This window comes from Cydia fagiglandana, chromosome 21, assembly GCF_963556715.1.
Source record: "Cydia fagiglandana chromosome 21, ilCydFagi1.1, whole genome shotgun sequence".
NCBI classification, from domain to species: domain Eukaryota; kingdom Metazoa; phylum Arthropoda; class Insecta; order Lepidoptera; family Tortricidae; genus Cydia; species Cydia fagiglandana.
In genome coordinates, this window is record NC_085952.1 from 13,180,722 (window position 1) to 13,252,810 (window position 72,089).

The following is a 72,089-nucleotide window of genomic DNA, read 5'->3' on the forward strand; positions in this document are numbered from 1 at the left end:
GAAAGGATTGAAAGATTTATTGAAAGCACATGTAAAGTGATAGTGTAACAAATTTAATCCAGTATGTCTTTATTAAAGTGAGTGAGATTAATGATATTCTACAATTATTTTCCTTACAGCCGTAATGCTATAAAAACGAACTATAGGCCGACGGAGAATAATGTTTTTACTGCATTCTTAACGCAAATGAACTATAAACAACACAATATAAGCCGTATTCGAACAATGAGATACGTCAATAGATATTGAAAAGATATGGAATAGATGTCAGTGTCAAACAAGTGTCAAAATTGACATTTCTTCAAACAGAAACGTCACTTTTGACACTTGTTTGACACTGACATATCTAATCCATATCGTTTCAATATCTAGTATTTGACGTATCTCATTGTTCGAATACGGCTGTTATTGTGTTTTTTACAGTTCATTCGCGTTAAGAATGCAGTAAAAACATTATTGTCCGCCGGCCTATAGTTGGTTTTTTTAGCATTAGAAAGAAGGTAAGCGATCTTGACATGCCTTTTAATTTAAAAAACGCTTTTTAAAAATCAGTAACTATTACTAATGAAAGAATATAAATGATCGTATTACATTCACAGTTATTAATTATTTGCAGTGACTTATTTATGGAACGTGTTTTTCAATTAAAAGACACATCGAGATTATTTACCTATTTATTTATTTATTTATTTGCTAAACTACAGTGATACTCGTATTCCATCAAATCGTTCCTAATTCCTAATAGGAGGTATTACTGCAATGTTCTGCCGCCAGAGTGCAGCACTAGCGCCTCTAGTAAACCATAGAGTAACTATGTATACCTATCTAGAGATAATAAAAAGCAGCACGTACAATATCCTCTTAACGAAACAATAACTTGAACTCACAATAATTAAACAAAACACAATCTACTCTCAAAAACAGAAGAAATCGTCAAATAACATTACAGAATTCTGTAATTCTGAATTGTACTCTTATTAATTGCTTGTTATTTCTGACTCGAAATCACATTAAGCAAGTCAAACGAGCGTTTATATCGAACCATTAAAATCTATAATTACTTTAATTTAATTTCCAACTATATTATTATATACACAAATTCGTTTTCATACAAACTTATATATACACGAAGTAACATTCTAATTAGTATGGACATAAGGTTGATAGTTGCTTGTTGAAGTTGTAAAGGTGAGGGTGTTAAATTAAGCATTCATCACACGGATTGGAGTAACATGGATGAAACCACAGACAAAACATCCTCCAGACTGATCATAGTCGCGCTACCCCCTCTGCCACGCATACGGCAATTTTACTCCATGTTCGAGTCGAAAGTGTCTTTGTGTGATCTCCGTGTCTTTGAACGGACCAATCACGGCACGGGATTTCGCTCACCTCGTCCCGCGCACCCCCGCATTTTTGGCATCATCGGTTGCATGAAATAATTGCTCCAAACTCGGTCTAGAGGATTCCTAGTCTATGGATGAAAGCAATACCTGGTGTAAGGGTGCGCGCACACGGGCGTTTGTGTGTAAGTACTCAAGTGTATAATCTGTACAGTCAATGTCAAAGATATGTTTACACTTTTGCACCTTACTCCTTTGTAATAAGGGGAAAAATGTAAACATTACTTTGACGTCGACTGCACAGGTTTGCCTTGTAGGGTGTGATGATAATGTTCATAATAACGCCGCTGCTTAATCGTGGAGTTTAACAAATACGCAGAAATCGAGTTTAAGCTATCGTAATTTAAATCAATTTAACTTGAATGATATTTACTATAATGTCTATAACTATTAGGTATACGGTGTGGAAAAATAAGTCAGGCCCTGGCGGGAAACTCCCTTAAATCCTAAAGTTGGCTCATTTTACTAGCCATTCCTATATTTTTAAAAAGAAACAAATGAGGAGCGTAATTTTAATTTAAAAAACAATTTAAATTGCATTAATAGATTTTTAATTAAGAATTCCTTTTAATTCTGACACTATGTTTTTAGCAAAAAATAATCCTTATGATGAAGCCTTTCGATCGGTATGATAAAGCTACAGGGTAATTTTTTTTCTCGTGTAGCGGGTTCGAATCCCGATTCAACCATGTAATTATTTAAAAATCTATGAATGCAGTTTAAATTTTAATTTTTTTTTATTAAAATAAGTTATTTCAGTACAATGTTCCATTTACAATATTCAAGGTAAGTACTTTCTCTCCATGTGGTATAACTGCGGAACGCCCTGTAGCATAGTCTAATAAAACATGGTCTTCTCTTCCCAGAGTGACACAAGCCTGCGTCACAATAACATTGACACTTTATATAGCGCTATCCCATATCATATAGCGCTGTCGCACGATGACGTAGCCTTGTGTCAGTCACGTGACCACGAAAATACGGGAAGAGAGTACCAGGCGGAGTATATTTATTTATTTATTTATTTATTTATTTTTATTACATACATATTTTTCATTTATTTATTTTTCTTCTTAGGCTAGGTCATTTATAACATGAATATAAAAGTAAAATACAAAAACACATAAAAAACAACAAAAAATAAGTATAAACACATTATAAAAAACCTAACCTAGGGTGCCGCCAGCAGCGGGGCAGGGCCCAAGCTGCCGGTGGTCAGGGCCGCAGAGAGAGGAACCGGCGGACTATCCGCGCCGTGTCCAAGATCACCGCCTTCTGCATCTGACCCTTGATCCAACCACCTAGCGAGAGTCTCTCAAGATGTCGGTCGAGACTCTTCGCTATTAGACCGTTCACTGAAACGACTATCGGGACAATGATCGTCGAATCAACATCCCACATAGCGGTTATCTCGTGAGCCAAGTCTAGGTACTTACTGGACTTGTCCTTCTCGGCTTTCACGAGATTCTCATCATGGGGGATGGTGATGTCAACGAGCACGGCCCGACGTTGCGATCGATCTATTATCACGATGTCAGGCTTATTGGCTACACTAGTCCTGTCAGTGATGATAGATCGATCCCAATAGAGCGTGGCACGACCATTCTCGAGAACAGGCGCAGGCAAGTACTTGTAGTACGGTACTTCGCGGTCCACAAGGCCGTATAGAAGAGCAAGTTGCTGGTGAATAATCCTGGCTACGAGATTATGTCTGTGCAAGTACTCACCGTTAGCAAGATGAGAACAACCGGAAATGATATGCCTGAGTGATTCTCCGGGACGGCGGCATGCCCGACAAATGTCGACCGTACCGTCCTTCAGGATATATTTCCGATAGTTGTTCGTCATCATCACTTCGTCCGCAATTGCACAGGCAAAACCCTCGGTTTCTCCGAAGAGGTCCCCGAATCGTAACCAGTTCACCGACGCGAGCAGGTCCACATCGGGTCCCGTGAAAACGCTCTAAAGTTACCAAAAAGCCCAACATCAAGTGTCATTCTATGGAACTTGCTAACTTTATAAACAAATCGCATGATGGATTTACTAATAGTGACATTTATTTATATAGTTAGCGAGTTCCATAGAATGACACTATAGTTATTTTTGCCCAATGCCCAGTACTAACCTTTCATGGCTCCTCTACACGATGGGCCAACGCCGGCCACTCCAAGGGACGCAGCCATGCGGTAGAATGAGATAGCAATATCACTTGCTCCCTCTAACGCATAAATGCGTCCCTTGGAGTGGCCGGCGTTGGCCCATCGTGTAGAGGAGCCATCAGGGTAAAGGACCCTAGTTCCAACTACAATTCAGACAGTAATTGAATAAGGTACGTACAAGATTTATTCCCTACATCGCCGCAAATGGAAAGGTATGTGGTGAGACCCTTTCCAGGCTTACATTGATATATTGAGGACGTTATTTATTATTTAACTTCTATAAAAATATATTGAAACGGATACTATTATTGTTTTATAAATGCTCTCTTAGGTATCTATCATTTATTATTCTTTTATAAATTGAGTAATGTAATAGTATTATTATTTTTCTATCAAATAAGATCAACTGAGTATTATATATGAAAAGTTAAGAGCTAGACGAACCTACCGATAAAAAGCGCTTTCGAGCGCTCGATTTCGTCACTCCAAAACGGTAGAAAACGGCGAATTGATAATTTTGAAATACCGTAAAACGGGGTGAAAAGACACGATTTTTAACTTCAAGGACGATTTTCACCAATAATCCAAATGATAAAAGTAAAAATTTAGATATAATTTTATGAGTCTTGGTTAGTTCTTCAATTTTGCATTTGTGAAATCAATTTTGACCCACCCAATTCAGAGAAAATCAAAGAAAACTGCCTGTTTTCTCCATATCCTTAAAACGGGGTCGATAGACACACGAAAGGGGTGAATAGAAATATGAAGTTTTAGTTGTCATAGGCGACCTAATGACGACCGGTCTGGCCTAGTGGGTAGTGACCCTGCCTGCGAAGCCGATGGTCCTCGAAGTAGGTCCTCTGGTTCGAATCCCAGTAAGGGCATTTATTTGTATGATGATACAGATATTTGTTCCTGAGTCATGGGTGTTTTCTATGTATTTAAGTATTTGTATATTATATATATCGTTGTCTGAGTACCCACAACACAAGCCTTCTTGAGCTTACTGTGGGACTTAGTCAATCTGTGTAAGAATGTCCTATAATATTTATTATTTTATTTATTTATTATTTTATTATAGGCATCGAATTTGGTCATTATTATGTTGATACTCTTTTGGCAAATAGTATATACAGGGCGTCCCACGGCGATGCCACATGGAGGGAAAGTACCTTAAATATCATAGATAGCATATTTTGCTGAAAGAAGACTTCATTTTATTTTTAAAACTTAGTTAAATTGTATTCATACTTTTTTAATTTTTTTGAAAAAAAATGTATGGAAAAAAATTATCGCGTCATTGGAGGAAAAGTACCTTAATTATTGTAAATGAACATCTTACTGAAAGAAGACATTATTTCGATTTAAAAAAACAAGTTGAATTGCATTTTAAATAATTTCATGGTTAAACCGGGAATCGAACCCGCTACACGAGAAAAAAAAGTACCTTGTAGCTTTGTCATACCGATCGAAAGGCTTCAATGTGAGAATTATTTTTTTGGTACAAGGTATTTTTTTTTCTCGTGTAGCGGGTTCGATTCCCGGTTTAACCATGAAATTATTTAAAATTCAATTCAACTTGTTTTTTTAAATCGAAATAATGTCTACTTTCAGTAAGATGTTAATTTACAATAATTAAGGTACTTTTCCTCCAATGACGCGATAATTTTTTTCCATACATTGTTTTTCAAAAAAAATTTAAAAAGTATGAATGCAACTTTACTAAGTTTTAAAAATAAAATGAAGTCTTCTTTTAGCAAAATATGCTATCTATGATATTTAAGGTACTTTCCCTCCATGTGGCATCGCCGTGGGACGCCCTGTAAGTTTCAAAATTATCAATTAAATCTGTTAAACAGTTATTTGATACAAAAATATTTTTTCGTGTCTTTTAACCCCCAAGGCGTGTTTTTCCACCCCTTTGTGGTATCTAATCACCCCCTATGACGTAACTATTCACCCCAAATGCGTGTCCACTGACCACTTTTTTACGTAAAATTGCATGTTGATAGTTTTTTGCATAAAAATGCTTCATTATAGAGAAAATTGGTGATATTATTTATTATTTAGGTACTACAGATACTATATTACCAGATTAGCCAACTTTAACTACGTTAATGTCACTACATTTACCGCTAGAACAAAGTTCAGACAGGCTTTATTTCTTACCTCGGTGAGGCCTTCCTTTAGAGTCAAAAAATCTAACTTTTAGGCAGTTTGATTATTTTCTTTTGGTATCAATGTAGAGAATAAATAGTCTACTATATACGTATTCCAAAAAATCAGATTTTAGAGATGTACGTTTTTAAATATAACAACTTGAAAGAAAAAGTTCAAAATTTCTCTATTCACCCCGCGATTTCTGTTGACCCCGTTTTACTTGAATCTGAATTGAGTTGAATTTAGTGGAATTGGCCACTCGTATCAATTCTATAAGTAGAACTTAACTGCCTATAGTCTGTATATTCAGGTATAAAGTAAAGAAAATCTACCCTCAAATAGCTCCTTAAGCCAGTTGAGGGTAGATGAAAACATTACACGATCAAATAATATAGGTTATAACTTGCATTATTAGTCAGGTCGTTCAGTGACAGACCCAGGCGGTTTTGTATTTGGTTGGTTAACCAATAAATGATATAACTACCCGAAAATTACTTGATTACTATTATTACCTATTATTTATTTTTACCTAAAATACAGAGCAGTGGAGATTATATTCAAGAGGAAATCACAAAATAGAACACTCGAAATTAAAAAATCGTCCCCTATATCTTTTTAGATTTGACGCAACATTGTCGTGCCACAATACCTCAGCTATTAATTCTAAATCCGAACTGCACCTTTACCCGATACTGTAAATGTAGCCGACTGTACCCGCCACTAACTGTAAGCTACTGGACACGGATTTGCTTTCACGCGGGCAATTCGATACAGCTGCGTATTTACTTTTGTCAACTGTACAATGGCGGAATTTCAATGTAAACTTTTGTACCTACATTATTATCAAACTGCACAACGGGACTTAATCGCGTATTTAAGTTTTAAGATTTACCTCCGACGTTTCGAGGATGGCGTTGTCCCCGTGGTCTCGGAGAAGACTGGCTCAAGTTGACATCAGCAACAACAACAAGTGCGGGTAGTTCGAAAAACTCGGGCGGCTAGATGTTGATGTCAACTTGAGCCAGTCTTCTTCGAGACCACGGGGACAACGCCGTCCTCGAAACGTCGGAGGTAAATCTTAAAACTTAAATACGCGATTAAGACCCGTTGTGCAGTTTGATAATGTTTAATAATCGTGAAAGTTTAAATCAGTGTTTTACCTACATATTTTTGAAGTGAAAACTTCTTTAGCGGCGCTGTGCACTTTTTGTGATGGGGAAAAATGTTAAACTCGCGACAGGTTACGTCACCGTAAGATTCGTAAGACGGACACGTGACCTGATCGAAAAACTGTTACAATGTCATCGAGTTTTCACTTCTGCCGGCACTCCCGGAGTGCAATCCGTGGTTTTTTTTTTAATTTAATTTGTATACCTACAGGAACAAAATGGTCTTTAAATTGTAGGATCAATACTGCACATCTAAGTGGACGTGCAGTATTGAGTATCGACTCATTTGACTCCATTATATAATTACGCTAGATTATCTATGAATAATTTATCACTGCGAATAACTCACCTTGAAAATTATTGTAATCACGTACGTAAAATGAAATTGCCAATTAATAAAATCAAATGCACGCACAAGCACGCTATTAAACGCACAGAAATTAATAACTATAATTAATATTAGAATTTTCCTATAACAAAAAATAATTCTAGTATTTTACTTAACACTTTACGTAATTGAACATAATCACAGTTAAAACAGCACACAGTATAATGATGTCGGCGAAGCTGATTGACACCACAGGTAGTAGGCCAGTAATCTTAAGCCTAAAAAGGGGTCAACCTCGGAATGAGAGATAATAAGCTGGAAACTCGTATACACCTTCGTTATTACGTATTAAAGGTTAAAAGTCATCGCATAATAATATATCGTGTGCGCGTCGGAAGTTATAGTTCATTTTTTTTAAGTAGCATTATAAAGAACTTTCAAAAAGGTAAGCGATCTTGACATGTCTTTTAATTGAAAAACGCTTTTTTTAAATCAAAAACTATTAATAATGAAAGCAGAAGAATATAAATGATCGTATTAGAGTCATCATTGGTACATATTTGCCGTAACTTATTTTTAAAATGTGTTTTTCAATTAAAAGACACATCAAGATTGTTTACGTTATTTCTAATGCTAAAAAAATGAACTATATTCAAGGTCAAAGTTCATGAACATTGTTTTTTTACGAATATCAAAATTTACATAGCTCCAACGCTGTTTACATATAGGGAAGAGTTGTACAGCATAGAATATGTGACACGTTCGTACGTTTCCGTGAAAATAAGATGGAAAAATTTTTTTTTGCACTACATGCCTAAATTTCAACTTTTACTAAAGATATAGATCATTAATTTATTAAACTACGCATGCTGCAGTAGGTATCGTAAAATTAAAGTTAACATTTTCCAGGTCCGCTATAGCATTCTTACAGGTATCTTTTTAAATATGCATTCCTTTGTCCTCTCCTATAAAAGTGCGTACAATTTTCGCTTATTCCCCGCTGTATACGAAACCCTTTTTCGTATCAGTTATGTAAATAATGTTCCGAATACATGGACATGTGCTTGTAGTTCCGTAAATTTAGCTAACTTTATAAGAAAATTAAGGTTTTTTAGATTGATTGTGAGTAACACGATGCAAATAGGGTGATCTAATCGGGGTGGATAGTCTACTCTACAAATATAATTATAAAGACATGAGATTTATAACATTTATAATTCAGGTACCTGTAGGTACCAAAGAAGTTTTGGTTCCTAAGCTTTACTACTTTAACAATTTAATACTTGTATCTGTATAACTGAGTTCAAATTTTGCTTCCAAGTTCGCTAGTACCATAAATAAAACTGCAACTTCATCTTAAAACATAAAAAAATACGATGGGCCTTCTTTTGTGCAGATACCTTATTAGCACTTATTTCGTTTCAATTTTTAGAAATAGTTCAACTACCCCAGCCGTTCAAGAGTCGCGGACTCCCTAACCTAAATAGTTTCTGTTTCAGTCATAATGAAGCAAAAGGGGATTTAATAACAAGGACCCTAAATCAGCTACCTACTCTAATACGACGTTTACTATAGAGTTAGTAAGACAGAGGTATCCTGTGATACCAAAATATAACCCTTGTGATGACTCTCCGCTAATTTATATGATTTGTTGAATAGATAAAATCATTGAAAACGCAATAAAGGTGCTACCTAGACAAAGACATTGAAATACTATATTCGTATAATTTAGATAATGTCTGCTGTAAAACAATTAATCACAATTAAAACACGTAATATGTAATTACACTCCGCAGACAAACATTACGATAAGACCTTATCATCACACCGAAACCTAGTTTTTGTGTCACTTGACAAAAAACTGCTCGTGTCCGTGACCTCGCGGTAAGTAATATATACGGTCGCACAGATTTATTTTACTGAGTTGTTTACCATGAGCCGATTGATAGCGCTTGTGTGCGCGTTAGTATGTTCGAGCGACGCGGCCAGGATCTTAGCCGTGTTTCCAACACCTTCTATAAGCCATCAAGTAGTGTTTCGACCATTGACACACGAACTAGCAAGGAGAGGACATGATGTCACCGTCATCACAACAGACCCTGCCTTCCCAAAAGGACAAGCTCCAGCAAATTTAACAGAAATTGACGTACACGACATATCGTACGAAGTTTGGAGAAAAGTAATAGCGAACTACAAAAACGGTGACAAAAATGATATGAGAAGCCAAGTTAATGGTTTCAATGACGCGTGTTTTGAAGTATTCAAGAAACAAACTGCAGCTGCCGAAGTACAAGACATTATTCAGAATAAGAATAACAGTTATGATTTGTTGCTAGTAGAAGCTTGGACACGGTTTGCTCTTGGATTTTCACATGTTATCAAAGCGCCAGTTATAGCATTAAGTTCTTTTGGTGCTGTTAATGACAATTATGACGTCATGGGAGCCCCAATTCATCCTCTGCTTTACCCTCAATCAATAGCTACACGTGTTTACAATCTATCACTTTGGGAGAAAGTTACAGAATACTACAATTATATTACAATAATGAACGATTTCCGAAATTCAGAAGAACATGAAAATGCAGTTCTAAGAAGGATTTTTGGTCAAGACACGCCTCCTTTGAGTGAATTGAATAATAATATTGGTATGATGTTCTTAAATATTCACCGTACATGGGAAGGCAATATACCAGTTCCTTCTAGCGTGATTCATATTGGAGGAATGCACCAGAACCCAGAAAAGGAGTTACCACAGGTATGTAAGTTTATTGGCTTATTACTTGTCGAGAAAATTATATTAAATTACATATTATTAAAACTGCAGTGCAGTAGGTAGGTACCTATTTATTAGGCATATCATAATAGAACTTGCTTGTGTATTAATATCTTAGCGGCAACTAAACATCAGAGCGGGATTAGAGGCAAACATTGACCTTCATTCTTTAAAAAAATTACAGGCAGATCAAGGTTTGATAACATGAAAATAAAAATAAACAACTACTTGAGATTATGAAATAAAAACTTAGGTATCTAATACCTTTAAACTAGTTCTTGTTTATTTGTATATTTCGGGGATCTCGGAAACGGCTCTTACGATTTCGATGAAATTTGCTACATGGGGGTTTTTGGGGGCGATAAACCGATCTAGCTAGGTCTTATCTCTGGGAAAACGCGGATTTTTGAGGTTTTATATGTTCCTGGTCTGCCACATATTTAGTATATATTTCGTAATTTTGAATGAATAGACTTATGTTTATTTGCTGTAAAAATATTTTTAACGAACTCTTATTTAACCAGCACAAGGACAAGGCGCTGAAAGCATATTAATCCTTTTTTATTGACTTAATGCGGTACTTGTGTTTTCAAGGATCTAAAGCAGTATCTCGATTCTTCCAAGCATGGCGTGATCTACATCAGTTTTGGCACAAACGTCGACACCTCTATCCTACCCAGAGAAAAGATCCAGTCCATCATAAACGCGTTATCACAGCTACCTTACGACGTTTTATGGAAGTGGAACCAAGACGAGCTCCCAAACCGAACGAAGAATATTAAGATTTCGAAATGGTTTCCGCAGTCTGACCTTTTAAGTGAGTCAATATTGGTTTATCTTAAAACTGAAATAATATTGTCTTCAGAGTGTGGTTATTAGTGCACTTAAATCTAGACTATTTACAATGTTTATTGTATGTAAATTTTACAGCAGGGATATTATGGTCGTGTATGACAACGTGATGAAAGCACTGTCTGTCTTTTTCATTCACATGGTGTTAAAAAGTGATACTTATTTTATCACGTGAATAAAGTCATCCATGATTCGCTTGCAGGACATCCAAAAGTCAAACTGTTCATCACGCAAGGAGGATTACAATCAACGGACGAGACGATCACTGGAGGGGTGCCAGTAATTGGCATTCCTATGAATGGCGACCAATTTTATAATGTGGAAAAGTATGAAATTCACAAGATTGGAAAAAGAATATACCTTGAGGATCTCAACGAAGACACGCTGAGGAGTGCAGTTAAAGATGTTATTGAGGATATAAGGTAAGAAATTCATTTTAATTAAGGAAGAAATATAATGGTAAGAAATTTATTTTAATGAAGGATGAATTATAATGTCTGCGACGGTTAAAATATATTTACTGGAGATAAGGAGTTGTAACTAAGTGAGCAGGAGACTATCATTATAATAGCTTATGATTGTCTCGTGTTTTATTTGGGTCGCTAAACCAATGATAATGATTAATGATATAAAATATTATAGCTGTATATATATTTCGTCTAGGTATGATTATTATTTATTACATACCTCAAGACATTAAAGTAACAGTGAAAGTGAGACGTCTTAGGCCCACTTGCGCACCATTCCACTAACCCGGGGTTAACCGGTTAAATTTTAATACAATAACGTCGTAATTTTTAGTTTGTTTGTGGATTTGTTTATTGTGACATAAAATACAATAAAATCTTAAGTAACAATAACAAATCAAATTAATTGTTGTAAACTAACTAAATTGATTAATAAAAAAAAAAAACAAGAAGTATAAAAATACATATACCACGTGTCCCAAAATTCAACGATAAGCTGGCACCAGAAGATGGACCTGCTCATGACTACTCGAGGAAAAATAATAAAAAAAATATATAAGATAGATAAGACCGCCTGTTGTTACCTCTATTGTCTTTGTTTATGTTATTGTCCATTTATTGTAAACTACGTGTATGTGAGGTGTCCAATAAAGAGTATTGTATTTCATTGTATTGTATATCTCAATTTATTATAGAATTACAAGAAATAATAAAAATCGACAGCCCTACAATTCCTTCCAATTTCTTATGTCTACAATTTTAATTTTGTCTTTTCTTTTTTTTTATTATGTTTTTTCTTTTTTTTTTATTATGTTTCCTCGAGTAGTCATGAGCAAGTCCATCTTCTGGTGCCAGCTTATCGTTGAATTTTGGGACAAGTTGTATAAAACTATAAATAATTTCATTTAGAATACCACATGATTCGATACATCTTTCTTACTTAAATTATCTATAAGTAACTATAAAAAATATTTTTTAACTAATTACTTTTCTTCTGATGTTTCATAAAAATTATCTGATTTTTGATACGTTAATAAAATAGATGATTATTTTATATCTTATAAAGGCTGCTTAAACACTAGAATTATGCTATTTTTTGTAAATTAAGTTGATCTGAATTCTGCTGTGTTCTTGATAAAATAAATTATAAATATTATTCTTTTGCAGCTACCGAGAAAACATAATTCGCCTAAGAACCCTAATGAATGACCAACCAACATCATCCCTAGACCGCGCCATCTGGTGGACGGAGCACGTACTTCGCCACGGCGCTAAGCATCTCCGCGCGCCCGCCGCTAATATGCACTGGGTTGAATACTACGATGTGCAACTGCTAGTCATAGTACTGTGTGCTGTGTTAACTGTGCTATTATTGTTTTGTCTAGTTTTACGTAAGATAGTTAAGGTGATTACAACGAGTAGTGTTAAAGATAAGGTTTTGTAGATTTATGATAATTTATGAGTAAAGGTGATATTAGGATATCAACTGTGGGGACATGGACATTTCGTTGTCAAACTAATTTAGGTATATATATATATATATATATATACATATATGTATAAATAGATTCAGCTATAAAAGCTTGTGTCAAAAATGAAACTTATTTTTTTGTAAAAAATAATCTAAGGCAACGGGCAGAACTGTACCCCAATGTCTTCAGGTCCAGGGCGGGCATATTAAATATTTATAAACTGTCTGTTCTTTTATGTAAGCGAAAGAAAATCATTTACGAGTTAAATTCGTATTTGTTAGACAATAGAAACTGCACATGCATGATACTGATAAGTGATAGCCTTTGTAAGTAGGAAAACATATACCTAGTTTGTACAAGTTATACGTAATAGATAAAACAACTCTTGTCTGCGACCTTGCGTTGCATACTAGTAATATATACAGCTGCACAGATTAATTCTGCCGAGTTGTTAACCATGAGCCGATTGTTAGCGCTCGTGTTTGCGTTAGTAATTGTTAGTTTGTGCGATGCTGCCAGAATCTTAGCCGTGTTTCCAACACCTTCTATAAGCCATCAAGTAGTGTTTAGACCATTGACACATGAACTAGCAAGGAGAGGACATGATGTCACCGTCATTACAACAGACCCAGCCTTTCTAAAAGGACAAGCGCCAAAAAAATTGACAGAAATTGACGTGCACGACATATCATATGAACTTTGGGGAAAACAAGTAGCGAGCAACAGGAACGGTCATAAAAGTTATGTTAGAGAACAAGTCAAAGTTTTAAACGACGCGTGTTTTGCAGTATTCGAGAAACAAACTGCAGTTGCTGAAGTACAAGATATTATTCAGAACAAGAATAACACTTTTGATTTGTTGCTAGTAGAAGCTTGGACACGGTTTGCTCTTGGATTTTCTCATGTTATCAAAGCGCCAGTTATAGCAGTAAGTTCTTTTGGTGCTGTTGTAGATAATTATGACGTTATGGGAGCACCGATTCATCCTCTGCTATACCCTCATGCAATCGCTACACGTGCTTACAATCTATCGCTTTGGGAGAAAGTTACAGAATACTACAATTATATTACTATAATGAACGACTTCCGGAATTCAGAACAATATCAAAATAAAGTTCTAAAGGGGATATTTGGGGAAGACATTCCTCCTTTGAGTGAATTGAAGAATAACGTTGGTATGATGTTCATAAATATGCACCCTCAATGGGAAGGCAATATACCAGTTCCTCCTAGCGTGATCCATATTGGAGGTATTCACCAGAAACGGGAAAAGGATTTGCCGCAGGTTTGTCAGTGTTTTGGCTTAATATTATTATCAGGATCCTAATTTAAAATTAATTTTCTATCAATATATTTTAAGAGAACTCTTATTAAAATGCCGCTACAAGAGTAAGGTGCTAAAAAGATACTTTTTTGTTTTTTAAATTACTGTGTGTATTATGTTGTTTTAAGGATCTAAAGCAGTACCTCGATTCTTCCAAGCATGGCGTTATCTACATAAGTTTTGGCACAAACGTCGACACCTCTACCCTACCCAGAGAAAAGATCCAGTCCATCATAAACGCGTTATCACGACTACCTTACGACGTTCTCTGGAAGTGGAACCAGGACGAGCTCCCAGGCCGAACGAAGAACATCAGGATATCAAAATGGTTCCCACAGTCAGACCTTTTAAGTAAGTCAATATTTTTATACCCACCAAAAACATTTCATGTAAAATTTGTTTCCAAGACTTAGCTTATATACTTACTGTAAAAAAAAGTTATCAAATCTCTACAAGACTACATCTTGGTTTAAAAACTATGGCTTGGCCGTTTCATAGATCTTCTAGTGCATTTTCAAAATATTGAAGACATAAACTTAATTTCTTATCATACATTATTTGCCAGACTGTCCGATCGACTTGCTTACGGTAGGGAATTATGTCACAGAACTTCAGGTCTAGCAAGTTCTTAGCAATGAAAGTGTTAAGAGGATAGAGTTGAGAAGAAAAAACAAAGTTTTATACTAAATACATTTTCAGTACCAGCAATGCTTAAAATATTGTCCAGAAATTAGGTTTTTAATCATAAAAAAAAAGAAATTAAATAGTAAAAATAGCTTTACTTTAAATAAATGTTTGTCTTATAAGCTCTTTGGTTAGTATGACTCAGACCCAAAATTAAAAAAAAATCCATTGCTCCCTAGGAAAGAAAATGGACTATTACTCGCGCTAAATTTGCGTGAAATACTACACTTATAATGACAACGTACTCAACATATTCAAGTAGGTCTAGGTAGGGCACTTGTGCGCATTGTCGATAACAAACAAATGGTGTCATCAATTTTTACTATTTTCCTGTTGATTTTTTAGTTTCGCTGTATTTTTTTTCTTATTTATTTCTTACTCATTTACGTTCATGTGCTGCCTCATCCATATTCATAGAAATATTAGTTCGAGTTAATTTAATTCGCATTGCATTTACGAGTACAAGTATTGTTAAAACCTAATGTTTAATGCAATAATTATACATTATCTGTTTCTTTATCTTTGGAATGTGGGTGGATGGAAGATTTTCCGTATTTGCTGAGGTATTTACTGTACTGTGTTTGTTAGACTGTACACTAGATTCTCACTAATACTGATATCAGTTGCTTTAAAAATAAAACTGTCTTAATTTTACAGGGCATCCCAAGGTCAGACTTTTCATTACACAAGGAGGTTTACAATCAACGGACGAGACGATAACTGGAGGGGTGCCAGTTATAGGCATTCCTATGCTTGCCGACCAGTTTTATACTGTGGAAAAGTATGAAATTCACAAGATCGGAAAAAAAATACACCTTGAGGATCTCAACGAAGATACGCTCAGGAGTGCCGTAGAAGATGTTGTTGAGGATAAAAGGTAAGAATAGTTATTTGTTTTACCAGAGGGCAAAGTTGTTGTTTAACCGCTCGTGATAATATTGATACCCGAGCAAGTGAAAGATTCCAAAATTGAACCACGAGCGTAGCGAGTGGTTCGAAATAGGGAATCTTGAGCGTTGCGAGAGTTTCAAAGCACGAGGGTTAAACAAAATTTGCCCCCGAGTAAAACAAAAAATTTTTCACCACACCAACCCGAAGCAAATATTAAATGTCAGACAAAATCAAACCAAATTAATGTTATTAAATATTTATCATCCAAAATCATCATTTAAAAGTCAATTCTACCAGGAAACATAAGAAAACAACTCAAAAGCATATGATTACTTTGCCTCACATGTGAATAAAATGCAACTTTGCTATTAGTTTTTGAAGTGCAAAGTAAGTCTTTCCGAGCTGGTGTGGTGGAAAAGCGTTTATGAGTCTTCATTAAGTTTAACAATAGTAACACAACATGGTGTGAAACCTACCAGTTTGTATACTAAGGGCGGGTTGCATCAACCACACTTGACAGACTGATCAACATCACTCGGCAGAGAACTATGAAAATTCTCATACAATAAAATGTAGCGAACACTTTAACGGTGATAGACAGTTTGGTGCAACCGACCCTAAACTGATAAAAATCTTTTCAGATACCGAGACAACGTAATCCGCTTAAGAGCCCTAATGAACGACCAACCAACGTCATCCCTAGAGCGCGCCATCTGGTGGACGGAGCACGTACTTCGCCACGGCACTAAGCATCTCCGCGCGCCCGCCGCCAACATGCACTGGTTTGAATACTACGATGTGCAACTACTATTCGTTGTACTGTGCGCTGTTTCAACTGTGATATTGTTAAGTTTGATAGTGTTGCGTAATATAGTTAAGGTATTTTTAGGTAATGTTAATAAAGTTAAGGTTTCGTAATTATTGTGATATGTGATACTTGGAATATAAATAAATAAATATTATACTTAGAACATTTTTTACACAAATTGTCTAAGCCCCACGGTAAGCTCATGAATGCTTGTGTTGTGGGTACTCAGACAACGATATATTATACATAATTATATAAATACTTAAACACATAGAAAACAACCATGACTCAGGAACAAGTATCTGTATCATCATACAAATAAACGCCCTTACCGGGATTCGAACCCGGGACCATCGGCTTCATAGACAGGGTCACTACCGACTAGGCTGGCCTAGTCGGTAGTGACCCTGGCGCTTTGCATCTGCTACAACATATTCCAGACGACCGGTCTGGACCGGTCGTCTGGAATATGTTGTAGCAGATGCTAGTGCAGTGTTGGGGCAGCAGGAAATGGGAGTATCAATATCAACAAGGAAAATTGTCTTATCCGAATGTAACCTATAATGTTGTTGTCAACATAATTATTTTTGACGGTGTAACGAAGAATTATCAATTAAGCAGTTAGTAGTGTGATAATAGGGACTTCTTATTTAAGAATCGTTTTATTGATAGTAGGTATAAAAGTATGTTAGAAAAAAGTAAAACGGCCAGTTTTGTCTGCATTAATAACACAACTAACACAAATATGTATTCAATTAATTAATATTAATTGAATACATTTGTGTCAGTTTTGTATGTGTTTAGGAGTTACATTTTGCATTTTTATTTACTTCAACTCACTGTCATCTGTATTACAACCTGTTTTTCGCAAATAAAATATTACTTACATATAGTTAATAGTGTGGGCGATAGTATCTACCTAAGTAAAATTAACGTGGCCACGCGTAATTAAGGCCGGTGGTGCTCCCGCCAAGTTCGTTAGTTTGTTCGCGGTCGCGGTAACGGGATACCTTCCAACTTTGCAACAACCACAGATTACTTTGCTAATATATGAAGATGATAATGCATGTTTTATTTTCCCTGGTTCCTGATTCAAAACCTGGTTATGGTTAGGGCTATTTTTGTGATAAGCAATGAGCACAGATATTTTCTGAGTTATGGTAACATTCCATTTCTAACCGCAGCTGCACTACCGGTAGGTACTGAACGCGTCGCTGTCATTGTCAATTTCCATAGTAAAATTGACAGTAGTGCAGCTGTCGTCGGAAATGGAATGTTACCCTTATGGTTGTTTTCTTTGTATTTAAGTATGTAGGTATACAACACAAGCCTTCTTGAGCTTACCGTGGTTTAGTCAATTTGTGTTATAAATGTCCTATTAATATTTATTTATTTTGACGAAACCTAAGGTGGACGAGTTTTCTGTAAGGTGACAAAGCCTACGCGCCTGGGTGGTATGGGTAATGCATTTACCTTCTATAAAAAAAGGTTTTTTTTATGGCAACCCTCAAAAGATGCGTTTCTGAGAAAAACCAAATTTCGACTAAAGAAAATGCGGGCAAACAATACATTACTTAAAACTTTATGGGAAACAATAGAGACACCCTGTATATTACAAGTAAAGTTTATTACAGACTGGCAAAAAAGAGTAGGAATTAAAAAGTGGCAACACTGTAGCTTCCCTTTCGAATCAATTTATATAAGAGAACGGGACGACACTACAGTGTTGCCACTTTTTAATTTCTACTCTTTTTTGCCAGGCTTTAGCTAAGCCATTCCCATATTGTTCTATTATTTCCTACTTTATACCTCTTACTCCACTATATATATTAGTCCTCCTCATCGATTTCGATGACGGCGACCTCAAAAAAATTTACGGATTACGCCTGTTATGGGCCCGAATGTGGCTGGCCAGGCCGAACTTGGTCTTAAAGACTCTTCTGCAGGTGTTACAATAGAGTTGGCCAGACGCGTTGTATGTATATGTGTAAGAGGGCTTCGGTCTCTCTTTACGTTGTTGGCGTTTTGCATCTAAGATGTTGAGGCGGTTTTCCTCAAACAGGTACACCACTACAAAGATCCAGGAAAAGTAATGCACCTAAGTAAACTAAAAGCAAGACTAAGCACATCCAATCCACTTGTATAAGTTTTGCCATATATTCACAGAAACCGCGGTCTTATAAAAGCAGTAGAACGTAGCGCCGTTATCTCTGAAAAGCACTGTTTTTGAAATGTCGCTTACGCCATATTGTTTCACGATTTTATCGCATTTTTACTAAAATGCTAATGTTCGTCTTTTTATCATTTGTCATGCCTGTCTCGTTCTGATAAGTATGAAAGTGCGAAATTGACGCATGACATGACAGGTGATAAAGCGACCATGATATCCGTGCGGGACAATCATTTTCTCTAGTATATTATTGTTGTACAATGAAAATGACGTAAGCGCCATCGACAGCAAGGTTCATTTTCATAAGGAACGTACCAAATTGTCTAAGTTTATATGACCTTATGCTTCGGAGGTCTCAAACGCAACGAATGTGTCTAGACTGGATTTTCATGGCTGATATTCCTATTTTACTGAGTTTATAGTCTAAAAGTAGCCAATGTACAAGTGACCTAGGTTCTAGATCTAGGTCTAGGTATACATAATAGACACAGAAAACCGGGAAAGTGCGAGTCGGACTCGCGCACGAAGGGTTCCGTACCATAAAGCAAAAATAAAAACATAAAAAAAAGCAAAAAAAAAAACGGTCACCGATCCAAGTACTGACCACTCCCGACGTTGCTTAACTTTGGTCAAAAATCACGTTTGTTGTATGGGAGCCCCATTTAAATCTTTATTTTATTCTGTTTTTAGTATTTGTTGTTATAGCGGCAACAGAAATACATCATATTATGTGAAAATTTCAACTGTCTAGCTATCACGGTTCGTGAGATACAGCCTGGTGACAGACGGACGGACGGACGGACGGACAGCGAAGTCTTAGTAATAGGGTCCCGTTTTACCCTTCGGGTACGGAACCCTAAAAATAAAGAAAGTCATGTTCCTGAAAGTTAAGCATAAAGAATCTAACAAAATAGTTATAATTATATGATAAGTTGATATCCATCATGCAGGATATGTAGATTCTCGGTAAAAAATTAATACTTAGAGTTCTTCGGGGTCATCCATTAATTACGTCACAGGTTTAGGGGGAGGGAGGGGGTAAAGAAAATGTGACATATTGTGACATGGGGGAGGGGGGAGACACAAAATTTGTGACGTCACTTTAACTTCATCAGTAACCGAAAATTTATTTAAATTATTAAGTTCGCTGTACATTTAAATAACAAGTTTTTAAAACGAAAATAGTTTTTAATCGTTTAATTTTCTTTCCTAAGCAGTTTTGGGTTATAACATTACTAATATTTATATCGTCAAAAATATTTTGATTAAATATTAATAATACTTAGGTACTTACTTAATTCGATTTGGCGAATTCGTAGAAAAAATGTGACGTCACACTAGGGGGGGAGGGGTTTGCCAAATGTGACCAAGTGTGACAAGGGGGGGGGGGAGGGGTAAAAAAACCTAGAAATTGGTGTGACGTAATTAATGGATGACCCCTTCTTAGGGATTGTAAAAAGAGAAATAAAGCGCATAAGAAAAGAATAAAATAAAATATTAGTACAACGTTCCAAATAGGTTTGTAAATTGACATTCAAAGCATTTTTCCCTTTTTATAACATCATTATTTATCTAGGTATAAATGAACATCAACATTATAATTATTTAGTTTAATTTACCACTAGTAATTTCTACTCTACTTTAAAATTGTAAAAAGTGAAGTAAATGCCACTTATACTGGTTTTCTTGGCATCGGTTGGGAATAATAACAGACAGACTACCACTTTGTGCGCTCGTTGCAAGGAAGTATTATGTGCTGCAGTTTCTTAAGAGCCCGGAAAGAAAAACTCTCCATACAATGTTGTTTTACATTTCAAAACGTTTTACATCAAGTTTGTTTCACTTTTTACAGAAGTTTTATTTAGGTACTTACTACTTAGAATTTAATAGAAAGAGAAAGAAGTGTTTGTGTTTTTAAGTGAATACATCAAAATAGGTAAGAAGAAGGGAGACCTAGAATTACTTCATCATCATCATCATCTCAGCCATAAGACGTCCACTGCTGAACATAGGCCTCCCCCTTGGACCTCCATACGTGCCGGTTGGAAGCGACCCGCATCCAGCGTCTTCCGGCGACCTTAACAAGATCGTCTGTCCATCTTGTGGGTGGACGTCCTACGCTGCGCTTGCTAGTCCGTGGTCTCCACTCGAGCACTTTTCGACCCCATCGGCCATCTTCTCTGCGTGCAATGTGGCCTGCCCATTGCCACTTCAGCTTGCTAATCCGGTGGGCTATGTCGGTGACTTTAGTTCGTCTACGGATCTCCTCATTTCTGATTCGATCACGTAGAGAAACTCCGAGCATAGCCCTCTCCATAGCTCGTTGAGCGACTTTGAGTTTTGAGATGAGGCCGATAGTGAAAGACCACGTTTCGGAGCCGTAAGTCATCACTGGTAACACACATTGATTAAAGACTTTCGTCTTGAGGCACTGAGGTATGTCGGACGAAAAGACATTACGTAGTTTCCCGAACGCTGCCCAACCGAGTTGGATTCGGCGGTTGACCTCTTTCTCGAAGTTAGACCTACCTAATTGGAATACTTGTCCTAGGTAGATGTACGAGTCAACAACTTCGAGTACCGAGTTCCCAACAGAGACTAGGATGGGCACAACATTGGCATTTGACATAATTTTCGTCTTGTCCATGTTCATTTTCAAGCCCACCCGTTGTGAAACTCGGTTGAGGTCATCGAGCATCATGCTGAGTAGAATTACTTATCTCCGCCAAATGAAAAATAATGCATCATATGAGGAAATTAAAAGATTGGCACAGGAAAGAAATGATCGACGATTACTCCATCGATCGATCGAAGAGAAAAGCTCTTATGATGATGATGATAACATCAAAACTTCATTCATATTAGAGCGAAAGTCCAAGAAGAAATCCACATAGTAGGCCAAACGAAGGAAAAACGGGGAAAATAATATGTGTAGCCGCGTATTTTGGCATAGTTGTAGGGAATGGTGTAATAAACAACATAAGGTTTACTCGGGTAATTCCGAATGTCGAAAACTGTCGGATAATTCCGAAAAGAGACTTTTATTATGATGGAATTAAGGGTGATTTTCATCTGAATTTCGGAATTATCCGACATTCGGTATTACCCGAATACACCTTACTAAAAGTACCGGTTGGTGGACGTAATGGGTAGGGCGAGTATTAAAGGTCGCGTTTCTATTTTGTTGTAGGGATAACTATGCCAAAATACACGACTATACGAATTATTCCACGCCACTTGAAGGGTTAAGGTACCGTCCGGATTTAAGCTACGCCAGTATATTACTGATACTGTATTGCAAAGCGATATTACTGTCGACTGAATTTCTGGTGCAAATGTCTAAAATCTTGGCCGAAATATCAATTTTGGCAGTAATGTCGAACATTACTTTAGCAGTAGGTGCAGTCTGTATCTGAAAAAAATCGAAGTCATGTGAGTATGGTATGCGAGTAGGTAGTATGACATACAGATGTAGTGTATAATTGTTTTCCTTCGTATTTTCTCGGAAACGTTAGTAGTTGAACGTTAGTACTTTTTGTACCGAAACTGACTGAAATAGCAAGACACGTTCGGACGTCTCCGTGAAAATACGAAGGAAAATATTTATGCACTACATCTTTGTTTCTTTATTTTGCTTAAGATCTTAGAATCAAAGTCGAACGAGCTCGGTCACTACTTGAAAGTTTTCATTGCTGCGTCAAACATTACTCAAGTTTGACTTTCTTGGAGTTTGCTTCAGAACTTCGTGAGTTCGTTAAGTTGGACGATAGCAAAGAGAATAGAGTGTATAGAGAGTTACTGACGTGGTCAATTATGCAGCCACAGTACATGTACTGCCATCTTTGGACAGACAGAAGATTAAAACATTAAGACGCCATTTGACTTTGATTATTTCACTGATCAGATATGTGTGAAAATTAAATTTCAAAAAGTAGCGCCATCTACTCGACAGTAGGCCAAAGGTATGATGCCACTCGAAAAGATTGCACCATACCGTGCCCTGTGTTGAATAGATGGTGTTATTGTCTGGGACGCCACATGCGTCGATACACTGGCACCGTCCCATCTACCAAGAACTTCGACCAGGGCTGGGGCGGCTGCCGAGGCAGCTTAAAACAAAAAAGTTTTCAAAGTATCAAGGTCTCGGCCCCCAATACCATTTCGTGGCATTCGGTGTTGAGACACTGGGGCCGTGGGGTCCAAGCGCACATGCTCTTTTTAAAGAACTGTCGAAAAAGCTGGCCGATAATACTGGTGACCAGAGAGCTGGCAGCTTTCTCTCGCAACGCATTAGTATTGCCATTCAGCGAGGGAATGCTGCCAGCATCTTTGGCACAATGTCGCGGGGATCTTTTTTAGATTTATTTTAATTTAGATTAGTTTAGTTTTTAATTTTAGTCTTTATGTTTAGTTTTTAATCTTTTTGATGTTACTTATTATATTGTATTATTTTTGCTGAATAAACATATTTCGATGGTGTTATTATTTGATATTTAAGGTGGTTCGCCTAGGTTACTCAAAACTTAACTCTCGCTAGATGCACCACTTTTGCAAAATTTCAGATTTTATTTTTTTGTGAAATGGTCTTGGTATTTGTATACTTAAAAGTATGTTTCGCGCACTCTTTAAGTAAATATTGAACTATTAAAATAAACATTGACTACTTCATTGTGCAAAAACCACCTTTTTAATTCGACGGAGTGTTGCTGTCACGCTTTTTCCTACTATTACTCACACATGCAAACAGTGTTTCCGTGATCCTTGTAGTAGACAATTTCACACAACGTAAGTATGTTGCAATAGCGTAACGGTATGTTCGTGGAAATACGTGCAAGAGGATTGGGGTTCAAGACTGGTGCGAGTAGGTAATTTCTTTTTGTTTCTCCTTTGTGTTATCTTACCTTTAAACGAGCAATTATTAGATATATAATTATTTATTTATATATTTGGATGGTATCAGAAACGGCTCTAACGATTTCGATGAAATTTGCTATAAGGCGTTTGATCTCTTAGCTAGGTCTATGAGAAAACGCGCATTTTTGAGTTTTTATGATTTGTAAGCTTTGGTCGGTCTCCCAGATATTCAATCTCCGCTTGGCAACTAATCCCAGAATTGGCATGCGCACTAGTTTTTACGAAAGCGACTGCCCTGACCTTCCAACCCAGAGAGTAAACTTATTTGGATTAGTCCGGTTTCCTCACATTGTTTTCTTTCACCGAAAAATAGGTATCGGTGTATAAATAGGTAGGTATCAAATGCTATTTCGTACAAAAGTTCGAAAAATCATTGGTACGAGCCGGGGTTAGAACCCGCGACCTCCGAATTGCTTTCCGCTAGGCCAGCAGCGCTTCCCCCACATACTCAGTGTTACCTATCAGGTTTTTTAAAAATCAAAAACGATTACTTATGAAAGCAGAAGAATATAAATGATCGTATTAGATTTATAATTGTTACATATTTGCCGTAACTTATTTTTAAAATGTGTTTTTCAATTAAAAGACACGTCAAGATTGTTTACCTTATTTCTAATGCTAAAAAAAACAAACTATAGTAATAATTGTATTTTTCATTCATAGACAAAATCCATTATTTTTAACCACAGGAAATTTTATACACTTCTTTTTAGGGTTCCGTACCCAAAGGGTAAAACGGGACCCTATTACTAAGACTTCGCTGTCCGTCCGTCCGTCCGCCCGTCTGTCACCAGGGGGCCGATTTTTGAATTTCGATCACTCGATTTCGTCACTCGAAAATCGGTGGAAAACGGCGAAATGCTAATTTTTGAAATACGAGCGATCGAATTTTGGAATCTAGTGGTATTGACCACTCGATTTCAATTCTATTAGTAGAATTTAAACGCCTAGTAGTGGAGATATCATTTAACAAAATACACGAAATCGAGTGGTCGAATTTCAAAAATCGGCCCCCAGGCTGTATCTCACGAACCGTATAAGCTAGACAGTTGAAATTTTCACAGATGATGTATTTCTGTTGCCGCTATAACAACAAATACTAAAAACAGAATAAAATAAAGATTTGAATGGGGCTCCCATACAACAAACGTGATTTTTGACCAAAGTTAAGCAACGTCGGGAGTGGTCAGTACTTGGATGGGTGACCGTTTTTTTTGCTTTTTTTGTTTTTTTTTTTTTACATTATGGCACGGAACCCTTCGTGCGCGAGTCCGACTCGCACTTGCCCGGTTTTTATTGCAGTGAGGATGTCCTGATTGTAAAAATCAGAGAGATTAGGAAGAGTATAATTTCTAATTATCTTTGTAAAAATAAAAGAATACGTGTAGCCCATACTTAATATTCGATTTATGATAATAAGAAAAATTAAATAAAAATAAAAAAACAATACGAAATTTAGGTGTAACAAAAATACAAAAAGTTATGTTCCAGCATACAATGACTGGGGATCGAACCGGGAATCTTCCGTTTGCAAGCAAAAAAGCGACTGTTTGCATAACACGCCATGATAGTTCTTAGCTAAGCTGACGAACTTCTCGCTTAGGTCAATTAACTACCTGTCAAATATCAGTGTCAACAAAATTGCACTAAACATGACGGCACTCCAAATTCGAGCCGTGGTCAGCCCGGCAACGTCGGAAATGGTATGGCAACGTCGCAAATGTATCTGTACACGACATTTGTGACACACACATACGTAAAATTGATGAAAAATTAACTATGATTTTTGCATGATTTCTGTATGAAACATTGTTTTCCTGTTAATTTCGCGCAAACGAATATTCGAAAGAAGATAAATGCGGAAATATTTGTGTACTAATAGTGTGTAGTTACTTAATGAGCTTTGATTGAATTTTGTATGAAAAGCGAACCACCTTAACAAATAAACACATGTCAGTGAAATAATTAGGACCAATGTCAAATGACGTTCTAACACTCTTCTGCCGAAAGATGGCAGTAAATTTGCTGTGGCTACACACTTTGACAATCCGCCTCTATTTCAAATTCTCTTTGGCTATACTAAAGTTAACGACGAATCAAAGAGAATTTTAATGCGCGTTAATTAGCGGTTAGTTTGCTAAATTTTAAATTTAAAAACTTTGAAATTTAAAAATTATACTGCACAATCTGGTAAGAGAGAAGTAAGTATAGCACGTGATCGTCCATAGAAAAAGAGAAAACGTTTTTCCACTTCTAAATATTTTCCATTCTCTATGATTTTTTAGTATATTATTAACACAAGGAAAAACTAGCTTTATAATATTTCCTTTTTTCAATATTTGAAATACAAAAAAAAACAAAGATTTAAGATTTAGTAAGCGGAAAACGTTTTCTCCTAAAATGGAAATTGTATCAAAAAATTTAAATTCGCAGTGATTTTTGATCTATAATATCTATGCAACAAAAAGTAATTACAGGCATAGGATATACTTTATACTATTGTGAGTGCAAAGATTCAGAGCAATTTTTACTATATCTATAATATACAGGTTGGCAAAAAATTTACGCATTTCCGTTGCCAGGGAGGTTGTGTGATTATACTGAGCAACTTTTAAAATGATACCAACCCCGAAAGCGAGAAAAACAATATTTGGCCGATTCATACATTTCGCCTGATCCATTTTCTATGGAAGGGTAATTTTTTTTTGCGATTTTAAGGTAGGTCCCATATTAAAAGTTGCTCAGTATAATTCCAAATCCTCCCTGGCAACCGGAATGCAGTTATTTTTTTAGCCATCCTGTATATTATACTATTTACCGTTCGCAAGCCCGCATTTCCTTAACCTACTTTCTTTGCCCTTAATTCGCGGACTTGATCAAATCTAAAAATAACATTAATTAAATCCATGAATTACAGAGTCACAAACAAGACCAAGACCAAAGGCGGAAAACATCCAAAAAAAACCTTTTAGAGTAAGAATTAATTCAAAAAAGGTGTTTTTATGTCCAAATTCCGGAGCACTTAATAAAAATCTGCGAACAATATTTGTTTTACTGTATACACTTGAGGAGGCAGTTCGTTACTGACGACATAGAGTAAAATGAACAAAAAGTTCATTTCCATATGATGAAAGCAGGGATCGGATACCGGTATTTTTTTTATGGGAACGAAAATACAGTTTTCGTTCCCATACAAACCCCCGGTCCGGTTGGACGTCCTATAGTTCGTTTTTTTTAGCATTAGAAATAAGGTAAACAATCTTGATGTGTCTTTTAATTGAAAAACCCATTTTAAAAATAAGTTACAGCAAATATGTAACAATTATGAATCTAATACGATCATTTACATTCTTCTGTTTTCAAAAGTGATAGTTCCTGATTTTTAAAAAGCGTTTTTCAATTTAAAAAAATGTCAGGATCGCTTACCTTCTCTCAAGTTCTTTCTAATGCTAAAAAAACGAACTATAGGTATCGCTGGTGCGATGAGGTCGTGAAAGATCTGAACGAGCTCGGTGCCGTCGATTGGACAGAAACGGCCCTAGACAGAGAAGCATGGCGTTCCTTAGTGTCAGAGAACAAGATCCACTTCGGGTCGCTACGCCACGGCAGTAAGTAAGTAAGTTCCCATACAAAAAATACCGGTATCCGATCCCTGCTTTGCTAATTACTTAATTTCTAATTGGATAATCTAATAATAAGATGTCGTTACCTAAAAACACATCTGTCCTACATTTAAATTGTAAAATTATTTGAAAAATATGGTTATTTCTAAGTTTTTGCGGAAAACCGGTTCCGATACCTGGTTGAAAGGTGAGATAATTTATATTAATTTATATTAATTATAATTATAATATAAGATTGGAAATGATAAAATATTAAAATACGTTTCAACGTATATTCGAAACGTAAACTCCTATTTTATATTTTGGGTTTGTGTGCAGGAACAAGCCAAATTAAAAATAAACCGTATTATAATACGGAACCGGTTTATCAGATAAAAACGCTTCATTATGAATAACCTGGCTATGTTCTCTTGTATATTTTCAAACTTGATTCTTTAAAATTCTCTTCTAGCATGAAAAAACATTATTTTTCTAGCAAAAATAATCTTGTCAAGTTTAGGGTTTAAAAAAGAAACCCTCTTCGATATTTACTCTGCGGCACGGGCAATCAGCGTGGAGCAAACACGAACCGGTGTGAACTTTTCCGACCTTCAGCTTCAAGATCCAGATGTTCTTGCAAGTGTTACTTAACTGGATTATCTTACCTTATCTTTTATATTATTGTTTTCGGGGGCCCTTGCGGATATACTTCGACCCATAGGGATCTTTTGTGCAACTACCCTCTGGAAAACATCCGTCAACTACTAGATTTTCCCACCATATATCCATGTGTCGGATGATGGAGCTCATGGGTAGCCTTTTAAAGTACTTTGGTTCCAGTGCTCCAAAGTTAATTGATTAGAACCAAAGTTAATGTGACATTCGGATGTCATGACTGCAGCTGCATAACTGCTGCGGCGTCTTGGTTGCCGCCTCTGTACGCCAATTTTTAAAGTGTCATTCTATGGAACTTGCTAACTATGTAAACAAAAGTCACTACTTAATTCATCATTCAGAGAAAAATTTTATATAGCGGTTTACATAGCAAATTCCATAAAATGACACTTTATGTCAATTTCCTTGAAAAAATGAGGGACATACTTTGCCTGAAAAATAAATATTATCTATCAACATATCCAAGGTTGTCTGGAAGAGATCGCCCTTTAGCGATAAGACCGCCTGATGTCTTCCGCTAGCATTGATCAATTGTTTGTCTTTAAGCTGTATCTTTTACTGAGTATTCTATGTTCCTATAAAGAGTATTCTTAGATCTAATTTGTCCTTTTTTTGAAATTTTTTTATACTGAATAAATAAAATTCATCTTCATACTGATTTCCTTGAATATTTCTACCAGTGATTTTATATGGGTATAAAACTGAAGTGTCAAAGGCCTCGGCCCAGACCCAGAGCGTTCTACCGTGAATCATCCTTAAGCATTAACACGAGCGTCTTGAAAAATAAATTCAAATAAAGTTGGCTATTGAATGGTTGACACGTGTCAATTCCAAACAATGAAGTTAAAGATAATGAAATACGGGAAAGAAAGAAAGAAAGAAAATAAATTTATTCAGGACGCTTACAGTATTGCTTAAAACTAATACAACACTTTTATTAGTATAAAACATAAACGTCACTGAATAGGTCTCCCCTCAGCTTGATGACAAGTTACCTTTCAGGTATCTTGACGCTGGTCTTCCGTGGAGACCTGTCCAAGCGATCGCGTCAGCACGTAAACTTAACTAACATTGGTTAAACTAAATCGAGATCAGAACAAAAATCACAAATAAATATTACTTCAATTTGACCTATTAAGTATATATAATGTACGGCTTATTTAATAACATATTTGTAAGACTTAGAATTTATATAACTATTTGTATAACTTATTGCATTAAATCATTCACTGAACTAAACTTATGATTATGACAGACAAAATTGAAAGATCAGAGATTGGCACTCAGGCGTGATCTACTCTTTGAGCAGATTTCTGCAAATTCAAAATATACTTTTTGTATTTTACTTTAAAAGACAAAATAGAGTGAGAGTTTCTTATGGGCGGCGGTATGTTGTTCCAGCATTTCGTGGCAGAATATCAAAAACTACCACGAAATGCAGTTGTATTGTGCCGTGGGCAGATAAGACGAGTAGCTTCTCTAACAAGCCGCTGAGAGAATTGCAATTTTTTAGATAAATATTGGGGTGTCAATGACTTAACAATGCCAAATAGCATACATGCGAAATGCAAAGAACGACGTGACTCCATGTTCATCAGCCCGTTGTTATTAAGGTAAGGTGTTATATGAGTTCTGGGCGGTATAACGAAACAAAATCGAGCACATGCGTTCTGCACTCGTTGTATGAGCTTTTTTGTTTTGTATAGAAGGCATCTTCCTATAACCGTATCTGCATAATTCAGTTTTGATAAGACTAGAGATTCACAAAGAGCAATTCTAACATCAGTTGACAAATATTTACGAACTTGGTATAGTATTTTAAGTCGATAAAAACAGATTCTCGAAATATCTATCACATGGTTATGGAACTTTAGTTTACCGTCCATAAGAATGCCTAGGTTTTTAGCTTCTGTGACCTGATCAATGCTGTCCTTGCCGATTTTAATAACAGGGTTACAATTGATAATCTCACGTCTTTGCTTATCAGAGCCTAATATTATGAATTTTGACTTGAGAGGGTTTAAAACCAGACCATTTCGGCTGGACCACTTAATTATCCGTTCCAGATCGTCATTGATTTTATCGACTACACTAGGAGTATCTATAGGCTTGACAGGCAAATACACCTGCAGATCGTCAGCATAAATATGATATTTACAGTTCTCAATAGAATTAATTATATCTGCACTATATAGAATATATAAGATTGGGCCTAATATTGAACCCTGGGGAACACCATGGGAGACAAGGGAAGCTTCAGAAGTCTGGCTAGAACCACTCTCAGTATTTAGTTTTACTCTTTGCAGCCGACCGTTTAAATAACTAGAAAACCATTTCAGGGTAAGAGAATCAAAACCATAAAAAGCCAGCTTGGAAATTAATAGATTATGGTCTATGGTATCGAATGCGCGAGAGAAATCCAGTAATACCATGATTGTCCCATTTCCTGCATCAACCTCTGCTAGAATATCATCGATTACATCTAACAGGGCAGTTGCAGTACTATGACCAGCCCTGAAACCTGATTGCTTGGATGGTAGAATGTTGTTAGCTTCCAAAAATTCAGTTATCTGTTGGCACACTACTTTTTCAATGATCTTTGATAGGAAAGGCAAGATGCTTATAGGTCGGAGATCTGTAATTTCTAAAGGATTAGTTTTTTTAGGGATTGGTTTTATCAGAGCTTCCTTCCAGGCTTCAGGGAATACTCCTGACAATATTGATTGATTTATTAAAGCCGTGATTAGCCCGAGGGTTCGTGGAAGCGTCAAAAGGATCATATCACGCGTGATACCATCTATACCTTGAGCGTTACATGAAATTTTTGTAATTATTTTACAGACTGTATTCTGATCAACGGTTTTCAAGCTAAAGGTTGCGGAACTGTAACGATTATGTTCAAAGTAAGTAAGAGTTGATATTTTAACACTGGTTTTGGGAATATTTAAAAATTCTTTATTAATTAAATTTGGGTCATTGAAGTGACAAGGCAGACTGGATTCTTTACTTTTAAAATCAGCTATACTATGTTTAATATTTTTCCATAATTTACGAGAGTCTTTAGGTAATATTGTATTAATTTTATCGTTAAAGTAAGCCTGTTTCTCTGTAAACATGGCTTGGTTAACTATGCTTTTTAATTCCTTATAATATAATTTATGAGAATCTAGGCCCGTGGTGCGGCTCCTAGTATGCGCTTCGTCTCTTAACTTTATCATCTCTTTAACTGTAGGTGTTACCCAAGGATAACTTTGATTTTTTATACGACTTTTCTTTACAGGAGCATATAAATCAAAAACATACAATATATAAGAATTAAACGCTGCTAATGAGTCATTAATATTGTCGCACAAAAGTCGTTCCCAAGCAGTTGATTCAATAAGCTTGTTGAATTCTGTCAGAGGAATATCTTTGAATGGTCTATAAGTGATCCATATAGGGCATGGCTTGGGTTTTTTGATGTGTAAAGTACAAGAAATGAACGCATGGCTACTAAGCTCAGGGATATAATCTATGTATACTTGAGATAGTTTAATATTACTGCAAATAAGATCTATAAGGGTTTCCGAGTGCTCAGTGAAATGAGTGGGTTGGTTAACATATTGGTCAAGATTCATGCAACGGAGAAAGGCTAAAAGTTTTTTTGTATTCGGTTCACTAGGCGATTGTACATTAATATTAAAATCTCCCAAAAGAACAATATGATCAAAAGTGGAGAGCGAACTAACAGACTCGGTTAGAGCGTCAATAAAAGTATCTACATTAAGCCAGGGAGGTCGGTACGCAGTGCCAATGGCAAAACTAAGCCCGTTGAGTTTCACACTCAGCCACATTTGCTCAACTGAAGGTGAGGGAGGAGGATGGAGTTGCCGAGCATAGACACCGCGCCGTATGTAGAAGCCGACCCCGCCGCCGCGCGCGCGGACCCCGTCGGGGCGCGGTACGTGCCGCAGCCGGTACCCCCGCTGGGGTCGGCGCGCGCGCCTCCTGCCCCGCCCGCAGCCAAGTTTCATTTATTGCCATTATGTCAACAGAGTGGCGTTCAAGTGCTACAATAAATTCGTCGTGGCGTGTTCCAAGTGAACCAGGGTTCAATAAGCCAATTGTAATATTTTTGTTTTTTAAAAACTGTAAAACAAATGAATACAGAATTTGTACATACTTTAAATTAATTAGGCGCTCTATAACTACTGTTAAATGATGAGAGCTAACAAAAACATTCATTAACACTGGAATGGAGCAATTTTGAAAGCACAGCCCGTAATTAAACAGATAGTAATTCTTAGAGATCGAATCACAACGAGTAACATTATTACAAATCTTTTTTAGAGATAGAGTTACAAATAATATTATTATCTGTATCTGGATATTTTTAAGAAAACAATAGTAGTAAACAAATCTATATAGTGACATTAAAAGCACTGTGAACACAACTATAGTTCTTTGGTCGCGATTAACATTTGTTACATAGTTTATTGTAGTAGAAATTACGGTAACGATGAATGAAAGCCGTAAAATGGCTAGAAAGCTGCGTTTCACAAAAGGGTAAGTCAATTTCCAGATCAAACTACAGGAGCTGCAAAAATTTTCACCAGATCTTCATCAGAGCGAATCCTTTGTGCTGGCGTGTTAGGTTGTCGCCTGGCGTAGATTCGACCGTCGCGGGTCCAAATATACCGCCAGTTCAAGCGTAAACCTTCCTGGCGTGCTTTATAAAACAGCTGGCGGTTTACGCGTGTAAGCCGCTCGTTCACGTAGAATTTGCGAGGTGGTCCGGGTAGGTCGAAGCCGGTGGTGTCTGCGCCGCGCGCACGTCGTGCCGCGCGCAGCAGCTCGTCCCGTAGCGCACGCCGTGCCAGCCGCACCGCCAGCGTCCGCGGTCGGCCGTCGCCGCCTCCTCCGTCGCCATCGCCCGCCACACGCCGCAACCCGACACGTTCTGCACTTACTATATCTCGCACCTCTATCTCTACGTTTAGCTTTTGTGCTACCAAAACCGCTAAGTGTATCGGATTCTCACTATTTTGTTCAGCGATGCCACTTATTTCTACATCGGTGGACAATAATTCTTGGTCTCGTTCGTTAAGTTCCAGTTTTAGACGTTCCACGGTGTCCATCAATTCTTTGACATTGCCCGTCTCGCTGCTCTCGCTAGTCGTCCGGTCGGGGCGCTCCTCCAAAATCTGAACTCTCTGTTCTAGGCTGCCGATGCGATTTTCGAGCGTTGTGACTGAGAGAGAGAGCTTTTCAAAATTAGAGTTAATACTAACTAGCTCTAAGCGCATCGCTGCAAATTCCGACCGAAACAACTGCATCTCTTTAACGAGGCTGCTCTCGTCGTCACTTTTTGTAGGCGACGGTGTGTTAGAATGAACTACGTTCGCGGGCCTGCTTGTCGTTGTACGTGTACTTACGCCACTGCTATCATTTTGTGCAGCCTGCAGGGCTTGTTCGCAGCACGTGGAGCACTTCCAGCTGGTTCTTTGCTTCGGTTTCATAAGACTCCATCGTGAGTAGCTCACGCTTGCGCATTCAATGTCATACGTGAGTTTACAAGCGGAGCAGACTAAGATTTCTTTGCTGGTAGGTGCTTTATCGCAACGAGTGCACTTTACTGGAGCCATAATTAAGTAAAATAGTCACTTTACAATCACAAAAATATCGCTTTAACTCAAAGTTCAACCGCGGTCACCAGAATTCGCGGAAACGGCCGCTGCGGAGTTCACGTCCAAAAGATTTGTAAACGACACTTTTCCTTAATTTAATGTAATAAAAGAAAATAAGGTTGAATGACAGAAATAAAACAGAAGACGCTTGGCTGGTCCTCACGCTTTTAATTTATCTGGTATACAGTATCTGTCTGACCATGAGACTTTAATTCCAGGGCTTGATTTTACTCGCTAAACCGAGCTACTTTTACTATGGACCAACCCTAAAATCGGGGAAAAATTTATGGCTTTTCCATAGAAAACGTCGACATCTGATCAGCCAAAATATATGAAAAAGTAAAAAAAAAATCGGGATTTCGGGGTTGGTGCCATAATAAAAGTAGCTCAGTTTAGCGAGTAGGATCGAGCCCTGGATTTTAAGTCCGATGGTCAGTAACACCCTGTATAGGAGCGCTGGTGGCCTAGCGGTAAGGGCCTGCGACTTTAACATTTTAAATCTGGAGGTCGCGGTTTCAAAGTTTTCAAACCCCGGCTCGTAGGTACCAATAAGTTTTTCGGAAGTTATGTAATAAAAAAACATATTATTGGACAATTTTACACAGGTCAACTTAGTCCCTCAGTAAGCTTAATAAGGCTTGTGTTGCAAATAAATTCCCTTACCAGAATTCGAACCCGGGACCTGCTTTGTAGGCAGGGTCACTACGGCCTAGTTTCCCCTCCGGGTAGGAAGGTCAGATGGCAGTCGCTTTCGGAAAACCTAGTGCCTACGTCAATTCTTGGGATTAGTTGTCAAGCGCATTCCAAGCTCCCATGAAGCGTAGCCAAATGCCGGGAAAACGCGAGAAAGATGAAGAATCACGGTTCATATCCCGGTCGATATAAGTCTAGTTGGCAGAAGGCCATTGCCGGCAGGCAATAGTCGCTTTGTGTTGACGTTATTGGCCTGGGACGGCAGACCACCAGATAGGACCAGAGACTGCAGGCGGACTGGTAAAGGGAACAGATTCACCTGACGATCTCGGCAAAGGTGACAGTTCCGAACAACTGTCAGGCTAAAGGATGACCTACGTTAGACCGGTCCGTGTCCAATCTGGAGCTTCCAGCGCATAGTTTTCTGTGGAAAGCATCACGTGATTGTCTCTCATCTCATAGGAAAGTAAGCGCCGGAAGCTCCGGCCTAGACATGACCCGTGAGCCGTCCTTAATATCTTCTGGTGAACTGGTAATCTGTGGGCCCCTTAATGTGTACCCTTAAGAGGAAATGCAAATAAACTTGATATTTTATTCAACATCTTGAAATTCTTCGAGTTTGAAACAAAAGTTGAGGCCTCGCTTGTTTTAGGCATGGCAAGTAGGTCAGATATCGATTATTTTAATTCATATCCCAGTCGACATGTAAGGTTCAAAGATTTTCAAAACTTTTATTTTTAAGATTAATAATGCATTTTTGTAATATGTACAGTTGAGGTACCTACGTATCGATAACAGTTATGTCGATATTTTATTTCGTCAATCCCTCGTTTTTGCTAGAAAAAGTTCTTGGTAGGTATATAGTCTGACAAAATATTGTGTCGTCCCATTTACTTAGATTGATTTGAAACTATTAGGGAAACTACAGGATTACCACTTTTTAATTTCTATTCTCTTTTATCAGACTGTATCTAATAACAATTAAACATGTTAACTTTACACACACATTTACTCGCGTCGTAGGAAAAATAACTAATTTAATGATATACTGTTAGGTCTTAGCAATGTACCAACAACGAAAACCTTATAGTTGTAAACACTGCAAAACAATTTTGCAAGGACAGTTTCACATTTCCAAACGGCCATGGTGCAGTCTTAGCTCAAGACGACCCTTTGTCCAAAACGTGTCACGGTCAAGCGAATATAGTTTTCTAGTGAGCGACCTGAGCTGAAAGAAAGCTCTTAGCATTCTTAAGTCCTGTACAAAGTAGTTGTAAATTTTTAAAGCACCGCTGTTGCTCGAGATGAAAATCTGTTTAATACTCGTATCTTTACAATTTAGAAACAATATTTTACTTCGATAAATCCGTTATTAAAATTATTTTCCATAATACAAGTACCTAAATGTTTATTTTTATAGGACACCTAGTTTTTATCAGTCATCATCATTTTACGCAGACAAAGAGAATATACTTGCATTGGTTTACTACAAAGTACCTACCTATGGCCGCCAAATATTCTAAATTTCTCTATAGCCAGCCATCATAAATTGTTTTGTATCTTTTAAGAATCAACCAAACAAAGATCAAACGAACAAAATATGCAAATCGAAAAAAAATACAGTCAGCAACAGATGCTCAAATCGCGACGTGCTTCCCTTAACAATGGAATAATGTTAGTAGACAGACATATGAGGAAATATATCGCTCGCCTGAAAATAGAAACGTACGAAAAGAAACCGATTTATCCCAAATTATGGTACTTAGCAATACGGTCGTGTCGGGGCGAAGCTTAGGTCTATGTCACACAGTTGGATGTGTTATCGTTTAATGGCTCCTTTACACGATGGGCCAACGCCGGCCACTCCAAGAGACGCAGCCAAGTACATGCGGCCCTCACCAGTTCTGGTGATTAGCAGCGGTTGGTCGAAAGTAGTTCTGTGGTCTATCTTGTATACGGTCGGTTTTTGATTCGTTTGTTCTCCGTCGGAGATACAGGCAAAATTAGGTAGGAGGGTTTGTGTTTGTGTTTGCAAATAAAATTTCTTCTTTTCTTTCTACTTTGTAAATATGTACCTATCTACGAAATAATCAAGCTGATTTCCACTGCGGGCTTACCGCTGGTGTATCACACGCGTTAGAACTTCAGATATGGCTATATTGCACATTTATTACACCCGACTTCCCGCGAATGGGCGCCTATTGAGGCATTGTATTGATATTGTATGTGGTTGGAAATAGTTTCTTAATGCTTATAGTAACGACTTCCTAAATAGGGTGATTTTTATTTTACTGTCGAAATTTTCCCTATGACACATATTACATGTAGCTGTAATGAATGGTACTAAACTAACATTGTATAGAAATTTTAATATTCTGAAATAAAGATTTAATATTATACATATAGTGATATGGTGGAAACATTCGCTGTCATCGAGTGAAGTCTCGGTAGCTCAGTTTTGGCAGAGAGATGAGCTAGGGGTCCAGATTCGCATAACAGTGAATGTTACCACTTTTCGTTTGTTTATGACTTTTATAAAGCTTTGTGGTACTCGTATAGTTTGCAGACGAATACCAATACATAACCTAACTTACAAAATTTAACTTGCCGTAGGTTCACACACCAGAGTTTTTAAAAAATCCTACGTACCACATTTTTATATCACAATGTGGTTGTCAAAAATTAAATTTCGTGGGAATTTCGAATCCTGCCGCTTTTTTATATTTATTGAAAAAAATACGAACATAGGTCTAAAACGCACTAAAGTGCAATTAAGTTAAAAATATTTGTTAAAAAATACAAAAACTTAAAATTTAAAAACTTGATATCCGCGGTCCCAAGCACGCACATTCATCTCTGTCACACTTACGCTCAGTGAGAGTGAGGGAACACGAACCTAATAGGGCCTTTTACTTTTGCTGTGCCTACAGTAGGTACAGTCGCCGTCAGATATATCGGAGCGGCCAAGGTGGTCATTAATATCTGAGCACGCCTCTATTGTCAAGGCGTTAGAGTGCGTGTTCAGATATTGTACACACCTTGGACGCTCCGATATATCTGATGGCGACTGTACCAAAGGTACATCAAAGGTTATGGTTCTATTCTTATCCAGACACGACTGGGGTTACTGACATCGATTAGTTCCCCATTGTTACTCAAAATGCCATTGTCACTGTGAATGACATCGCTAATGGACCGCCCTCAACGACTCGTCGAGCGAATTTGCACCCTAAAAACCAGTGCGTAAGGTAGAAAATTTAAATGAGACAATTTTATTGCCATGGTGGACAGATTTCAAACACTGAAATGTCTTGGGGATTGATGTAAATGATAAATACGTAAAATGACTATTATATTTTCTTTCCCCTTAAGTAGTCTTCGGTATTTTGGTAAAATACCTCGGTATAGTTTGTCGATTTGTAGCTGGCCCCGAACTGCTAATTCTTTCTCTATTGTTAAGTAAAAAGTTTTATCTACACACATATCATAAACTGTCTATGATGCCTTCAAAATTCGTAAATAATGGCCCACATTACGATAAACTGTTTTGTTACAGCAAATTTCTTATCTGTGAAAATGTGGTAATAGCTTCATTACTATATCAAAATCGATTTGGTAATGCATTTCAAATTTCGAACATCTCTGAAAAAAAAGCAATTTGATTTGACCCCTATTCTAATATCAGTTGAGATGACGTTTTATTCGAAATCAAATGACAATTGCATACAATATTGACAAATCTCGCATGTAAGTTGGTAACGGACGATATGGTAATCGACCCCGACTCTAGTTTGTCTCTGAATTAAAAAAAAAATACGGATGCGTGACGTGCGTGAAAAAAGTTTTCATTTGCCGCCATTTGACGTACCGTTTATCTTTTAATTAGTTTATAAGTAAAATATAATTTGTTTTGTTGTTTTTAAAGGAACTATAACAAAAGTTTCGTGTAAAATGTGCGATAAAGATATTTCGGAAACGCCATCTCATATCCGCGAGTTCCGCCAGAGACCAAGTCGGTTGTAATATGAAGTTAGTGAATATATCATAGAAAGTTTATAATATGTGTGTAGATAAAGCAGTGTATGTAACTGTACATAATTAGGCATTAAAACACTCGTGTGATACTATTATGAAACTCATTTCATTCGTTTCATAAACCCACACTCATATTTTAATGCCTTTCATTATGTAGCAGTCACATAAACTACTATTACAGTATGTATATACCGGGTGTGGCCTGTAATATGAGCAAAAAATTAAACTGTAGGCTGTACTCCTCATACTGACTACTGAGTTTGTTCAGCGACTTTTAAAAATAACTTGTGGTTTGATTTTTTAATACACTCTTCTAAGACGCAATGTATTGCGAATTTTGTTATGTTTAAGGCGTCACAAGCAACGTCAATCACAATGATATTGCGTGGCGTTGGCGTCCATTCAAGATAATATTTATTATGTATGAAAAATAGAGAGTCAAAATACTTCATAATTTTTAAAAGTTGTAGAACAAAAGTGTTTCCGTTTGAGGAGTACAATCTATGTTTTCATTATTTGCTCATATTACAGGCCACACCCGGTATATGGCGCTACTTTACCGCACCTAGCCCACCCGCACATTACGTGACCATGTCAAAAATTAAAGGGCTTGTACTGTAAAACGTACGATACACGTGTGAATAGGTAATTCGCACTTTTATCGTAATGTTCTTTTATTTTATTTACCAATGTCAAAAAAATTTACCCAAATAATTATGCACGTTTCACGTGTATCATAATACGAGCCGTATTATAATCTCCAACGTTTGAAGCTAATCTAATTGCAGTCGTTTCGTCAAAACGTGACATGCAAACTTGGAAATTACAACGCAAAAAGCCTTTGAAACTTCCCGTGCCGTCCATTATATTATGAAATGTTAACAGGTAGCTAATTCTGTTTAAAAATTATTTAGGTTTTACCACAGGTACTAATAAGGTTGGCAGTCCTCAATATTGCATTTTTCCAGAAAGTTACTGGCCTATAACCGCGAAAATCGAAGTTCGCAAATTGCGGGCATTTTTCTCTGTCACTCTAATTACGCCTTCATTGGAGTAAAAGAGAAAGATCCCCACAATATGGTGAATTTCGGTTTTCGCGGTAGCCCCACTGCCACGGACAGTTAAAACTGTGGAAAAAATTAAAATTGTCCAATGTTTCAATGAATTGTCCCACGCGGTATTAGATTTAGATTTAATTATTTCATAACACAGATTACATTATAAATTGCATCGCAACGGAGCGGAAGCAATTGGCGTGTTGGCCTGGTCCATGAAAAATAGAGATCAAATTCATAACCTGTGATTACAGTCGAAATACGCCTCCGTCAGTCGAAGACATCTGGCTCGCACTGGGCTATAACCGCGAAAATCGAAGTTCTCAAATTGCGGGGATTTTTCTCTGTCACTCTAATTACGCCTTCATTGGAGTAAAAGAGAAAGATCCCCGCAATTTGCGAATTTCGGTTTTAGCGGTAGCCGCTCTGGTCTACATGAGATCTCAATTTGTCTATTTGCATCTATGCCTGTAACCGACTCAATTTCGTATAAAAATGAGAAAGTTAATCAAATTTTCAAAACAAAATCGGCCTCCATATTTGAAAAAAACATCAGACTCATAAAATGCTTCTGTAAAGTCATTTGAATTCGTAATATAATTCTGCACAAGATTTTTGGACGTTTAATCCCGTATTTTTACTTGTTTATTTTTGCGCATACGAATGTGGTGCTTGTATGCCTTGTTGCAGTAAATAGTAAGTACGCCAGGTTTGTTCAAAACTTGTTTATCATAAAATTAGCTGTCTAAGAATATACACATTTATAAGTTATAGATAAAGAAGATGCATAAAATTTTACATTGAGTACCTATTTACTGAGATTTTTTCTTCCATTGTGAATTCTGAATTTTTTATCGAAGATTTATTTTTCATTATTACGCCACAAAGATCCTATGAGATATTTAAAGCAATTTTTTTACTAAATATCTTGAAACTCGATCGGAATTTCATCAATCATTCAATCTACCCAGAAATGAAAATAATATCATATTATAACTATTCTGATAAAACAGAAACAATATAAAATAATGCTTAAGTATAATTGAGAAGATTTCCGGCTCTTGATATTGAGTTTTTGTTATTGGCGAAGTGGAGAAGGTACATATAAGCTGACCCCGCTACCATGTGGGATAGATAGCTAGGAAGCGATAGTTGACATCTAGTAAAAAAAACTGGTCAAGTGCGAGTCGGACTCGCCTTTCAAGGGTTCCGTACATCACATCATTTTCAACATTTTTTTGTACGTGAAACGTCTTGAAAAACCCGAATGGGTCAATCAAAAACCTGATGTAACATGAAGTTTTCTGGCGTGGTGGCTTATATCTTTACATCTCTGAAGATTAAATGCCGAACAATAGTACAAGTGTCCAAATGCGTTGAGCTGAAAACAGTGAAAACTCGAGCGTCCGACGGGTCGCGCTTCCTACAACTTCCGAAAGTGTTTTAAAGCGAAGGCCGAAGAGCTTCGAGCAACACCGGCTTCCGACACGTCGGAAGGGAGGGGCCCAAGCGATATCTCACCGTACAAATCATTCTGCCATTTTTCGCGGGGGGAAGGTGCACACAGTCGCACTTCTCACACACTTACATACAAAATCCAATCAAAGGCCCTACCGCGAACCACGTTCGACGTGTTGCCTCTCTATGGCACTTGTAAATTCATACGTAAGTGTGACAGGGAGGCAACACGTCGAAAGTGGTTCGCGGTAGGCCCTCTGTAATGACGACACAAATACATAGAAAATGACACACGTCAAAGACAAATCTTACAAACCTCGATCTCTTTTTGTGTACGGACGAGTGACTAGTGTCACAACACGCACACTAACACATTTTCGTTGAAGTATGTCATTGTATTCTGAGAGATGAGAAGTCGGATTTGTCGCTCGACCGATCCGCAATTTGTACTGAGCGAGTAAAATCGATCAATCCAACAATTACTTGAGACTAAAATATAATAATTGTATTTAAATGTAATTAAACGTATGATATGTAAAAAAAATATTACATGTGAAATGTAATACTTTCATTTTGTAAATTTGATGTCCCCGACCTCTTTTTATAACAAAAAACCGAGCAAACAGGCATTTTTGTGCAGCAGTGTTCACGCGCGCGTCTTGACTCGGTCTAGTGAAAAATCCAAGTGCAACTAGTTTTATTACCCGCGCTAGATTAGATTGACGTGCTAATCTTGTACCTCGGCAGAGGGGAAATAGTGCGAATGCCGCCTCCCTTCCGTGTTGCTCGAAGCCGAAGAGAGATAATACCTACAGGATGGCCAAAAATAAAAGTGTATTTCCGCAGCCAGGGAGGTTTTGGGATTATACTGAGCGACTTTTAGTATGGGACCAACCCCGAAATCGCGAAAAAAGCAGTATCCTCCCATAGAAAACGGACCAGCCTAAATGTATGAAACAGCCAAATTTTTCCTCGCGATTTCAGGGTTGCACGTTGGCAACGGGAATACAGTTAGTTTATTTTTTAGCCACCCTGTATACCTAGTGCTTTTTAAAACACGTAATAATAGTAACCTAATCAATCAGTACAGTCAGCAACAGAAGTTGCTAAGCGGGTGAGTGGTTTAAAATGATCTGGACGCGACTTTATAGTTAAGACAATAAGAGCATGTCAAGGTAATTTTGAACACCTCGCCCGCTTAGCAACTTCTGCTGTTGACTGTACTACAAGTACCATTGCGGCTATGTGCCAGTTACAGCCTAGTCGCATTTTTTGTCTTCAGTCCGACTCACGCTTGAAGCTAAAGGAACGCCACTTTGGGACGCTTCGGGCCTTCGGCCTTATGCGGATATCGGCCTATGGCCTTCGCAATAGCTGTCTACATCACGTTTCACTTAAACCATTGCGGCTGTGTCCCTAAAAAAACGTTAACCGCATTTATGTTCTTAAATCCGACTCACGCTTGACTCTAGATTTCTAATAGGTTTTCCTGTCATCTTTAGGTAAAGGACTATTTTGTGTATTTTTTTCAGAATTTTAGACCCAGTAGTTTCGGAGATAGAGGGGGGGGGAATGGTCATTTTTTGTCTATTTTCTTGAATAACTTCTAAAATTTTTATCCTAAATTTATAACAAAAATATATTTGAGATTCCCAAAATGAGCTCTTTCGTTTGATATGTAACACGATATAGTTTTCAAAACTTTGTTTTTTAATTTTATCGTTTACCCCCCAAAAGTAGCCCCTATGTTTAAAATTCATTTGTTGACGTTACATATCCGTCTTTGGGTCACAGACTTACATATGTGTACCAAATTTCAACTTAATTGGTCCGGTAGTTTCGGAGCAAATTGGCTGTGACAGACGGACAGACGGACAGACAGACGCACGAGTGATCCTATAAGGGTTCCGTTTTTTCCTTTTGAGGTACGGAACCCTAAAAAACATGTTATGTAATTATTTTAATAGGTATCCCTAATTAATCTGATATGTTTCATCATTTTAATCTTCTGAAGCTAAAATTTTAGGCAACTGTCGTGACAGCTCTTTTAAAAATTCGCTCATAAAATTTCTTAAAACCTTCAAAATTTGTCAATATTGTCCAATTCTACATTCAATGCAAACGCAAATCTACTCTGGAAAGTTAAAAAAACAACTGAAAACCCAATAAGACCAATTGTCAATTTGCATTTTCACTCCGAGTTAATTTTCAAAGAAAATTGAGCCTTATTGCGTTAAACATAAGCAGTATTATCGATTGTGTAGTTTACAAAGGAAATCTGGAATAAATTAGAGGGGAAACAAAGGAAAAACGCTGATGTTTTAGGTTTAATGTGGACTTTAGTGTTTGCCTTCTGCGCGACTTTTACGGGTAATAAAGTACGTACTAATAAATTCAAACGAATGTACGTACGTGCTGCAAAAACTTTTCACTAGATGGCAGCATGTAATACTATAATGTTTCTGCTTGTAATTTAAAAAAAACTATAATGTGTTGTATGATCATAATGACCCGCTACCGCCGCCGATAACACAGTCGCCCGTGGATCAAAAATAAATATGAAAATAATAAATTTATTTGTTGTTGTTGTGATATTTGTGTTACAAAAAATATGTTACAAGAAATAATTATTTTGGACAAAATTTTGTCACGTCATCCGCCATTGCAAAAATGTCCCACCAGAAAAGAATGATGATGGAAATGAATAAAACTCATGTATATTTAGTCCTGTATGATTTTGGACAATAATGGTAACGATACCCCCCATGCACCATAATTTTCAAAATCCTGTAACTTCCTTACCTCGCGTTATACAAAAGAGGACCTTATTTTGTTCAAGTTTAAGTTGAATTTTCAATGTAGAATGGATTAGGATACGACTTTGTTATGTTCTCGAGTAGGGTGTACCCGTGTTTTGACGGGATAAGCCTCTTAAACATAATTGGAGACGGGGATTGCCTGTCATTTCAAACATGTTTATTGAAAATGACGTGTACAGTCGACGTCAAAGATATGTTTACACTTTTGCACCTTACTCCTTTGTAATAAGGCGAAAAATGTTAACATATCTTTGACGTCGACGTATCTGTGTTGGGTTATGGAGGTTTCTTGTATGAGTTAATTTTAATAATATATTATATGTTTTGTGTTTCATTGATCTTTCAGTTTTTGTTAAAAAAACTGACTGAAAATTGTTTTGAAAGTTATTTATTTGCTTACTTACATACTTGTTAGGGTTCCGTACCCGAAGGGTAAAAACCGGACCCTATTATCTACTAAGACTGGCATTTTTTTTACACAAATTGACTAAATTATATATAGCAATAATGTACATAAGAATTTTTGTTTTTGTTTGTTCGCTTATTTTGCGACGTATGCAAAGAATCGTTAACGCTCAGCTCACCGCACGGTGTTTGTAACGTTGCGTCTTACGTAAGCGAACAACTCGCGAACGCAACGTGGCCCGGCCCGGCGCGGCGCGGCGGGCCCAAGGTAGGCGTTCGCGTTCGCAACGAGATCGCCCACTTCTATAGGTATCAAAGGATTAATTCACCCCGCGCCGCATCGCTTCACTTTGCGTTCGCGTGTTGTTCGCCTACGTAGTACGCTGGGTAAATGTATTATAAATCCCCTTATCTGAGTAACATAACTCCTTCCCTTTCTAGTTTACTCAAATTTCAAATAGACCGATAAGGGCAAACGATTAAAAGACATTCGAGGCCTGTTGGACGCTTATGAACGACATTAATTACAAGTATCTTTTTAACTCATCTAACGGCAAAGTTCTGTTAAAGTCTTCGCTAACAAATGAAGCGCCGTTAAGTTACATAATTCGATTATCAAATTCAGGCAAAGTTTAAAGTCGTTTCGCCAAATGACAGTCATGCAAGATTCTATCGCGGGGCGTCTGCGTCTTCCCCTTTCAGTATCTAAACGACTTAAGTTTATTTAATTTTACAGGCTATTTTAACACCAATTGCTATAAGCTAACATACTAGAATAGTGTGAAGGTGTATGGACTTAAGTAATTGTGGGTAAGGTTAAAAATTGCTTGGGGATTTGGAAGGGTTTCAGATAAGCTGATGAGGCTAGTATGAGTTAGGGCTTTTGAGCCTACCGGCGCAGTTGGTGAACTTCACTGGAATGTTTCCACCAGAGTGTCTATTGTGAAAAAATATTCACATAATTCTCAGTTTTTATTCATTTGATATTTCCAACGGTACCGTAACATCGGGGTACTTTGTCCCAAAATCAAGATACTTTTTACTTTTCGTTTGAGCACTTCAATTTTAATCGCATTATGACACTTTTATAGTCATAGGTATTTAATTGTGGGTATAATCAACTCATGCACATACGTAAAACTTAATAAATCAACCTCTAAATATTTTTTAATTTTTCGCAAAGTTTGAGCCAAAGTTGCGCTTTCAAGCGGGTTTCTTTGGCCATCGATTTTTCATTGAGTACAACGTAACGGTTTGCAATAAAAGCGCAAAGAAAGCTGTTTAAATTTATTACACTATACACATGTATATCAAATAAGGACATAGTAGTAAGATTCATTTGTTTTTATTACACTTAAAAAGCAAACTAATCAACACAAAGTAATAAATCTATTAAACATGGTTTTTTTAGTAAAAACTTTGCCAAAACAATCAGAAAAACCTTCTAAACTTATCGATCATAATCATTAGAAATAGTTAACGTGTATAACTATAATTATCATATGAAAAATTAGTTTTCCTATAGAATTATTTTACTAGGTAGGCACCTAGTTAACAGTCGACTGTAACTAATCAGTCTTAAAAATTGATAATCATTTTATAAGATATTAAACTTATGCGGCAGATGTTCTTTATCTTTGTTTTCATTAATTCCATTACAATCTAGAGAATCTGTCTTTGAAACCTGAGCCTGTGGTTCATCCAGTGCTCCAGCACAGGACGAACCACTGGCTGCTGTTCCTGGGATCGCGATTTATAACCTGCCTCAATAGTAAATTGTCTTCTTAGTTAGCAGATTGATCTCGTGCCGTTATGAGAGCTTCAGTAGATGAAGCGAGACTATATCTGCGTCGCTGTTCTCTCTGAAGGAAATGTTTTCCCATGGGTCAAAGAAACCCGAAAACGATAGCCAAAGAATACTTTGATTTTCAATAACATATACTTCTCACAATAATGTCTTAAATTCTATGATTTATATCACATTAGGATCCTAGATACATATCTGTTACGATTAATAACAATCAAACACTTAAACTTATTTGCTTTCTTTGTTTCGAGAAAAAGTTTGCACATTATAGAATCGCGTAGTTTATAGGTAACAACTTGTGACCGAAATTATGGACTGACCAATCAGCGTTGTTAAGGTGAAATTGTTTCTACCCACCTATACGGTCATCTATCGATGAATAGCGCGAAATACATCGATTGGTCCTGACGTGCAGCGTGACGGGAAGTTCAATCTTTTTTTCGTTTTGGGACAAAGTAACCCCCATGGGCTAAAGTACCCCGATGTTACGGTACCGACCGATAACTATAAGAAAACACCTTTACAGTAGGTACCCAAATCGAACTGAATACAGAACCTGCGCGGAATTTGAGTCTGTTAAAAAATATGTACCAGATTGATTACTATTTGGTCTAAACTGAAATGAATGTCATATACTAAGAAAAAGTGACCAAGGCCTCCAGTGCCCCAGGCTGGAATCGAACCAGCGTCCTCTGCTATCGCGGCAAGACCCTGTACCATTCGGCCACCGGGCCACGGCGGCATAAGTCGAATTTTTCCAAGTATATGATCTTCTTACTGAAGGCTTATGGCGCCCACTAAACTAATAGACGAAAATGAACATAATATATCCTTCACTATCATTTTTAGGGTTCCGTACCCAAGGGTAAAACGGGACCCTATTACTAAGACTTCGCTGTCCGTCCGTCCGTCCGTCTGTCCGTCCGTCCGTCCGTCCGTCCGTCTGTCACCAGGCTGTATCTCACGAACCGTGATAGCTAGACAGTTGAAATTTTCACAGATGACGTATTTTTGTTGCCGCTATAACAACAAATACTAAAAACAGAATAAAATAATGATTTAAATGGGGCTCCCATACAACAAACGTGATTTTTGACCAAAGTAAAGCAACGTCGGGAGTGGTCAGTAATTGGATGGGTGACCGTTTTTTTTTGCTTTTTTTTGTTTTTTATTTTGCATTATGGTACGGAACCCTTCGTGCGCGAGTCCGACTCGCACTTGCCCGGTTTTCTACAGATCTAAAACAACAAGTAAATAGGTAAGTAATGCATTTTTATTGAAAAATAAAGAATAAATAACAATAAACTATCCTACTAGTTGGTATATAAACTAGTTGCCGTCCATAAACTCGACGTAATGACTTCAACCTTTTTGCCGTGAAGACGTTATTAGGCTCTCACGACACTAATGAGTCGCTGTGTTTTCAACTCGAATAATACACAGTTTCATATCGTGCCGTCTGAAGGCTCCTCTTCACGTTGGGCCAACCCCAAAGCCAACGAGGGACGCATTTATGCGTTAAAGGGAGCAAGTGATATTGCTATCTCATTCTACCGCATGGGTGCGTCCCTCGTTGGCGTTGGCGTTGGCCCAACGTGAAGAGGAGCCTTGAGAAATAAAGCTCTAGAAGTATATTATAAACTTTTCTTTAACCTGCCTATAAATTTATGCACACATCATGTAAGGTGAACGTACTGCGTGACGTGCTCGATGCGGTCCTAATACATGTCATCTTTAAACTTAAGTCATTGTCAATAGAGGTGACAGCAAGGTGTCATCTTTTGGGCATTAGCACGTCGAGCACTAGTACGTTTACCTTACTTCTAGTGTAAATTTCATAGGATGGCGTGACGTGACGTACGCGTTTGCGTTAAGTGTCATTTTGTACGGGATTTTGAGTTTCCAAAACGTCCCGCTTGGCGCGCTGTTCAAAATCCCGTAGAAAAATAGACTTAAAGCAAACGCGAACGCTCGTCACGCTATCGAATTAAATTTACATTAGAGGTAGGGGAAGAAAAAAGTAAAAATAACAATTTTTGATATAAATTAATAATAAGCAAGAAAAGAAACTCAAAAAAAAATAATTTTGTCAACAACTTTACCGCAATAATAGAAATTCAAAAAATATAAGTACCTAAATGACGCACTTACTTTCCAACACAAACTTCACTTTAAATAAAAAAAAAACTATGAATAAATGAAGCATTATTCATAGAAAACATCACAAACAAGTGTCTGGGAAAACAGAACGGTTATTGAAAGGGATATTCCAAGCATTTCGGGATATTTGAATAAGTAAATAAAATGCCTAGAGGCCAATTCGATTACATTCTGATATCAGAATGATGTCATTTTGTTACCATTCGCCGGTGCGTCTCGCTCGCCCCAATACATGAATAAACAAGTTCAAGTGAAATGCAAAGGCGATTTTAATAAAATGATATCCTTTTGATTTCGGAATGTAGGTTCGAATTGGCGTCATTCGTGGTTATTGGTTTCTGTGGACTAAAATAAATAGGAATGTCAAACCAGACGAATTGTAGGTCATTCTGGTTATTGCTTGATATAAATATACATTTGAATGTATATGGAATAATACGCTGATGTTTTTTAGGGTTCCAAACTCAATTTTTTTGTGGGGGAGGGGACGTCAAATGTATAGCTATTTCTACATGATTAGTACGTAACGTACAAAATATAGCCATATCAGTCCATACAAAAGTTTGCACAATTATGCAAGTTTTAGTAAAGCCGACTCCAGTTATTAATTTTGCTCTAAGTATATTGGGAATCAGCATGTCGAACACTAATAGTACCACCACCTTATACATATAAAGTTTTCAAGTTATTCAGTATTTAGTTTGAATGCAACGCTGAGCCACAAAGCGTAGTGCTCATTTAAACTTGCAACCGGTGCCGTCTGCGGGATGCTACTAACAAGCACAATTTATAGCATCTAAAGCGCTTATTTTCATAAGTAACTATAGCAAACTATGAATATAATTTGCAAAACACACAAAAGCATTACAATAGAATTTTGAGCAACAGTTACATAATATTCCATTGTGCAGTTGCACACAAGTACTCTTCTCTTCTTCTTCTTTCTCAGCGAGTAACTATGCGCCCACTGTTAGGCATACGCCTCTACAAATCTCCTCCAAGCAGCCCGATTTGCTGCTTCTCTCCTCCAGAGTGGGCCTGCATTTTTTTTAATATCAACCTCCCATCTTGTTGGAGGTCTGTGATCTGGTCTTTTTGAACGAGGCCTCCACGCTATGCACACAAGTATAGTTGCACTATGTACAATGTTGTACAGTTACACACAATATTATTACCCAGCAAGCTTCGTGGGCATGGTACTCGTATCGACTGAAAAGCTCTCAATTAAATCACGGTTGTATAATATAAAATTCGCCACGAGTTGCAAATTACCTATTCGCACGTGTATCGTTCAACGTTTCCACAGTACATGCGACCCTTTAAAATTTCGACCTAGTTAAGTAACGTGCTTATAGCACAGGGTATCGTAATGGAGCACCAGATGTACTGTAAAATATTACCTTTTCTACTCTCAAGTTTCTTCAGTAGGTTATAGATGGAGAGCTAGCTACGGAAATAGGTTTGCAATTTATAGAGCAACGAAATCCCTCTAGTTAGTATGCCAATCATTATTAATTAGTTTGACCGTACTATCTGTCCTCAACTCCGTACTCAACGTAGACCCGCAATGTGATCTCTTTCACTCTACATGGTATTTGTTTGATAGAGAAATGTAAAAGATTAACAGAAAAATCCTAATGTGACTACTGCTTTTTTTAAGTTACAATGACCCGTTTGTTAGAGATAATAATTATATAATACTTGACATATATTAATATTTGTGACCCATTGACTTGGTAGCTGTAAGTTACAGATGTATTTAAATAAACAATAAAGTTCGGGCGCCTGCAGCTGTTCAGCGATGGGTGTGAGAGATGACAAATAAATTGAAGGTGTACAATTTATAGACCTCTGAGTTTGGTGTGATATAATATATAATAGCTAAATATGTACATATTTAATTCGAATATAACATTGCCAGGCATTTTAGTTGGGGGAAAAATAGTGCCGGGACTGCCAGGTGACGTCCCAATGCGCGACAATGAGCCACAGGCCAATTCGAGTTTTAGTTATTAGATCTGTTTCCAATATGATACCTACTGATCTGAAGTGCCAGGTCGTCTCATTTACTGGGTCAAATTTGATCGTGTTTCATTACCCACAGGATGAAAACGGGACCTTATAGTATTAAGGTCCCGTCTCCGGTCCGTTTTCGGTCGCCTCTATAAATTGCACACCTTCAATTGTTTTTACAACCCCTTTGTTGCCCAACCACTGTCACACCCACCGCTGAACAGCTGCCAGGCGCCCAGATTAATTAATAATGATGCACACTAACTAGAGGGATTCGTTGCTCTATAAATTGTAAACTTATTTCCGTAGCTAGCTCTTAGACCATTACAAAACACAAAACTTTAACGTCAACTTTGCAATTTGCAGCAATTTCTCAGGCTTCCTTTCTATTGGAAAACGCTGAGAAGCCTCATTTTAAACTTACTGAGACGACAGCTGCACCGACATCTCTGCCACTAACAAGGCCAAGTATTGCCACAGTGTAACAGGTAACAGTGGACCGACGCCTTTGATGTTTGCGACATCACACAAGAGTAGTCACAGACTTATACACACTAATATATACCAAACATTTCAAATAAGACACGCTAGCCTTGTAAGTAGTACCGAGCTATCAACAATGGCGATGTATGTAAGTACCACTAAACGTAATTAATAACTAGCTTAAATATAAATAAAATAGGCCCCTGAGGCATTGTACCAAGGATGCTGGCGGCATTTCCTCGCTGTATCGCAATGCTGATTTCTGGTACCTTGTTGTACATTTTGCTGCATTTGTCACCCTCTTTCACTCTCTCCTCTCATCTACTCATTTCATTTATTTAAACCACATGCAAGTTTACAGTGCAGAACCAAAACACTTACACATTAATTACATTTTTAACATTAAAAAATTTAAAAATTATATACAATCAATAAAAATTATACTTAAAGAAACAAAATGTCATCACATCTAGCTTATTCTAATATAAATGTCATTTGATAAATAAAGATAAAAGTCAACAAAGAAATAAAAAATAAATAAAAAAATAGTCAAATACAATTAGCGAATAAATAATTAAATACTATAATCATAATACAATAAATACCATTCTATGTAGAGCAATAGTTAAGATACAGCGTCACAAGCCTCACAAACGTCCCTATACTGTCAGCGAATACGTCGACCTCCGGGAGGTGCTGGACCATGTCATTCAGAAGCGCACACGCCCGGCGCGTCGGCGCGTTGTCAGTGCGGCGAGTACGCGCCACGCTGCGCGCGAACAGCGGCGGCCGGCGACGCGCCGCCACAGACTGTCCCGAGCCGTCCCGAGCGCTCCGAGCCGGCACCGCCAGACCTACCCGCTCTAACACCGCCGAACCACTAACTCTACCATTGAGTAGTTTATAGTAATGGATCAACGTCAGCGTCTTCCTCCTGAACTCTAGCGTATCCAGCCCTACCATCCCTGATACGAATAGCGACGGATACAGATATGGGTAGTATCCGTACTGGCGCTTATACAAAAACCTAGCGAATTTGCGCTGTATTTTTTCTACCATAGTGGTGTACTTCGATTCGTGCGGACTCCATATTATGGCTCCAAATTCTAGCCTACTCCGAACAAAAGCATTGTACAGCATGATTGCGACTCTGACATTCGAAAATTGATATGCTACTCTCATTATAAATCCGAGCATTTTACTTGCATTTTGGCATGTCAAAGGTTAACTGGAAGAGATCCCTCAAAGGGATAAGTTCGCCTTTGTACTTCTTGCTAATTGTATGTTATTTTTAATATGTCTTTTTGTACAATAAAGAGTTTACTACTACTACTACTACTACTACTGATACGTTGTGCGAGGTAGCCGCCAGCTATTCGGTCACCAGTTACGTCAACCAGACGCTTCTGCGAACAACTTATGCGCGCTGGGACACCATCGGACATCGTCCTATTTATTTCTATGTTACCTTTTATAAAATTTGAATGTTTACGAGTACATTATCACGCAAATTTGGCTAAAAAATAAAAATTAAAAAGCAAAAATTTCAAAGTTCACCAAACTGATTAACATGATAAAATAAATAATAAGATAACTTTCATCATGAAAATCAGTGGATAAAACGATGCAAAATTGTATGCACAAGTACCTAAACACACGAAGGGTACTTACCTAGTTTGTTTAATGACTTCTTCGAGAAAGTCACGAGAAAAGTTTTTTTAGGATAAGAAAAATAACTGTCAAATATATAAAATATGGTTATTTATTTCCATTAAAAAAAACAAATAAATATACATTTCTTGTCTCATAATATTATAATAGAAAATTGCCTTGGATGAAGCAATTTTTTTTCAATTTCAATTCAAATAAGGGCATTCCGATAGCCGTGCCCAAATTGAGCCAATAAAATAAAAACTGCCAAAATGAAATGCACGTGGAGGAGAACGAAGAATGCCGAAATCGAAGAGTTGCTGGGCGAACCTAATATCATCGGCGAAAACAAATCCCATAGACTTCGCTGGTTCTGCCACCTATAGTTCGTTTTTTTAGCATTAGAAAGAACTTGAAAGAAGATATGCGATCTTGACATGTCTTTTAATTTATTATTTATCGTATGGCATTTACTACATAGTACACTACACTGTTCATTCATTACATAGTTAATTTATAATCTAAATCTACATTTTTCCAAGTAGGTGATGGCTGCACTCGTTATGGTCTTAAGATCTTCCACTGGGCCGTCGTACTTTGTAAGTGGGCACTCCAAAACAATATGCCGAACAGTTTGCTTTGGGCAACCGCATTCAACCGCGTTTTAATTGAAAAACGCTTTTTAAAAATCAATATCTATTACTTATGAAAGCAGAAGAATATAAATGATTGTATTCTATTCATAATTGTTACATATTTGCCGTAACATATTTTCTGAATGTGTTTTCAATTAAAACACATCAAGATTGTTTACCTTATTTCTAATGCTAAAAAAAACGAACTATAGGCACAACTCACTCACTCAACTCAACTCAGAGTTGACTAGACGCCGACGCTCGGGAGACGCTATCGTGGGGTGTGCTTACACTAAGTGTAAGGCCTGAGTGGACGCTCGAGTTGGGCGTGCAGCGGGGCGGGGCGTGCGGCGTGCATGTTAAATAAATGCAAACGTATAGGAGCGGCCTTAGTGCACGCTGCTCAAATCACTTGTGAGCCCGACGCCACGCTGCACGCCTCGCCGAACGCTCTGCCGTGTCACGCGTATCTCATGTAACTTTAAAAGTTGAGTTCGAGATATTTACGTTTAAAGTTTTAAAGATTCAAATGCTGTTATCGTTGACGGTTAGACGTATTTTTTTTTATTTTTTCTAATCTACATGTAGGAAATAAGGTCACAGATTGGGCCCTTTAATTTTTTTTCAAATAATTGAATAGTTTTCATTTTATTCGAATTAAATTATTTCGCATGATCAACTCTTCCATACTATAGTGGTCACACGAAGTCATGTAAGTCAAGTTACATGACATACGCGTGATCAAACGTGACACGTATTACTATACCAATACTGTTGTCGTATAAATAAAGCGCTCGGCCAGTCATGCCTAACTCCGGTAACTTAAGAAACGATGTTGATATTTTGGTTGTGTCAGCCATACAACTGAAGTTAACTGAGTTGTGCCTGACGCCATCGGCAAAAAAATGAAGTTACATGAGTTAGTCATACGCTTTTCTCAGTAAATAATGAAGATTTTCAAAATTTTCTTTTAGAAGATATATATTTAATGGTTTTTAAGACGATTTAGACTGGTTATCCGTAACTCATGTAACTCGAGTTAACGGAGTTTGGCGTGACACGGCAGCGCTCCGATACGCGCGTCCACTCAGGCCTTACAGCAGTCAGTTGCAGTTGTCAGCGGGCAGTTGGGCGTGCAGCGGGGCGGGGCGTGCGGCGTGCATGTTAAACAAATGCAAACGTATAGGAGCGGCCTTAGTGCACGCTGCTCAAATCACTTGTGAGCCCGACGCCACGCTGCACGCCCCGCCGAACGCTCCGCTTTGAGCGTCCACTCAGGCCTTACGCTTAGGCTGCTGCTCGGCGCAACGTTGGCGCAACTGCGCAGTGACGCCATTTTCTATAGCGCTGACTTGACGCCCACGCTCAAAAGACGCTAGTGTGGGGTGCAGACAACGAAAAAACTTTGACCCAGTTAATTAACATCTAAATATTAATCAAACAGCACTCCAATATCACCTAAGAAAGATTTTATTCATGCATGTCAAAAATAGTTAAATCTCGCGGATTTCTCCTATACTTACGGGGCCCACAGATTACCAGTTCGCCGGACGATATTAACCTGTCAGTTAATCGCAAAAGGTGACAGTTCCGAACAACTGACACTGGCTGATATCGTCCGGGGAACTGGTAATCTGTGGGCCCATTTAGACAAAATAAAAAAAAACCGGGCAAGTGCGAGTCGGACTCGCGCACGAAGGGTTCCGTACCATAATGCAAAAAAAAAAAACAAAAAAAAGCAAAAAGAAAACGGTCACCCATCCAAGTACTGACCCCTCCCGACGTTGCTTAACTTTGGTCAAAAATCACGTTTGTTGTATGGGAGCCCCATTTAAATCTTTATTTTATTCTGTTTTTTGTATTTGTTGTTATAGCGGCAACAGAAATACATCATCTGTGAAAATTTCAACTGTCTAGCTATCACGGTTCGTGAGATACAGCCTGGTGACAGACGGACGGACGGACGGACGGACGGACAGCGAAGTCTTAGTAATAGGGTCCCGTTTTACCCTTTGGGTACGGAACCCTAAAAATAGCCAACATAGCACACTAGGTACCTGCCTATTCACTCAGCCCAATCACAACTAAACCAATAAGCCGAGGCATTCGCGGAACTTTAAATTGGAAAACTTGAACAAGAAATACCGATTCGTTTGAGCTGATTTAATGGCTCGAGGTCGCAGGTTGACTTAAACAAAGGAGATAGTTTAGGGCAGACTAATTACGAATGAGCCACAGGCCAATTCGAGATTTAGTTATTAGATCTGTTTCCAATATGATACTGATCTTTAAGTGCCAAAAGTAACATTTCTTCAACCAAAAGCGTCACTTTTGACGCTTACAGATGCGTATCATATTGGAAACAAATATAATAGGTAACTTAAAATTAAACTCGAAAACTCTGGTGGGTGTCAAAGTTGTGTAGACCACGCTAATAAGTCTAGTTAAGTGAAACTAACCGTGAATAATTCAAAACTGTTACCCTATCTAACCCTATGTCTAAAAATGATGCCTATCAAAACCTCTAAGCGAGCCACGGATTCTACATCATCCTGTTTCAGTAAACTTTTATACCATAATTCAAATAGAGATTTAGGGGCTAACTTTTTGTCCGAAAGTAATATTTCACTCAACTTAAAACCTTGGAAGCCGTTATTATTGTGACAAATGTAATTTTCCTTTTGAGAAATGATGACATTATTTTTACTTGACAGCGCCCCTTGCGGATTGGCTTTGTTTCTCATATATCTTGTTCTGTAAGTATTTAATGTACCTAGTGAATCGAAATCGACATTCTTTATAAATAATAAATACGTACTGAGAGAAAAGTCTTTCAGGTATTCAATCTTATCGAAATAATTTAAATAGGTACTACATAAATAAACTTTAACCGTGTCTACCAATTGTTTGTTTCCTTTAGAAAGTTATATTCAATATCCATCTAACTTTTGACTATGTCATCCACAATTGTGTACAAACAAATTAAAGAAAATGTCAACTTGTTAATCATAAAATCAGATACGGAGTTTAAGCCTAAAACAGAAGCGGAATTTTGCGAAGTCTTTTATACCTCTATAAACTCTAGTAAATTGGCTAAAATTGGCAATAGGGAAAAGGGTATATTATTTACGCCAAACTTTGCGTAGAGGGTGTCACTAACTCAATCACATGGCCTACCGTGAAACACGACAGTCGAAAGTTCGGTTTCTGACTTTCTGCCTCTCTACCACTCTTGCTTATTTGATCGACAGAGAGGCAGATTTTTCAGATCAGGTTTCGTACTAGGCCACCTGTAAACAAACCGCCTTGATGCATCAATGTCATAGTAAAAAGTTGTCAAAAAACTGTTTAAGGCGTAGTATATATAAGTTACTCTATGGTTTACTAAACAAGTTAGTGCTGCACTCTGGCGGCAGAACATTGCAGTAATACTCCCAATTAAGGCCCCCCTCCACATCTGGCGTCTTTCGAGCGTCGGCGTCCTCAATTCTATGGCCGCTGCTCGACGCAACGTCGACGCAGCGTCGACGCAACTGCGCAGCGACGTCATTTTCCATAGCGCTGACCAGACGCCGACAGACGCCGACGCTCGAAAGACGCTAGATGTGGGGGGGGGGCTAACTTTTAGAGAGGGAGGAGGGTGGAAAACTTTATCACTTTCAGTGTGACAACACGGATTTTCAATCTCTGCCAATCCTTTTAAAATTATAATAGACACAAAATGGAAAACCGCTGTCAAGCCCTTCTCACCCGATGGACGGATATGTCTTTTATGAGCTCAATTCGATTCTTATTCCTGAGGAATAAAGTTGAGATTAGTATACAATAAATCGTATTGTCAATCGGTTTGCATAAAATAACGCTGTCAATTATATGAAACAAAGGTATAGGATATATCCACCATACTAGATCCATATACAATTATTTGTAAAAACAAAACAAGCTGGTATACATAGTTCGTTTTTTTTAGCATTAGGAAAAAGGTAAACAATCTTGACGTGTCTTTTAATTTTATTGAAAAACACTTTTTAAAAATTAGTCACGGCAATTATGTTACAATTATGTACCTATCTAATACGATCATTTATATTCTTCTTCTTTCAGAAGTAATATAGTCGCACCACTAAAAGTCTGCAGTGGATTTGATAGCCCACGCAGCGTAAGTGTTATTTTTATGTCATAATTTCATAGAAGTGTGACGTTTAAAATGACATTTGCACTGCGTGAGCTATCAAAATCGCTGCAGACTTTTTACGCTAACTCTAGTTACTGATTTTTAAAAAGCGTTTATCAATTAAAAGACATATCAAGATCGCTTATCTTCTTTCTAATGCTAAAATAACGAACTATAGGTATGGGAAATATGTGAAAATGAAACAATTTTAAATAACAATGTTAACAATTTATATTATATTAATTACATCACGTTAGCACAAATCCATTAGAGCACTAAGGTTGAAATCATATTAATATCCTGATGGATTTAGGTGTAGACATAGACTAGGAATCCTCTAGACCGAGTTTAGAGCAATTATTTCATGCAACCGATGATGCCAAAAATGCGGGGGGCGCGGGACGAGGTGAGCGAAATCCCGTGCCGTGATTGGTCCGTTCAAAGACACGGACGTCATCGTCACACAAAGACACTTTCGACCCGAACATGGAGTAAAAAATTACCGTAGGTATGCGTGGCAGAGGGGGTAGCGCGACTATGCTAAGTCTGGAGGATGTTTTGTCTGTGGGTGTAGATAAACAGTTTCATGCCTTGCACTGAACTAATAGGCCCAAATACATGGTGTTTGATTGATATTGTGCATTAAGAGGTAGGCAGGCTATACAGGATGTTTGGTACATCGTTTGCCAAATTAAAACGGCAGATAGGTTGAGTCATTTGCTATCTTCTAATGCCTAGAAAAAAAAAATTGGCCATGGTTTTTTTACTACTACGCAAGTAAAAATTTGAAATTTACGATAAACTGGCATACTTAGATGTGAAAAAAAAATATGCGCCAAATGAAAAATTTCTAGGCCTGAGAAGATAGCAAATGACTCAACCTATCTGCCGTTTTAATTTGGCAAACGATGTACCAAACATCCTGTATATAATACGTACCGTAAAATGGGGTGACTAGGGATTACGAGAGCAGTTGGGTTATGAATGGGGTGAGAAAGGATGACAGAGGGGTGAGTTGGTTTTTACAGGCTACTGCTACGTAAATTATATATTCCTACACGCAACCTGTAGGCATTACAAAAACCATTACCAAACATAATTATAACGTAAAGGATGACTTACGCTAGACCGGGCCGTGCCCGGGCCGGGACGTCCGAAATTTCATTTTCTATAACGGCTTATCGGTGATCACGTAGTGCTTTCCATAGAAAATGAAGCTCCGGCCCGGCCTCGGCCCGGTCTAGCGTGAATCCTCCCTAAATCATACAGAATAACATATTTATAAACCCGCTGAAGCCGTCTGAACGTAATCATTTATTGTTATGAAACGAGAATACAACCTACGAAAGAAAGGGCTTAAGAATGGTTCACGTGAAACATGAATGTTACCTTTTGGTCTGAACTGGCCCACAATGGTTGGACCGTGACGCGCTTTAAGTGAATGAAATGCGTCGAGATATATGGCCTTTTTGCGTTGGATACGGAAATAGGCCTTAAGTCCCAACGGACATTGAGGAGGAACGAGAAAAGTTGCTTGACACGCTTCGTTTGATGTAATATGATGTCGTCATAGTTTACTTAGGTAAGTAGATCATTTATCTCTCTCTTTGGTCGGTCCCTCATGTGTGAGGATCGTGGTCAGTATCAGGGTTGCATCTGGAGCGGATGATTTGCCTCCACCGGTTTCTGTCCAACGCATCTCTGATGACCGTGTAAAAAACAGAGGATGATGAGTCTATGGGCCCGATTTGGATTTTGAAATAGACATCTATTCTATCTTTTAGACATCACCAAGATACGATAACGATATGTTTAAGATCTAACCTGTCAAATTTGACATTGGCGCGATTCTGGAGATACTCTTGAACGATTTCCACAGGATATGACTTAGAGATCCAATTCACATCTAATATATATCTTACTCTATCTAACGTAAAAGTGACATTGGTTGCCCGAATTGCGCTGCAAAAGAGAACTAGTTGATATCTTATAATTTATCTAGAATGGATCTAGTACGTGTCGTATCTTGTGAATATCTTGAAGTTCGAATACGGCAGTATAACTGGAACGGTCCATCTTATTGGTGAACGACCGCGTGATCTTCTGCCTTCGGTGTTGCCAATCACAATCAGTTCACTGAACTATAAATACCCGTACTATGAGTTCCACCCACAAGATGGACGGACGACCTTGTTAAGGCCGCCGGAAGACGCTGGATGCGGGTCGCTTCCAACCGGTACGAATGGAGGTCCAAGGGGGAGGCCTATGTTCAGCAGTGGACGTCTTATGGCTGAGATGAGATGATGAGTTCTTTCTTTTGACACTGTCAATAGTCACTGACAGTGTCAAAACTGACAATTATATTATAATTGTACGGGTAGATAGTTCAGTGACATTTTACCTACTTTTCTTTCTTACTATGATTATTGTGGCGACCTGGGAATAGTTCGTTACATTTTTGGCAGTTGTTTGAAATATCACTGTGACTAGTCGTTTTGGCTCAAATCATACTGGGGCACCTTGTGTTATGCCGTGGCTATGTAATATAAAAGGAAAACATTGTTTTTGTTACGGTTTCGTACACAAAGGGTAAAAACGGGTCCCTATTCCTTTTTTATAGTCTATTTTATAGACTCCACTGTCCGTCTGTCTGTCTGTCCGTCGTCTGTCTGTCACCAGGCTGTATCTCATGAACTGTAATAGACAATTTAAATATTCACAGATGATGTATTTCTGTTGCCGCTATAATTACAAATACTAGAATAAATATTTATTTGGGGCTCCTAACTATGGAACAAACGTAAATTTTGTCGTTTTTATAGTAATGGTACGGAACCCTTCGTGCGCGAGTCGGACCCGTACTTGGCTGGTTTATTTATTTATTTGAATTGTTCTTTTATGGATACAATTATAGGATCTTCTTGATATCAAGATCCTATAATACTACTTAATACATTTTCTTCTTCTAGATCTAGAACACACACGAATTTGATTATAATATAATTATATTATTCATACATATCATCAGGGTAGAAAGATTCCTAAGAAGGTACAAATCATCAGCGAGATATTATTTGATGTTATATTCATAACACAACATAGAATTATGTAAATTCAAAAGGTAATAAGCCTAGGTAGGAAAGGCTTATGGCATGTCAACTGGATTTGAATGTAGGTATATTATCTACGAAAAAACCGGGTAAGTGCGAGTCGGACTCGCGCACGAAGGGTTCCGTTCCATAATGCAAAAAAAGGCAAAAAAAACGGTCACCCATCCAAGTACTGACCCCGCCCGACGTTGCTTAACTTTGGTCAAAAATCACGTTTGCTGTATGGGAGCCCCACTTAAATCTTTATTTTATTCTGTTTTTAGTATTTGTTGTTATAGCGGCAACAGAAATACATCATCTGTGAAAATTTCAACTGTCTAGCTATCACGGTTCGTGAGATACAGCCTGGTGACAGACGGACGGACGGACAGCAGAGTCTTAGTAATAGGGTCCCGTTTTACCCTTTGGGTACGGAACCCTAAAAATTGACAAATTCCTTTAGGCTCTACACGAGCCGAACATATTTAATGCCTATCCTATTGAAAGGTTATTAGACTATCTGATACTTTTGAAGAAAATTGAATTTTATACATTGTAACGGGCCCTTTTCGATCAATTCAGTTGTTTTAGGCCGATACTTATACAAAACAGAAAATGGAGACGAAAAGTGGAAACCTTCTTAGAAAGGGTTACAAGGGTTATTGGGAAATACTTAAATTGAAAAATAATAACGTGTTGAAACACGTTTGGTATAGAGGATAAATATTACTTTATTTTGTCTTCGTCGATAACTGAATAGTACTTATTAGGGTTCCGTATCCAAAGGGTAAAACGGGACCCTATTACTAAGACTTCGCTGTCCGTCCGTCCGTCCGTGCGTCCGTCCGTCCGTCTGTCTGTCACCAGGCTGTATCTCACGAACCGTGATAGCTAGACAGTTGAAATTTTCACAGATGATGTATTTCTGTTGCCGCTATAACAACAAATACTAAAAACAGAATAAAATAAAGATTTAAGTGGGGCTCCCATACAACAAACGTGATCTTTGACCAAAGTTAAGCAACGTCGGGCTTGGTCAGTACTTGGATGGGTGACCGTTTTTTTTTGCATTTTTTTCCGGTTTTTTTTTGCATTATGGTACGGAACCCTTCGTGCGCGAGTCCGACTCGCACTTGCCCGGTTTTTTTGTTATACTTAAACCTAACTGCAAAGATATAATAAGGCCCACCGATGCTCAGGGGTGTAACTAATATGACAAGCCATGTTTCTATGGTACTTGGATCGTTTAGTGATCGAGTGATATTTTTGTCTGAAGGAACAAATATTTCATTTTGACTGTTTGGGGTCATCCATTAATTACGTCACACGAATTTCTAGGTTTTTTGACCCCTCCCCTCCTCCTTGTCACACTTGGTCACATTTGGCAAACCCCTCCCCCCTAGTGTGACGTCACATTTTTTCTACGAAATCGCCAAATCGAATTAGGTAAGTACCTAAGTATTATTAATATTTTATCAAAATATTTTTGACAATATAAATATTAGTAATTTTATAACCCAAAACTGCTTAGGAACGAAAATTAAACGAATAAAAACGATTATCGATTTAAAAACTTGTTATTTAAATGTACAGCGAATAAAATAATTTAAATAAATTTTCGGTTACTGATGAAGTTAAAGTGACGTCACAAAGTTTGTGTCTCCGCCCTCCCCCATGTCACAATATGTCACATTTTCTTGACCCCCTCCCTCCCCCTAAACGTGTGACGTAATTAATGGATGACCCCTTTCCGTGATTGTTTCTTGACAACCTTTATGGTGTTAATTTGCCAATATAAGGATGTCAAGCGTGACCCTAGGGCTGGCTCATTCCTAGGCCAAATAATAGGCATAGCTATTCAGCGTGGGAATGTAGCCAGCCTTATGGGCACCCTTCCGCAGGGGACAGATCTGGGGGACCTAAGGTGGGTAAGTTTTATTTATTTATTTTATTAGTTTTAATTTATTTAGTTTATATGTACTTAATTTTAATAATAGTTTGTATAAGGATGTCAAATATGTATTTATTTAAATGTATTAAGAAGTCTGAATCTGAAAGGTGCCTTTATCCTAGCATTTGTGCATACCTGGTAGGTACAGATTGATAAAGATACGTCCCTAGTACATGTTCCGAAGCCAGACCAAACGAATTCACAACAATGGATCCATCGAATGGAAAGCTAAAAGGTATTCTTACGCTGCTTCCAGAACAAATCCCCACTAATATTATAAATGCGATAGCAATGTCTGTCCGTCTGTCTGTCTCTATGTTTGTTACCTTTTCACGCTTTAACCTATGAAAAGATGAAATTTGGAAGTGAGCTTGATAAGTGCACTTTTTACTAAGCGCAGTAGTAAGCTCAAGAAGAGAGAAGAGTACAGTAAACTTACACGCGTATTCGGGAAACGAGATAATCACAAGATCTAGAAACGATATAGAGATTAACTAGATTTACATTAGATATCGACTAGATGTGACTTGGATATCTAAGTCATAACTTGTCGAAATCGTTCAAGAGGACCTCCAGAATCGCGGAAACGTCAAATTTGACATATCTATCTTACAAATATCTTTAAATTATCCATATCGTAACTTGTTGAGGTCTAGTAGAGATCTAATACATTTTCAGAATCGAGCCGTTACTCTTTTGTTGTGTACTCAGGCAATGTTTATGTATTAAAATATAAAATACCTATATATTTAAATAGATATGAGACACTTCAATTATGAATGAGGAGCAAATATCTGTGTTCATCACACAAATACAACACCGATTCAACGGAGCCACGCCGTTTTGTCGCCTAAATAGTGTTTAGTTTTGAAATTTATAAAATTCATACGTATTTTAGTCTGTATTGTAATATGGGTCTATTGCCTGAATTACATTTTTAAATATAAATAGAATAAGTACCCTTACCAGGGGTTCCAATCCGGGATCATCGGCTTCATAAACAGGGTCGCCACCGATAAGACCCGACCTCAAACAAATAAATTCGGAAGCAGTGTAAGCCTCGATTAAGGTGCAGTCACATCGGATTGAGAACTCGGAATCGCGAATGCGAACCAACTAGGTCACAGTCGGGATAACATACGTATGATACGTACGAGTTATATTTGCTGTATTGGTAAGGCTTTCTAAGTTTTTTGAAATATTCGTTTGGTCAAATTATTAAATTACATAAATTACTAAAAGACATAAATAGGAATATAAAACTAAAACTAACTACAATTAAAATAACTAAAACTAAAAATTAAAAATACCTATCAAAATTTGATGCCCTCGGGAGGGTGCCCAACACGCAGGCAGCGTTCCCGCGTTCTAAGTTTTTGATCGAAATGGTTTATCAGTTCCGATAGTTTTTACAAGCTAAAACTGGCCATACTGGGTCACGGGAATATCATAGTTACGTATGGATACCCAGGTTTCATTAACTGGGACAGACCCAGAAAGACACTTTTACATCAGTGAACACTGAAAAAAAACCGTTTTCATTAAAAAGTAGACAATATCCTAATATGGATTTTATTGTAACAAACTTACCTGCAAGCCGATGTAACACATTGTTTTTAAGTTTTTGTGTAACTACTACTAAATTATTTTGCTACCGGTATGCAAACATATTTTTCAGTGACTTGTATCTTTACAATTTCAGCATAGCATCTGTCCCATTTTCCTTGCTATCTCGCTCCAGCATTGCATACAGAAAATCAATAAGTGCGGTCATTGGCCTCCCGGAACGCATAATGCCAAGGCCATCTGACCCGGCCAGTTATGGGGGAGGGGTTAGCCTTGTTTTGGATGTAATAGCCAAGGGGTTAGCTATTGTTGTTTATCTTATCTGTGGAAATTGGGTCAAAAACTTTATTAGTGTTTCCCTATAAGTTAAGGTTACGCGTCTTATCTGTACACAACATAAAATAAACGAATGAACCTCTGGACCATAGTTTTATAGTATTGGAACTATTCTGTGGCCCTAGTGAAAAAGGGTACAAGTCTCACGCAGCTTAGGAGTAAAAGGGCACAGGTGTTACTTGGAACTTATACCCATTTACAACCGCGCTGCCCGAAACTTATACCTTTTTTCACTAGGGACACAGTATTGGACCATAGTATAGTTTTACGGTTCTAAAATTATAATATTTGTGACATTCTACGGGTAAAGGTACCTTCTAGCAGTTGGCGCTTACGTCGTATAATGCTGCATTAGTATTGGAGCGTCATTCAAAACAGCGTAAGCGCCAACCGCCATAAAAGGTCTCGAGGAACGTCACATTTATGGCAATGTCATTATTTAAATTGGAGGTTCTTCTCAAGATCCATTGCACTAATATGGAAGAGTGATAGAGAAACAATAGAGTTTTGTTTCATTTTGTATGTAATGAGAATGAGAAGGGACGGATTCCATATAGGCAAAAGAATGTTAGGGATGAATGTTGATGGACGGAGAGCGTATGGTAGACCCAAATAAAAAGCGGCCAAGTGCGAGTCGGACTCGCCCATGAAGGGTTCCGTAGCAGCAAGTAACATAATAGAATTGCGGTTTACGATTTATGACGATTAAAAAAACTACTTACTGGATCTCCTTCAAACCAATTTTCAGTGGAAGTTTGCATGATAGTGTATATCATATATTTTTTTTAGTTTTATCATTCTCTTATTTTAGAAGTTACAGGGGGGGGGGACACACATTTTACCACTTTGGAAGTGTCTCTCGCGCAAACTGTTCAGTTTAGAAAAAAAATATATTAGAAACCTCAATATCATTTTTGAAGACCTATCCATAGATGCCCCACACGTATGGATTTGATGAAAAAAAAAATTAAGTTTCAGTTCTAAGTATGGGGGACCCGCAAAATTTATTGTTTTTTTTCTATTTTTGTGTGAAAAATTGAAAATCTTAATGCGGTTCACAGAATACATCTACTTACCAAATTTCAACAGTATAGTTCTTATAGTTTCGGAAAAAAGTGGCTGTGACATACTGACGGACAGACAGACAGACAGACATGATGAATCTATAAGGATTCCGTTTTTTGCCATTTGGCTACGGAACCCTAAAAATGATGGATGGATTGTAAGAAACAGCATATGAGAAAGAAAGAAGTGAGTGCTGAGGTGACGAAAGGCAGAGGAAAATGAAAGAGAAGAACATGTTGTGCCGACCCCACATAAAGTGAGATAAGGGCTGGGAGAAGAAGAAGATTGTCACCTTGGCCAGGCCCCAAGTATGTTATTAACTAACAACATAACTAGTACACGATACGATCCTTGTTACGATAAGCACGTATGGAAGCAATCCTAAGTTCGCGCGGAAGCATCTGCCACCTGACCACAGACAAAACATACTCCAGACTGAGTATAGTCGCGCTACCCCCTCTGCCACGCATACGGTAATTTTACTCCATGTTTGAGTCGAAAGTGTCTTTGTGTGACGTCCGTGTCTTTGAACGGACCAATCACGGCACGGGACTTCGCTCACCTCGTCCCGCGCACTCCCGCATTTTTGGCATCATCGGTTGCATGAAATAATTGCTCTAAACTCGATCTAGAGGATTCCTAGTCTATGCACCTGACCTTCCAATAAGGAAACGAAACTTTGCAATTATAGTTTGACAAGTGAACGGGCAACTATTGGAAGTTTGATAACCACCCGAAGGCTAATGGAGCAGTACTTCCGAAAGCACGGAAGCGTTCATTTGTAATATAGATTACCAATTATAGACTGAGTATTATTTATTTAAACTTTATTGCACAAATTTATCACAAAATTCATGCAACTGTAGTTGATATTAAAAGCACGTACAAAATGTGTTAAACAAAATAAAAATCCTTCATTTATTGACTTTTTGAGCCCAATGACGCACATAATCTTATACCTACTTGCCAAATTTCGTTAGGATACACCTCGATGGAGCAGCTTATATATGGGTCGGTAGGTTTCGTACGTATTGTGGTCGTTATAAATTTTTTCTTCAATCCTCCATCTAGGAAGTAAATCTGTGATTACCAACCACTCACCACAGCAGTTGCCCATCGCTTAACTAATCAAAGTATTGCTTAATTAAGGAGATTGATATTATCTTCAAATGAGCTTTGAGCGCGTCGTAATATTAGTTCAAATTTTAATAAAAATAGTTGACAACGTGCATGATTATAATAACTCTGATAATGTTTCTGGCGTTATTAAGTTATGTGTCCTCTTGTCATTAGAGGGACTAGTAGTAGTAGAAGTAATCACTTTATTGTACACAACTAGGGCCGCAAAAATATATGACGCGCTCTTATTGCGCTCCAAATAAGAACGTGTCACATATTTTTGCGGCCCTAGTTGTGTAAGATACTATTGCTGATGACTGTACACAGGCTTACAAAAATAAATTAGGTACAGTAATGAAAACACAAAGCTTTAAGGGATCTCTTCCAGCTAATCTTAAAACTACGCGTTAGATTATAACAGAGCAATGACGTAGAGTTAACTAAGCAATATCTGCACCAACTTGAACAGAACGAAGTGAAAGAGTGTCATTATAAATATCAAATGTGTCATTATAAATGTCATAAAAATTTTATATCAATATTAACATACCCACACAATACAATACAATAATAAATACTCTTTATTGCACACCTCATCTTTGTCATTGCACGCTTTGTCATTCCAAATGCCAAATGTTTGCTTGAACTCTTAAATTTATTCCATGCCCCACGTTTGGGCGCCAATTTTTAAAAGTATAAACGGTACGCATTATCAGTTGCTTTTACTATTAGAGTTATTCCAAGGCCCACGTTTGGACGTCAATTTTTAAATGTATAAACGGTACGCATTATTAGTTGCTTTTACTATTAGAGTTATTCCAAGGCCCACGTTTGGACGTCAATTTTTAAATGTATAAACGGTACGCATTATTAGTTGCTTGTACTATTAGAGTTATTCCAAGGCCCACGTTTGGACGTCAATTTTTAAATGTATAAACGGTACGCATTATCAACTGATTTAACTTTTAGAATATTCCATGCCCCACGATTGGGGGCCAATTTTTAAACGTATAAACGGTACGCATTATCCATTGCTTTTACTCTTAGAGTTTTTCCATGCCCCACGTTTGGGCGCCAATTTTATTACTTATCAATTTTCGAAAAACTATTTTACAAAGGTTTCTCGACCAGCTATTGCTTCTTAATCTTAGTTATTCTATTCTCTGGGTGAGATTAAACTGGTTACTTAGATTCTTAGTTGGCATTTTGGACACAGACAATAGACTATGTTTTTCGGTGTACGGAAACCAAAATCCATAACAACTATAAACATTTTGGTGACTTACTTTCAATTATTTTATAAATTGCAGTAGCATTATTAAGTTGTATAATCTAGCAATTTAATTAGTAGCAAAAAGCACTAAATTCAAAATTACTTACTGTAATTAGGTAATTGGTATTTCCACTTTTTTATTGATTTGACTAAGTATCACTCAATGCGTATGGGGATATTAATTTTTAACGCAAGCTTGTTATAACTGGTTCTTTCCCTTGACAATCATGAATATTTGATAGCTTTACCTTGAAGGTGAAACGTCGATATAAAAGAACCTTGCAATTACAGCACTTAGCGCTGGCTTCACTCAAGGATTTATTTATTGATTGAGTTTGAGGTGGAGGACGTTTATTGTTATGAAACTCAATAAATAGTTCAAAAGAAATAGTTAAAAAACTAAACATACATAAAAACTATGTAGTAAAATTATCTAAGACTAGTAAAAGTGTCAAACTCAAACACTATTATTATAATCATAGCCGATGTCGAAATTATTTTAAATTAGAGTTAGTAATACTGATTTGTGACAATAATAAATTTTGATGAAACTTTTCTATAAAATTTGCATCTCTAATTCATCATTTAAATTCCTCTTCTTAAACTATGGTAATTTACCATGAAAATTTTGACAGTTCAAATTGATTTAAAAAATTACCACTCATCAAATACTGTATGTCCTTCGTATTCTTTGTACTTAACCAGCCCACCTATTATTTACCACGACGTTACCTGAGACTACGTAGGTAATGATGATGATAATTATTACTTTCCGTTGACTTCATGTAATTTATTGACATAATATTTATTAAAACTACTAGTCTTACTATTAATGCTTCGGCGAATCGAATTTAATAATATCCCACATAGCACCAAAAGTTCAAAACCGCTTCTACTCTTCGAGAATTATAGAACATGGGCCCACGTTGGGCGCCAATTCATAGTTGAAAATAATAAATATCTAAATTTTGAATACCATATATTATATGGTATTCAAAATTTAGAAGATTTGAATCTTCATCAAATTTAACCTTCATCATCATCATCATCATCATCATTTAATTCAGTCTATATACGTCCCGCTGCTGAGCACAGGCCTCCTTTCATGCGCGAGAGGGCTTGGGCTATAGTCCCCACGCTAGCCCAATGCGGATTGGGGACTTCACATACACCTATGAATTTCTTCGCAGATGTATGCAGGTTTCCTCACGATGTTTTCCTTCACCGAAAAGCTAGTGGTAAATATCAAATGATATTTACAATTTAACCTTAATCTTAAAGAATAACGTCACTATTCGAACGAAATCCTTTGACTCATATATGCCTGTTGAAAGGAAACGAGGTTTCACGTTCACACCATTATTTACCCTGCACTTGACCTATATTTGCATCGCCTTGATTCATGGTCTGTTGCCAAATCCAACCCCACAAAATAATACCCTTAATCGTCATTCAAAAACACTTTCAATTGCTCACCTTATTTCCGTGGAATAAAGTCCAAATTCAATGTGTTGTAAGGTAGAGTTGGCAACTACGTTTTTGGCAATCACAAAAATATAACAATTCGTATGTATGAATTGGCTGTAGAGATGTAACCTTTTAAGCTTGTTGAAGCGTCCAAGTTTGTTACAAGGTTGTTGGTAATGCTTATTAGCCTTTTGGGTGCCAATTTTTAACACGCTTTGTATAACTACGAGTATAATAGGTATAGCATTTAATTTTTTTAAATAAAAATGGATTTTTAAATTAAAATATTAAAAAATGGTTTTTTAAATAAAAATATCAAAAAAATTTTTTTTTAAATAAAATATAAAAAAATGGTTTTTTTAATTAAAATATTGAAAAATGTTTTTTTAAATATTTTTTTTTTAATGGTTTTTAATTAAAAATATCTATTTCGGCTTGTATAATTAAGTATTCATACAAGCCGAAATAGATTTTTTTTTCTAGCTATGCTATTTAGAAAAGAAATTACATTGTCAACGATTAGAAAACGAACTAGCTCTATAGACAACCGAGATTAATATTTATAAAAACTACATCAGTCTTTCCAATTTTACATGAAGAAGAAACTTAAGAAATAACAAACAAACTCTTCTAGAATTAGACAAACCCTAAGAATCCAGCTATACATATACTTGTGTCATGTAGACTTTATCTTATTTATGAATACTTCTCATTTTATCAAACTGCACAACGGGACTTAATCGCGTATTTAAGTTTTAAGATTTACCTCCGACGTTTCGAGACCACGGGGACAACGCCGTCCTCGAAACGTCGGAGGTAAATCTTAAAACTTAAATACGCGATTAAGTCCCGTTGTGCAGTTTGATAATGTTTAATAATCGTGAAAGTTTAAATCAGTACTTCTCATTTTATCTATTTCAATATATATATATCAAAGAAAGAGAGAGAGGCAATACCTATTTCAAAGAAAGAGAGAGAGGCAATGCACAAGCACTTGACTGGTCTACTTAGTTGTCAAACCAGATGTTTATTCAGAGTCTGGTCTCAGTTTTCTTTTCATCTAGTCTTTCTTTACACGCCGACTAGGTAATAATGCTCGTGTTATTAAAAACTTTGCTTCAAGTTATGGAGGACATAAAATATACTTTTTCATTCTTTCTTCACATGAACACAGTGAATTTATTTTAACAGTGCTCACAAGTGGAAAATGCTGTAAAGTATTCACGGCCCTCGTGAACGCTGCTCGCACTGTTAGTGCTTGAGAAAGGAGACCTAGGCTCTCCGAAACATGTCGCGCGAGTGACTAAAAACTAGTGAGTCTAAACCGTAAAATTATTCAATGCTGTAAAGTATGTTTAACGTAAAGTTTAATTAAAAGATAAAAAAGTATTATATTTAAAGCGATTTTTCTTAAACTATTATTAACACTAAACAATAAACATTTTTTCTTTTTTTTTCCACCTCAGTTATAGCTATATATTGAACTACTTATACTTATCGCAAAACTACACGAATATTTTCTCGTAAATGCTATAGTTAACCCAGTACCTCAGATCCAGGGTAATTATTGTTTTTTTTTTTGCAATTTGGAACTTTATTTTTATTTTGCTTTAATTTAAATACATATAACTACTGATATTTTTAATACACTAGAAAACATTACACAAACATTGCTACTTGCCCAAAACTACTTAACATAATCCGCAAGAATATGAAATTCCTGTCATAAAGCTACAGCTTATACAGTTAGCAGCAGAAGTTGCTAAACGGGCCAGGTATTCAAAATTATCTTGACGCGACTTGATTGTTAAGAGTTGCGTGTCAAGGTTATTTTGAACACCTCGCCCGTTTAGCAACTTTTGCTGCTAACTTTTGTAGTACGTCTTTGGATGTTTACATGAATATGAAATCATCGGAACACACCAAGAGACATATTGGAATTTTGAAAATCTGATCAAGATCAGATATATCATTGTTGATGATATTGGTACTTGCTTACTTATGCCTATAAATACCGCTGGCACTAAGATGCACATTTATCAGTAACTAACAACATAAATAATTTGAAATTAGATATGGCCTTCAAAAGAAATACGAATATTATCAAAACAAAAATGAGTACAGTAATGGGGGAAAAAAATGTGGTATAGGTAACTTAAACATACTATGTAGGTGCATTGTTATAAGATTTACCTATAATAAGACTTGGTATCTTACCGCACTGTAAGTCTATTTATTTGCGTAATGCTATATCGAGATTTTTAATTATTTTTTTAAATGAAACTGCTATTATTTACTATTTTAAATTAAATCTTTAAATCCACTGTTTCCAATACACTGAGACCACACCGAGCTATGTTATTGCTCTATAGTTCCTCGTGCAAACTTGCTTGAAACTTTACGTGCTTGCAAGAATATCAAATGGAAAGGAACTGCTTCCTCGTGTAGAAGTATATAAAGCGGGTATTCTGTAAAAGATTGGAGAAAACGAACAATTAAGTACCTAATCTCAACCATAAGACGTCCACTGCTGAACATAGGCCTCCCCCTTCATTATTAAGTACCTACCGGTGGCGGCGATGTCGCGGTAGACCCGTTTGTGTAATTAAATATGTGTACAAAACGCGAGAGTTTATATAAAGTGTTATCATTATGAATCTAGTACAATCATTTATATTCTTCCGCAAGTAATAGTTACTGATTTTTAAAAAGCGTTATCAAATAAAAGACATGTCAAGATGGCTTACCTTCTTTCTAATGCTAAAAAAAAACTTAACGGGATAAGTTCGCCTTTATACACATTTACTATTCTCTGTGTTATGTACTTGTTTTGTGCAATAAAGTGTTTACTACTACTAATAACTAACTATAGATATAATCCATAAAACATAACGGACACCTTAACCTTTGCTCCACTTGTCCGCAGTCGGCGCCGGCGGTCTGACCCGAACAAGGTCACGCAGAGGTCAACTCCATGAATCTATGAGTCTGGGTTATAGGCTACTTTATAGGCTTTTCCTGTCCATTACGCGCATTCGAGTTTTAGTTTCACTGAAGAAGTTTGCAACTTTTTTATTGTTATTTTGAGTTAGTATTCATATTTAGTTTAGGCAAATAAGTTTTGATGAATTAACTAAAAACAATATAGCTAAGCTGTATTTCGCTCTCACCAAAAAAAATCTATAATAATATGTATAATATCAAAATCTGCCAAACAAATTCTGGCAGTATTAAAAATAGGTATTCGTTTCGTTAGTGTATCAGTATTTTTTTTAATAAAATGTAGGTTCCATACTGTTTAAATGTATGTTTTAATTTT

At 37.1% G+C, this 72,089-nt stretch overlaps 1 protein-coding gene across 1 annotated transcript; it reads left to right on the top strand.

Annotated features, from left to right (window-relative positions):
• The first annotated feature begins 9,151 nt into the window (after window positions 1–9,151).
• LOC134674980 (UDP-glucosyltransferase 2-like) lies at window positions 9,152–16,600 on the top strand. Its single transcript, XM_063533124.1, has 4 exons — window positions 9,152–9,974; window positions 10,587–10,809; window positions 11,047–11,266; window positions 16,324–16,600. Exons 1-4 carry the CDS (start codon window positions 9,153–9,155, stop codon window positions 16,598–16,600), a joined length of 1,542 nt encoding a protein of 513 aa, XP_063389194.1. The 5' UTR covers window position 9,152.
• Window positions 16,601–72,089: the final 55,489 nt, after the last annotated feature.

Bases quoted from the DNA above. Each gene is read 5' to 3' on its own strand.
- LOC134674980 (XM_063533124.1), top strand. From the start codon at position 9,153: ATGAGCCGATTGATAGCGCTTGTGTGCGCGTTAGTATGTTCGAGCGAC. The intron at 9,975-10,586 runs GTATGTAAGTTT...TGTGTTTTCAAG, and splicing joins CAGAAAAGGAGTTACCACAG to GATCTAAAGCAGTATCTCGA. The intron at 10,810-11,046 runs GTGAGTCAATAT...ATTCGCTTGCAG, and splicing joins TCCGCAGTCTGACCTTTTAA to GACATCCAAAAGTCAAACTG.